This window comes from Astyanax mexicanus, chromosome 11 (genome assembly GCF_023375975.1).
Source record: "Astyanax mexicanus isolate ESR-SI-001 chromosome 11, AstMex3_surface, whole genome shotgun sequence".
In the NCBI taxonomy this organism is placed as follows: Eukaryota; Metazoa; Chordata; class Actinopteri; order Characiformes; family Acestrorhamphidae; genus Astyanax; species Astyanax mexicanus.
The window spans coordinates 45,749,522-45,810,469 of record NC_064418.1 but is presented as its reverse complement, the minus strand read 5'-3'; the positions used below and the strand labels follow the sequence as shown (position 1 = coordinate 45,810,469).

Genomic DNA, 60,948 nt, shown 5'->3' with positions numbered 1-60,948 from the left:
TCAGACCTCAAATAATGCAAAAAACAAGTTTATATTCATAAAGTTATCAGAGTTTAGAAATTTATTTTATCTCAAATATATCTATCTAAATATCTATTTTAAGTCATCAGGTTTTACATGATTAAAGTTTTTAGAGATCCATATTGTACTAACCCTGTTACACTGTCTGAAATACCACTGCAGCCTCAAATAAACTACTCCTAAATGTCAGGTTGTTATTTTGTCGTGATCTCGTTAACTGCAGATTTGCTGCTGTGTGTGAGATAAGGTTTCTGGAGTCTGGCCACCAACAGGGTTCTTCTCAAATGTGCTTCCACATCCCCTCAGTGTATACTGCAATACCTACATTAAGAGTGTTTTTAATATACAGGTGCATCTCAAAAAGTAGTTTATTTCAGTAATTTAGTTCAAAATGTGAAACTATTATGGCTTACAGCCAATGAAAACCCAAAAATCAGAAAATTAGAATATTATATAAAACCATTTGTTACTTTTAGCAGTGTGGGCAGTGTGCCAAGTCCTGCTGGAAAATAAAATCCGCATCTCCATAAAAGTTGTCAGAAGCAGAGGGAAGCATGAAGTGCTGAAAGATTTTGTGGGAAAACAAAACTGCACTGACTTTAGACTTGATAATAAAATACAGTGGATCAACACCAGCAGATGACATGTCTCTCCAAACCATCACTGATCATCAGTAAATTTTACATTTCATTTAAAGAAAATCAAGGGATCAGAGTCTGGAGGAAGAGTGGACATAAGAGACACTCAGTCCAAACTGCTTGAGGTATAGTGTGAAGTTTCCACCAATCAGTGATGGTTTGGGATGAGCTGGAGCTTCACAGCAAAGTGAAGGAAAAACGGCAGCTATTGTTCAGCACCTCCAGAAACTCCTTCCTTCAAGACGCTGAGAAAACTATTCCAGGTGACTCTCCCTCATGAAGACACTAAGATTTAAATCCAAAAGCAAGAGTGTGCAGATCTGTCCTCAAAGAAGAATGTAGCTACTTTTAAGAAGAATTTAAAGCATAAAACATATTCTGGTTTGTTTTTACTTAATAATTCTATATTGCTTGAATATATAAATATATCAATATAAAATTTACAATGTAAAAAAAAAATCATAAAAAGAAAAGAAAACACATTGAATGATAGGATGTGTGTTCAAATTTTGGACTGGTACTGCTTACAGGAGTTGGACAATGAAACTGAAACACCTGTCATTTTAGTGTGGGAGGTTTCATGGCTAAATTGGAGCAGCCTGGTGGCCAATCTTCATTAATTGCACATTGAACCAGTAAGAGCAGTAAGAGTGTGAAGGTTCAATTAGCAGAGTAAGAGCACAGTTCTGCTCAAAATATTGCAATGCACACAACATTATGGGTGAAATACCAGAGTTCAAAAGCGGACAAATTGTTGGTGCACGTCTTGCTGGCGCATCTGTGACCGAGACAGCAAGTCTTTGTGATGCATCAAGAGCCACGGTATCCAGGGTAATGTCAGCATACCACCAAGAAGGACCAACCACATCCAACAGGATTAACTGTGGACACTGTAAGAGGAAGCTGTCTGAAAGGGATGTTCGGGTGCTAACCCGGATTGTATCCAAAAAACATAAAACCACGGCTGATCAAATCACTGCAGAATTCAATGTGCACCTCAACTCTCCTGTTTCCACCAGAACTGTCCGTCACCACAATAAATTATTGTGGTCTAAAACCAGGTGTTTCAGTTTCACTGTCCAACCCCTGTATATCATAAATCACATTCAGTGTCTTAAAATATTTTGATAAATATTGTGTATTAATTCAATACAAAATACAACTCAGAAACACACAGAAGTGCTGAAATATACTAAAAAAAGTCTTTAATGAGAACACGGGCATTCTTACAGACACTGGAACACGTCCTTAAAAACAGTTCTCGATGTAACACCACAACAGAACCCTCATACAGAACCATCTGAGTCAGAACCTCGGCTCTAGTGTAATACCACATGTCAAAAAATACAATACCGAGCTCTCCTCCCCGCCTGTGCTGCTGTAATAATGCCACTGATAAGACGCTCAGCGTCCCGCGTTCCTGATTCTAGAGGACAGTACGTCTGAAGGTGAGCCATCAAGCCTGATCCAGGTCCAGTACAACCTGGTGCGAATCAAACAGCATCAGAGCGAGCCAAAAAGCACTGTGTTCTAACAGCACACAGTCCAGTGTGGAGAAATTAATTCATATTAGCTTCTCGAAGGGAAAAAAAATGAAATTATAATGTGTAGTTTTTCATATTTAAATTTTGTGAGGTTACACTCACAAAAAAAAAAAAAGGGTGCCACTAAGGGATCCTGGAGAGAAAAAAACAACATTTCTATAAGCAAAGGTTTCTGAGAGAGTCTGAATGTGAAGAAGAACCTTAGAATAAGGTTTAAAGAAACTTCCACTCATTTAAACTTCTTTAAAAATGTATCGGTTCATTCTAGAACCTTTAAACTTGGGTAGACTGAACAAAAGAAAGGGTTCTCTGAATCAGGACAAATAAAAATAAGATTTACCTTTAGAAAAATAATAAAAGAGAGGTTATCCATCAAACAAAACATTTGTATTCGAGTTTTTCTAAACTTTAGAATAAAAAAAAAAAAAACACTGTTCCCTCATTTACTATCCCCACTTAAAGGTTCTTAAGTGTCACCATTTGAGATTGTTCACACTATTTGAGATTGTTCAGACTTTCAGATCAATAACAGAAAATTGAGAAAGGCTATTGTCATCTATTTAACAATAGAAGAAGAAAAAGGTTTGTAACTGGTGTTGTACTGAATCCAATTACCCTACAGGTACAGGTGAACCATGCGCAGCAGTGTGGGTCCAGCAGATTATTACACTGGTGATTCTGTATCTACTGTAGCTGTAGATTAACCCTTATTTATAAACAGAAATAAAAGGAGTCTGAGGGTAATTTGTTACGATCTTTCTGCTTTGGGATACATTCACCTGTACTCGAAGGGAGTCAGATTCTGACCGAGAACCAATCAGTGTCACGTATAGGAAAACTCCGCCCACTTAGCAAAGTTCCTTAATGCACTTGATCACTAAAGTGCAGTGTGAACCCAAAAGTAATTGGACTAAATGTGGATTATACTTAGTAACAAACACATCAGCTATGATCTGGACTTCCTCTCCCTCAACTGTAATAGTATTATAAAACCTGTAATTGTTCATATTTAGCAGAAAAAAAATAGTTATATTTTCAAGAATAAAAAAAAAAAAAAAAAAAAAAATTCAGAGAACCCTTCCTTTCACAGCATCATCCTCACAGTGTAGTAACTAGTTAACAGTGCTTGCACATGTGCAGAACCTGTTTGAGCATTAATACCTGGGATATAAACTGGGATTTTTAATTCTTAAAAAATAATAATAAATAAAATAAAAAAAATAGCGGCTTGATGGAATTCAATGCAAATTCAGATTGAATGTAAAGAATTTAATGTAAAGAACCCCTGCAGGACAGATAATCCAAAAATAAAAACATAAAATAACCTATACAGATGCAGATTTGATTCTGCATGTGTATATAAAAAAAAAAAAGTTACCAATACTGCATTGCCATTTAGTACATCAACATAAGCAGCAGCTTAAATATCCTGGGTTTTAAAACTGGAGCTGCATTACAGTAGTGCTGTAATGTACAGGGGTTGAACAATGAAACTGAAACACCTGTCATCATTTTAGTGTGGGAGGTTTCATGGCTAAATTGGAGCAGCCTGGTGTTCAATCTTCATTAATTGCACATTGCACCAGTAAGAGCAGAGTGTGAAGGTTCAATTAGCAGGGTAAGAGCACAGTTCTGCTCTAAATATTGCAATGCACACAACATTATGGGTGACATACCAGAGTTCAAAAGAGCACAAATTGTTGGTGCACGTCTTGCTGGCGTATCTGTGACCAAGACAGCAATTCTTTGTGATGCATCAAGAGCCACGGTATCCAGGGTAATGTCAGCATACACCAAGAAGGACCAACCACATCCAACAGGATTAACTGTGGACGCTGTAAGAGGAAGCTGTCTGAAAGGGATGTTCGGGTGATAGCCCGGATTGTATCCAAAAAACATAAAACCACGGCTGATCAAATCACGCAGAATTCAATGTGCACATCAACTCTCCTGTTTCCACCAGAACTGTCCGTCACCACAATAAATTATTGTGGTCTAAAACCGGGTGTTTCAGTTTCATTGTCCAAACCCTGTATCTACAAACCCCTTTATGTTGTAACAGTCTTTTTTCTGAATATATCTTACAGAAGATATAGTTATATAGTAGTTTAGTTATAGAGTTTCTGGTACAATAAGTCCACTTGCCATTTCGCCAGGATGTATCCCATATCTATATCATTACAGAGAGCTGCCACATCTGGCAGTGCATGATGGGAGGGGTTGCAACGAGAGCAGCCTCGCAGTACAGAGAAGGAATTATGGGAAGTATGGCCACCAAACTGTGGCTAGCCAATCATGGAGAATTCATGCATTTATTTTAAGCATGGAGAAAAGCTGATAACTTTTATTAAAAAAAAAAAATAAGATTAGAATGTGAAATTAAAGTAAAAACAAAAATTTAATATAAAAAAATACAACTGCCTTCCTCCAGACTGTTCTTTCGCTTCATTTATACCCAGCACGACTGGTATGCGAAGAAAAGTGCAAGTGGACTCGTACTGTTAGAATTACAGAGATCGTAATTTTGTGTAGTTCTGAAATTCTTACAGGGCTCTATGATGCGACGCTCCACTGGAATGCCCACTCCCTCGCGGTTATAGCACACAGTTTATATCGGTGAAAAAGAAGGTTCTCTTATATCTGAGTCAGTTAGGGGCCGAACAACACAGAGACAGTAATTACAAACATATCAAACTCATACAGCTGTTTCATCATCTGCACAATATTTAAGAATACTAGTTTTTATATTTAACATCTTTCTTTCGAATATGCTTAAATGTCAAATACGTCTTTACATAGAAATAGTGCCATCAATATGGGGCATTATCTTGTCTCTTCAAAAAGTATAAAGCAGCGACCTTGCACTTTAGCCATGTTTTATAATATATATATGCACATCTGGAAAAAATTAAGAGACCACTTCAGTTTCTGAATCAGTTTCTCTCTGATTTTGCTTTTTATAGGTTTATGTTTGAGTAAAATGAACATTGTTGTTTTATTCTATAAACTACAGACAGCATTTCTCCCAAATTACAAATAGAAATGGTCATTTAGATCATTTTTTGTTTGCAGAAAATAAGGAATCTTAAATAATCTCAAATAATGCAAAAAAAAAAAAAACAAGTTTATATTCATAGAGTTTTAAGAGTTCAGAAATCAATATTTGGTGGAATAACCCTGATTTTTAATCACAGTTTTTTTTTCATGCATCTTGGCATCATGTTCTCCTCCACCAGTCTTACACACTGCTTTTGGATAACTTTATGCTGCTTTACTCCTGGTGCAAAAATTCAAGCAGTTCAGTTTGGTGGTTAGATGGCTTGTGATCATTCATCTTCCTATTGATTATATTCCAGAGGTTTTCTATTTTAAAAAATAAAAAAAAGGAACTCATAATTTTTAAGTGGTCTCTTATTTGTTTCCAGAGCTGTATATATAAATGTATGCAATGATGTTCAAAAGGAGGTTAAAGGACTGCTGCAAGACTGCTGCCAATCGGCTGGCTGTACGGGATGAATCGCAGGACATATAATAATTGCAGGACACCATTAAGAACCTCTACAGCTCCATGCTGAAATGTTTGGCATGTTGTTTTTTTACACATGCGTTACACACTACTTCTGTAGGTGTAGTTTAATATACATTATTTCCTTCAATACCTTTTTACCTTTCTTCTGAATATCATTGCAGTACACATACATATATATGTATAATGCATATATGTATACACCAATCATCACTGTCCCACAAAAAAAAAAAATAAATTGCATCTTCAAAAACATAAATTTTTTAAAACTTCTAATGGAAGCTATCATAAGAAGATTTTATTCCTGGCCATTTTTGGAGCATTTCTATTGGTCCATTTATCATGACATTCTTAGACAATATAAAGAACAACTGCCAGATTCTAATGATGACAAAAATCGAAAATGAAGATGCTTTTGAAGGCTTTTGCGTGACAGTGATAATATTTAACGTATTTCCCCTTTAATTAAACCCTTTACACATCTGAAACAGAACCTCGTATGAAAACAGCTAGCCTTTGGGAGTTAGTGCAGGGTGGTGGGGGTGATGGACCTGGTCCGGCGTTTGGGACGAGGCAGGCACAGAGTAGAGCTGAGACAGCAGAAGAACCTCTCCAGAGGTTTTTCAGCATCGTGGACGAACAGGTTAAGGCCATCGGAAAGACGGTGAGACGCTAAAGCTCCAAACCCAAACCCGTCGGTCCAGACGGCTGAAAACGTCCAGTTCTGGCGAGGTCCGGCTCACACACACTCCTCTGTCTCTGGCGTACGCACAGACACCAGTCAGGACTGTTTCAGCTTCTTCCTGGGCAGACCGAAGGGCGGGCACTGGGCCGAAGCGAGCGCGCGGAAAGCCTCGGCCACTAAGTGAGGATGAGACTGGATCATTGACTTCCAGCCCGGAGTCTCCATTATATCGGTGGCATGACTGTGAGGAGAGGGCAGAGACACCAGCGCATTAACAGCAGACACATTAAACAGCTATATAGCGACGAGTGAGCACTGATCTAATACAACGAAAAGTCAAAAGGTGTAACAGAGAGAGTGAGAGACAGATGAGTGCAAGAGTGATCAAGTGTTGATGATTAGTATATGAAGATACCCTGCAGTCCAGGGTAGGGGTGGGTGATATGGCCCTAAAATAATATCGCGATATTTCATGGTATTATCGCGATAACGATACTCTTGGCGATATGACAAAAAAAAAAATAAAAAATTACACTACTGCAAAAAAAAAAAAAAAAAAACGTACATTTTATTATTGTATACCATATAATATTGCACACCTGTAACTGAGATATTTAGCAGATTTGTAACAGAACTCGAAATATCTCCATATATCCATGATTAAAGTAAAATAAATGATACTGGACAGATATAATCTGTCTGTAGTAGATATTTAATAGGAAATAAGAAATGTGTGAATTTTTCTATTGCTTAAAACAGCAAAAAAAAGTAGAACCCTAATGTGATAATTAGGGGTTAGTGTTATGACACACCCCTAGTACAGGGTATATATGGTCACTGTCCAATGAAAAACAAGTATATACATACTTTTACTACATAATGTAAATACACAGTGTGTCCCTTACACTGTGTTAAAATTTCTTAATGAACGGACCAATAGAAATACATTAAAATGATCTAAAATAAACTCTTTTTACATTGACTTCTATTGAAAGTTTAGAAGGTTTTTTATCTCCCCTGTAAAGTTGCTTTTTTCTATTTTGGAGATACTTGCTTTTCATTGGACAGCGACGATATACACTATATAGACTTTTTTTTCAAAGCAGAGGATTTATTTTTAGATAGACAAATTTCTTAACCACATTAGACAATAAATAAAGTACAACCAAATACAGAGAATTTAACTTTAAATATGCAGATTTTAACATTGGTAGTCAATTTTTTTGCATACAGGTGCTGCATGATATCCAAAGTAAAAGCCCCCTCCCGAGTTTTGTGATTTTGTGACATTTTATAAAAAAATTCTAAAACATCCACAGCAATAATTCTGCAGCAGTGTGCAGAAACACTGGGTTCTTCCACAGTATCTCTCTTCAGATTGTACTGTCTGGAGAGAGCCTGGCCATCGACTACCAAAGGTGCTCGAGAGGGAAGCAGACACTGGATCCTCTAAATTGAGACATTTTTATATTTTAATATTCCAGAACTGTTCCGAAACTCAGCGCGAGCCGGAGTCTATTAATAACACGGATCTGGAGATACGGAGAACCGCCGAGCGGAGGCTGCTGCCCAGAACCTGGAACAATGAATTCTAAAGCATCTCGGCAGCGCCGATAAGAGTTTGTTATTAATCTTGTGTGTCTCTCTCTCTTACACACACACACATACATACACACACACACACACACACACACACATACACACACACACACACAAGCTAATTACATACTTGCTATTCCAGTTCTTCCCATCCTTGCAGCCCAGCTGTCGGAGGACGCTGCACCTGCAGGAGGAGGCAGAAAAACAGGGCCGATGGCATTAGCCTGGGTAAACCCAGGGTAGCCTGGGTTTGGGGGAGGTGTGTGTTTAGGTGAGTGTGTGTTTAGGGGAGAGTGTGTGGAGGGGACAGCATTGACGCAATGTTTATAGGGTTGGCCTGTTTAAGGGTGTTGTGTGTGGCTTTGTGGGGACAGGACATTTAGGGGGCAGGGCTTTCAGGGGGAGGAAGTGCATGGGTTGTCTGTTTATTGGTGGCGTATAGGTGTAGAGTGTGCAAGAGCACCATGTGTATTGGGACAGGGCATCACGTAGACAGGAGCCCATAGGGGCCAGCGTGTGTAGGGGCCAGAGCGTTGAGGGGAACAGGCGCCATCGTGTGTAGGGGCCAGGGCGTTGCAGGAGACAGGGGCCAGGGCGTTGCAGGAGACAGGGGCCAGGGCGTTGCAGGAGACAGGGGCCAGGGCGTTGTGGGGGGACAGGGGCCATCGTGTGTAGGGATCAGGGCGTTGCGGGAGACAGGGGCCAGGGCGTTGCGGGAGACAGGGGCCAGGGCGTTGCAGGAGACAGGGGACAGGTTGTGTAGGGGCCAGGGCGTTGCGGGGAACAGGGGCCACTGTGTGTAGGAATCAGGGCATTGCGGGGGACAGGGGCCAGGTTGTGTAGGGGCCAGTGCATTGCGGGGAACAGGGGCCAGGGTGTTGCAGGAGACAGGGGACAGGGCGTTGCGGGGAACAGGGGCCATTGTGTGTAGGGGCCAGCATGTTTAAATAATGCTCACCTGTTGATGAAATCGATGGCCTGAGCTTTGAGCTGCTCGGCTCCATGCAGGTCTGCGAGGATGAGCGTGTCAGCGACGTTCTCTACTGATAGACCGTTGCACAGAGCTTCCTCACACATGACCTTTAACCTCTCTAGAGCATACTGCAGGAAAAAACACACACACACACACATTTGAGTGTCTACACAAAAACTAAACACACATTTCCAATTATTTTTACAAAGGAATTGGGACACACTACTCTTCATTGTTCCATCTGAATTGAAGGGTGTTAAAAAGAGATTATGTTGCTTTTTATTAGAGTACATGGGTTTTCCACTAGACTTTGGAGCATTGCTATTGGAGCATTGCCATTGCTATTTAGCTAAAAGATATTAGTGAGGTCAGGACACTGGCCAGCTCAATGCTGGAGGTTTTATACCCCTCTAAGCTTCACAGCTGAATGCTGGTCAGTTACTTACTTTATCAGCTGCTGCCAATAAACTGTCAGCCATGTTCTCCAGGTTTGGTGCCTTCCCTGTGTATATAAAACCCATCATCTCTTTGAAGACGTCTGCGTCGATGTCACTGATGTCTACCCGGTTCTGTTTGTGCAGAAATCAAATGAATGAAGTGAATAAAATGAATAAAATAAAATATCAGGATATCAGAGATCCGGATCAGTATTAGGAGTCTGGGTAATATTAAGAGAAAGCTTACCTTTTTACTTTCCTCCATTTCATGCTCGAACATGGCATTAAAGACCGGCGATCTCGCTGTCAAAGAAGCAATAAATCCGTCAGTCATATCATACGAGCATCTCCACACACACACACACACAAGCAGGAAGAGGGTCAAGTAAAAGTGTGGCACAGGTTATTTCAGCATTTTTTAAAATTGTTTTGTTTGTTTTGCTATTTCATTCTTTGGTCATTTTTCATGGTGACCTCTGGTTGTGCTTACAGAGTCACCAGACTCTCATTTATATAAATGATGATTTTACAGAGAGCATGATTCTAGTTCGTAATGATAAATTAATGAAACATCACACTGCAGAAGTGCAGAACTGCAACTACCCAAAGTTACAGTACAGCAGTCAGGGTCAGAAGTGGACACAGGCAAGTTTATACGGGCAAGTTATTGTATTACATTACACAAGCATAATATTAAAACCACCTCCTAGTTTTTACACCCACAATCCATTCATACATGATCATAGAGGAGTGCTTTGTAAATGTTTAGATGTTGTTCAAACATGGAAATTACTGCTATTTAGTAAGTGAACACGTAATCTGTTGTGTTTGGGCACTTTTAAAGACTCTAAGTTGAGTGTAAACTGTGTGAGTTGAGCCATTTACCCATCTCGCATTGCGCTTCTATCCCCAGCACTTTTTGTAATGCAGTACTGTTATCAAATTAACGATTAGTCGACAATTAAATTTGTAGTTTTAAATAATCAACATTGTCGATTATATCCACTAATCGTTGCAGCCCTAGAGTACACAGGTATACGAAATAAGATTTTTGGTGAGTCTTTCTAATGTTTCTATAATTTACACCAATAAAACTATTCTTTGCTGCAGCCATATATTTTTCAGCATTTTTTTTAAGCATAATGTTATGGCAAAAGCCCCCTAAAGTATCGTGACATTATTTTTAACCAAATATTTTTTTTTTTCTTCTATTTTGTAAAAAAAAAAAAAAAAAAAAAAAAAAAATTAAGGTATAGATTAACCCTTTAAAGCTCGACTCTAGTGTTATTCACTCTCTCTGTCTCCAACGGGGCACCCAGAGGTGAGCGTTGACGCTGCGGCTGCAGTCTTGTAGCAGTCAGCAGGGTCTTGGTGTGGATTAGAGTGTGTGAGTGACTGTGGCTTTACCTGCCAGGATGGATTTGTGGGCCTTGAACTCCTGGCCTCCCACGAACAGTGAGCAGTCTGTAAACCGAGAACACTCCCACAGGTTCCCCAGGTCATCCGACAGCTGGCACTCAGGAACCTTCAGCATGTTCATGTTGGACTGGCCTGAGATATTCACTGAATCCTGCACCACGCTCACCTGAGACAGGAAGACAAGACAGATGTTAAGTGGTGCAGACAATAAAAAAAAAAAAAAAAAAAAGACAAGCACAGTAGCACCAGTGGGCCAACAGTGTCTATACAGACCTCCCCAGCAGCCTGCAATGCTCAGATAATAATAACACCAAGATATTCCAAAATTATAATTTAACCAACTACTGCAGAAATCCTCACCACTACAGTGATCTTAGGTTTGAGGACCAAAAGGTCTGTCAGAAGAAGCTAGAAAGCATTGAAAAGTCAGGTAGAAAAAGCCAGAAAGCCTGAAGAGTCTGGGAGAAGAAGCCGGAAGCACTAAAACGAAGCCAGAAAAACTAAAAAGAAGCTAAAAATACACAGAAGTCTGCAAGAAGTCTACAAAAGGGCTGAAAAGAAGACAGAAACGCAGAAAATTCTGGGAGATTAAGCCAGAATGATAAATGGCAAAGGAAAGGTCTAAAGAGTCTGGGAGAGATAGCCAGAAGTACTGAAAGAAAAAGCTGGCAAGCCTAACAGCATACAAGAGAAGAAGACAGAAGGACTGAAAAGAAGAAGCCGGCAAGCCTAAAGCCAGATGCACAAAAATGTCTGTGAGAAGAAGCTAAAAAGACTGAAAAGAAGAAGCTGGAAGGACTATAGTCTGGCAGAAGGATCTGGAGAGACTGAACAGAAGATGTGGAAAGCCTTACGCCTGCCTAAAAAGTTGTCTAGAAAGCTTGCAAGCCTAAAAACATACAGGAGAAGTAGTGCTGGGCGATAAAACGATATCGATAGTTATCGAGGAAACTATATATCGCGATAAGTCGGGGCGAGAAATTCGATAAACTAAATTTTCTATTTCCCGTTTAAGTAGCGTTGTGAAAAGGCGCAGCACGAGATCAGGCAGCACGCTGAACTGCTGCTCAGCCCAGTACAACCCCTCCCCTCCCCTCTCCACCATCCCCCTCCGCCCCACCCCCCGAGCCCCTCCACTCTGAACTCCTCACATAGCGGCTCCTTCTCTCCCATTTACTGGATAAACTTCATTTATACTATTCAGCGGCGCTACACTGGAAAACTCACCTTTTAAATATGAGGCATGCGTCTCCAAGATATTTAGAGAGGTGAGCTTGTTCAGATTTCTGAAGGCAGGTAAACGCTGCTCTGTTTGCTGCTAGTTAGATTAGCTTGTCTCCAGTTTAAAGTTAGCGATGTTTAGGTGTAAAAGGGATCTGTGCAATCTGTCATCATTAGCTAAGATGCTTTCACTGCTTTTTACATTCTAATAAACTAATGGGTAACGCACGTTAGCCGTGTTAATCCACGTTTCGTGTAAATTAAGGTTAACTTCAGCACGAGTGAGGGGTTAGTATATAAACACACAGAAAGGAAGCACTTTCCATCTTTTTTCCTAACTCTCACTGTTTCTGTTAGAAAACCCTGAGGGCAGCATTCTCCTCTGTCTTTGTGTTTTATAGTTTTTAACAGATAGAGAGTCTGTTATGCTGGATATTTTACTAAATACAGAAGATTATATAATCTGTCTAGCTGTATTTGAACTGAGCTAAACATTGCTGTTACTGAACTGGAGTTTTAAATACACTTAAGTAATGTAAGTCTAGTCTACTGAAAGCCAGTAATGTTAGTATAAATCTGTACTGCAGTAGAAGTGGATCATTTCAGAAACTTGACTTTATTCCTCCCACCTCCATTATAGGCCACTTTTTTTTTTAAATATTTAAATGTTAGCTTAATTTAAATGAAAAAAAAACTAAAGGCTCTTATTTAAAAAAAAACATAAGCAGTAAATTATCTAAAATTACAACAAATAGAAAATAGAAAAACAGTAAAACATATGTAATACATACTTTTTATATGACCAAAATTAAACTAGACTGAAATCTGACTAAAACTAATAATATCCGATAGACTAAAATGTAACTAAAACTATTATACATTTTAGTGAAAAGACTAAGACTGTATCAAAATCACCTGTCAAAATGAACACTGTGATATACTCTTGTATTTTGCTTTATGTAGTTGCCTGCATTCAGGGAGGGGAATGATCTTTTGATTAAATATAATTTTATAAAAATAAATAAAGTGTTATTGCAATTTAAATTAAACAGACATATAATGTAAAGGGTCTTACATATTTTTTAGTTTATATATTTGTCCCCTTTTTAAAATTAATTTAAAAGCTGTACCCACCTGGCAAGATGTTAACATCCTAGTGTCTGTCCACAAGGCTCTGAGCCTGCTAGTGATTTTGTCCATAACTCCCTTATTCTGTCACTTCTGAGTAAAAATAGAAACCTTTAAGTGTAACAGAAAGTGATTTGATTTATATCGTGATACATATCGATATCGGCTGATATGAAAAACTATATCGTAATAAGATTTTTTTCCATATCGCCCAGCCCTAAGGAGAAGAAGCTGGAAGGACTGAAGAGTCTGGGAGAAGAATCTGGAAGGACTGGAAAAAATCTGGGAGGAGAAGCTAGAAGGACAGATAAGTCTGGGCGATTAACCCAAAAGCCTAAAATGGTCTGGGAAAAAAAGCCGGAAAGACTGGAAAGAAGAAGAAAAAAAATACAGAAGAAAAGAAGATGGAAGGGCTAAAAAGAAGAAGCTGAAAGGACTGAAGAGTCTGGGAGAAGGACCTAGAAAGATTGAAAAGAAGACGACGGCATACCTAAAAACATACAGAGGAAGAAGACAGAAGCACTGAAAAGAAGAAGCTGGCAAGTATGTCCCCAGAGGCACTAAAATGTCTTTGAGAAGATGCTAGAATGACTTAAATATCTGGGAGAAAAAGTTGGAGGGACTGAAAAGTCTGGGTGATTAAGCCAGGAAGCCTAAAAATGTCTGGGAGAAGAAGCAGGAAAGATTGAAACGAAAAAGGCAGAAAACATAAAAATATAGAAGAATATAGAATATAAAAGAAGACGACGAAAGAACTGGAAAGAAGAAGCCGGACAAAAAATAAAAAATAAAAATCTGAGAAGAAGCTGGAAATTATGGGAGAATAAGCCAGAGGCACTGAAATATCTGTGAGAAGATGCTAAAATGACTTAAATATCTAGGAGAAGAAGCTAGAGGGGCTGAAATTTTTAAGTTATTCAGCAGTAATGCATCTAGGATGTTTGAGTTTGCTGATGAAAAGGCTCATTATGGTGGTCTGAAGATTCATTTATTGCTAATGGTGCTGAACAGCAGTGTCTGAGCAGTATCTGAGATTTTAATGTGTGTTTGACAATAAAAGTTTCGTGCTTTACATCTGACCTTTCGCAAATGGCACAGAAGATACAAATTCATCTTTACCAGCTTGGGTAAAAAAACAGATCCTCAGACCTCCATGAGCCTGTTCATCAGCAACCCAGCTTATCCCACATTCAGCGCTGCTGAGTAAGAACCACTTATTCCCAAACGACCAGTTAAAAATTTCACTGTTAATAAATCAGCACTTACTGCACTTCTAAAGCAAACAGACAGCGCACACTCCTCCTGCAGCCGCCGAGGCAGCTCTTCCTCATATAAAGCACGGCCCAATTAACGACGGGAAACTGTCTATCTGCAATCTGCATCTAATTTGCTTTATTAAATTGCCAATTTCCCAGCAAATGTTGAACCTTGTTGCAGATCTCACCGGGCTCACCGTGTCTCTCTCCAGACAATAGCGTCTTAATTATCTGCACATTCACGCTACCGCGCTCTCTCTGCTGCCTGTTCTATAGAAGGCGATTAAACAGCAGGCCTGTGTTCTTTTCTGAGAAATCTGTCAGTCAGAGAGGAGTGTAGCCACGCCCCCTTAACTCATCTTTTTTACCCACTGCTTCAGAAAAAGACGACTCAACTCCAGGCAGGCGACTTTTGAGTGACAAATTTCAGAAAAAAAAAAGAAGAGTAACAGCACTACTAGGCTTGTTACAATAAATACATTATGCATTATGACTTATTGCACAATATATAGACATATCCTCAATCATATTTAATGGGAGAGACAAAACAGTTATGTTTTAGAGCGGCCATTAATAGGAAATGAGGTTAAATTATTTATTTAGGCTCCGAGTGGTCCAATGGATAAGTCGTTCGGGCCATGTCGCATGGCATCAGCAGCTGAAGTCCGAGAGAGCACAATCAGGGTTCATACACGTTTTAACCAATTAATTTCCATGATTTTTTCATGACTTTTCCATGCCTTCAAGGCAAATTTTCATGACTATACTTTTTTGTTTTTTTTAAAACAGTGCAGACTTAGACAATAAAACTATAATTAAAATTAATTGTAGTATGTCTAAAATGAATTAGATAATGTGTGTCAGATCCTGAGAGCTCTATTTTTTTAGGGCTAAATTACTGAATTAATGACGTATTTTCTTAGCTCAAAATAGATTTTCTCCATCGATAAACTGAAACACAAACATTTTCATACCAAATTTTCCAAATATATCTGGGTATTTTTATTTTTCCAAACCTGGAAATAGCTATTTTTAAATTCCATGACCTTTCCAGGTTTATCATGACCGTACGAACCCTGACAATTGGCTTTGCTCTCTCTGAGTGCATAGATGGTGCAATTAAATCATATTTATATCTATATTATTGGTGTCAATTGCTTAAAAAATCCTACTGCGTTAAACACAATATTTAGTGATTAAGCATGATAAAAAAATGAAAATGAACACTAGCTCCATATTCCACCAGCAACAACGTGGAAAGGAAATGTTACCAGCAGCTAGATGTGTGTGTGAGAGAAAGTCAGATATTTAACATGTACATCAGTGAAAAGAAGAAGTTTAGAAGACCTTCTAAACTCAGCAGCAGCAAACAACAGTGCATTTATGTTGATAAATACTAGGAAAAATGATAATACATCACCAGGCTCTGTAAAATGAGTTTTTTGTGACTTTTTGTGATAAAATGCTTTTAGCAAGGACATAATTTCCCCTTTAAAAGACTGTACGTTTTGGTTGATCATTTCAGAAAGTCAGGTTTTTTAATTAACTGCACTAATTACACTCGCTGTAACAAATCACACAGTTTATCAGCACCCAGAAAAGTTTACTCCACTTCAAATTAGAACATTAACATAAAACTAATAGAACAAGTTTTGTTTCATGCCTCAGACGAAGCTCTTCAGCACCGCTAATGCTAACGCTAACGTGCTCAGACTGAAGCGGCAGTTCATTTTCTCTGTAATCTCTGACCGAACCCGCAGAGCTTACCTACTAATGTTTCAAATTATTTACGACGCCCAGCAGTCTCTTTCCCCCCGCTCTGCCCGTCTGAATCAGACGGAAATCATGCAGCCAGCCACTTTAGCTCGTTTAGCACATTAAGACATAAAGAAGGATTGTTGGTATAACACACAGGTAAACTTTACCTCACAGAACAGAGTCAGTTTATCATCAGGAAGCAGCCCGTTCGCTTCATCCAGCAGAAAATCTCTTCTAATAAACTTCTTGAAGCCCCAGTCTTTGCCTTGGACGAACCGGTAGGCTCTTTGGCTTTCTGCACAGACCAAAAAAAAAAAAAAAAAAAAAAAGGATGAGCTACAGAATTTGTGAAGTTGATCTGGACAGAGACCAAATTTTGGTCTTGTGGTCTGGACCACTGTTCAGTAGGGGTGTGCCGGATCATATCGTACGCAATAATATCGCCAACATTTTTGAATATCGTGAACGATATTATACCCTGAAATATGGTGCCATAACACTCACCCCTAATCATCACATCAGGGTACTACTTTTTTGATGTTTAAGCAAAAAGAAAAATTCACACATTTCTCATTTAAATTTAAATATCTACTAGAAATCTGCTAAAATTCTTATATTTTTTTTATATCTCAGTTAGGGGTGAGCTGTATCATATCGTACACAATAAACAAATGTAAGTTTTGTTTTGTTGCAGTAGTGTATTTTTTTTTGTCATATTGCCAAGAGTATCGTTATAGCAATAATACCATGAAATATCGTGATATTATTTTAGGGCTATATATCGCCCACCCCTACTGTTCAGACTATTAGGACAGCTCCCCAGACAGGGATTAAGCCTTGTCTCAGACTTTTAAACAGTCATAGCATTTTGAACAGGGATTTCCTATTGAAAAGAAAAAAAAAAGTTAGTATAGGACTAGCATTAATCCCAGCCTGGGAAACAGACCCTTTTCATCAGCATTTTAACACAAGCACTATTTAATCTGGACTTTAGAAACGGACTCTGGTTCATTGACACACTTGGTTCAGTTTGATTGAGCATGTGTAAAAACAGTAATCACACTCAGGTGAGGATTAAAACAACCGGCTACTGGAGATGGTCTCGGTTTGGTCACAAACAAACTCTGGAGTGGTTCACTTGTGGTAAGAACATGATTCGGTCTAGATCCGACACAGCTATCAAATATACTACTTTTATTTAAGAAACACTGCTGATAGGACACAGTTTAATCTGATATATTAGCCACATAACGCCAATTCCACAGTTATGAACAAACGCTGTCTCTGCTGCTCCATGCTGTTTACACACACGGCCTGTGCTGTGCTCACTGCTTTCAGCCGTTTGACTCTGTTTACTAGGCATACATCTGTGCTGCACATCCTACTAAAAACACTTGTGTTTGAAAGCATTTTAGCTTTTAGTGTTAAAGCAGCTTCACACTGCAGAGATATACACCCTGAAATACAAAATCTACTCGCTCAAACCAAACAGAGGAAAACCAAACCAAACCAAAATGAGGGAGAAAACGCTCCAATTAAACAAACTTATCAACTGATCCGGACCAGAGTAACCAACTACACGTGTGAAAACACCCCATAGACTTTTCAGTTTGGTCCAAACCAATATAACAGGTGTGAAAGACGTTATAAAAAAAAAAGAAAAACTTTAGGGAAGCCATTATAGAAATACGCAGAGAATAGGGTGCACGACACTGAGATGACACCTCAAGATGATTAGAGTGGAATAGGTTCTTACCCATAGCTTTAGTCTCCTCACGCTTAGCGTTCAGTAAAGAAAACTTGAACTTGGCTCGGACTTCACTTTTTGGACAGCTAACCAGCAGCAAATACAGTGACAGGTAATCCTTACTTTCATCATCTAGTCCCTTTGGATTGACTCTCAGACACCTAGCGGGAACACACACAAACAAACACACACACGTGATTAGCATTAGCATTCTGTATAATCTGTCGAATGCAGCATCACAAGGCCAAAACACCTGGAGGAAAGTTCTAGATTCCAAGCTCTTATACATTAGCCAACAGAAGCCAGTGATGGCCAGCATCAAAATAGGAATAATGAAAGGGAGACAGTGCCTTATCTGATAGTTGGCTTATCTAATGTATAATTATTTTATTAGTTAACAACAATTCTTCATGCTATTCTTCCATTACTCAGGTTTGAATGCCCTTTAAATAGAAAGATGTTGTTGCATTTGTAAAACATGAAAAGTACTCATATTAAGTAAAATACATTAAAATATAACATAGAAAAATACCTTTAAATATTATGATATTACTTTTGCTGTTTGTAGCAAAAGGACAATTCACACTGCTCTTATTTCACAATAAATATCTACAAAAGATAGATTACAAATGTATATCTGTGTAGTTTCATTTATTTTGCTCCATTCCTGGATATATGGAGTGCATCACAACTGATAGACTTATGTTAAAATCTTCTATTGCAATCAATTAGGGGTGTACCATATCAATGCAACATAAATATACAACAATATCGCCAAATATATTTTAATATTTATTTTGTTGCAGTAGTGTATCTTGTATTACTAAAAAAATAAAAATAAAAAAAAAATCCATTTCGTCATATTGCCAAGAACATGTTATGCAAAAAGAAATCCTGAAATGTTGCCCACCCCTAATTCATCATATCAGGCTTCTTATCTTATCTTTACTTATCTATTTGCTTATTAATTCAAAGAGCTTAATTACTACCTACAATTATGTATCATTACTATTCTATTACTATTCATTTAAAAACAATAATTCATCCAGAATTTCAACAATATGACACACATACAGCAGCTTATTAAGTAAACTTTACAAACACGACACATTTAAACTGAAGCAGTGGAGGAGTGGGACTCACCATTTCATCTTATCGTTGGGACCTGAACAGAAAGATGAGCTTTTCAGAACTTCCCCCATCTCCTCTCGACAGAAGCTGAAGTTGTTGATGGTCCACATATAGGAAAACTTCACTACTTTCACCTACAGAACACAAAACACACCAGCATTTAACACTGTTCTTCTCTCTGATCAACCCTGATTAGCTTATTTCCATCATCTCATCATAATCAACATCATCTCACCTGGGTGTAGCACCAGCTCTCAGCCACCGGGCCGCTGCCCATCTCCCCCGGGGGAGGAGGGGTGGGGACTCCCGACATGGCCAGCTCGGTCCCCCTCCCTGTCTGCAGCAGAAGAGCTGACAGCCACGACGCTTTCACCACTTAACCTTTACAGAGACACAGAGAGCAGAAGCAGCACTTAGAAAAATAAATAGCAGCAATTTCCCCCGCAGATCCTGACCCCAAAACATCAGACCCCTGACTCGCCCATCAGCCGCCTATTTTCTGTTCAAATAAGAGTCGAGGCTAACCCGACTCGGGCCAGAGAATCTATCAAAACACGTCTGAGGTGTCAGTAGTAGAGGGAGGAGGTGCGGGACACACCACAGAAAGCAGAGAAATCTTACAATCGATGACAAACTGAGAACTACATATAAATAAACATATATGTAGGCCAGTTTAGTTCCCAGTATACAGGCAGCAAATGACTGAGGGCTAAAAGGGCTAAAAACATGGTAATAGAGCTGAAATATTTGGACTGATATTGCATTGATGTTTCAATAATATTAGAAGACCCTTGTATCAGCTGCTCTGTGTTCCTAATAAATTGTCTATACTTGGCTTCAGAGCGTGGCTGCAAAATATTTTTAATAAAACTTAAAAAAAATATGAACTATTTTTCAGCAAGGATCCAGCAAATTTTCTGTGATAAGCCCAGTAGCAGCCTGATTTCATCCATAGCTCTCGAAATTCTTGCTTGGATTAAAGTGAAACTTAATGTGAAGCATTGCTTCATCACACAAGTTTCTCATTTAAAAAGCACAAACCATTTAAGCAAGTCACATTATAAAGATTGTGTGAACAGTTAACTAAAATTAAATATCAGATTTGGTCAGAAAATCAGATTTGGGCCACTTTTACCTGCTGTGTGAATACAGTTAGCTCCGACCCTGCAATGTGATTGGCTGAGAGGCGTTCTATGAGTGCCATTATCAGATGGTAATGCACTGTAACTGAAGATCTTCAATTATCACTTTACCACATACAGTTAATCCTAGCAATGATACAGCGCTTACAAGCCAAACAGCAACCTGCAGCCTCATGCCTATGACCGGAGCATAGCATTGCCAATATTAGCCTACACGTTATAGCACTCCCCCTTGTGTATTATTGCTTAAATTAACAGGCCAATAGCTGATTGGGGCTTGGAGCCCAATCTGATTCCAATTGTGGCCAATATATTAGTGTATAAAATAAAATATCTTAAAAATAAATTAAAACTATGCTGCTGCTTGATAAGATAGATCAGAAACTTTAGTCAATATACACAGAAGTGAATCATAACAATGGCAGCTGAAGTCTCTGTTTACCAAAATAACCAAGCTGGGTTTCTCTGGCTTGTCTTTACATGTCTGCTCCAGGCCTAGACCTGCCCTTGTTCGGCCAGAAACGCTGGCATCGGCTGCTTTCTGATAAGCCCAGGTATGTGGCGGTTCCTTACACTGTGACTGTGAATGTCATTCGCGTTAAATTTTACACAAGGTTATTTTCCTTTAAACTGAGAAAAACACGCCAACCTCAAAAAAATCCAAACACTCACCCCAAACTCAGATACACACTCCTCTCTCATTCTAATGCAGTTTAGTGCAAAAGCGTTTTTATCACAGTGTTCCCAGATTACAGCATGATCCCCAAACCACAGGATTCAATCCGACCTGGAGGAGGACATGAAGGAACTTTATTATAAAAAAAAAACTGCAAACATTAACAAGCAGGTACAGATATTTATGGTTCATTATACATCACTAACATCAATATTATCACCAATAAGTGAAAGTTAAAATAAGATACTAACTATAAGTAAAAACAAAGATAATCAACATAAGGTCTATAACTAAAAAAAGTTTTTTTTTTTTTTTTTTTTTAAACAAATAAACTGACTAAAAGTAGGGGTTTGGTTTGATATGGGTTCTAAAATACAAGTTTAAAACAATACTCAGATTGTTAAAATAAAAAAGAGCAATATTTTGTTAAAAATCAATAAGGTAATTATGACGCAATATTTTTATTATTTTTATTTACACTTGATTGATTACATTGTTTAGATTGTTTAGAAAAAGCTCAATACTTTGTTAAAGTAGGGAAAAATCTAAAGAACATCTATAATAGCTTTTACTCAGATGGATAAATAGTAGGGGTGGGCGATATGGCTCTAAAATAATATCACGATATTTCAGGGTATTTTTGCAATAACGATATACTTGGCGATACATGAACACAGAAAAATAATTAATTAATTTCAGGAATATAGTATAAGAGTATAACAGCTTAATCATAATGTGGCAAAATAAATAATATAGCATAAAACAATTATACAGTAAATAAACCTAAAGCTTCACAGCAAATAGTAGACTTCTTTTAAGACAGAACAGGCCTATTATCACGATATGGATTTTTAATATCTTGATATTTCTGTGTCACGATATATTTTATACAATATAATCTTGCCCACCCCTAATAAATAGGTATCCAATATCTGACAGATTGCAAAACAAACTATTAAACACAAATATACTGGTGTGTTAGTGTTAAATACCACAGTTTTAACAACGTGAGGTGGAACCTTTAAAGTTAAATCTGAGCCAAGAACAATCTGTATTTGGTTAGCTGTGGTTAGCTAAACTAGCTAACGCTAGTAAACTAAGCTAAGCTAACTAGTTACATCTTAACAGTTATTTAGCTATCGTTAACTAAATGTTTGGATAATCCTTATAAAATAAATCCTCTAATATTAATAAAAACGTATTTAAATGGTAATGTTCAGCGCTTATCTGGAGTAGCAATTATTGAAGCATGTGAACAAACACAAATAACAGTTAAATACAATAGGCAATGTCACCATTATCGAACAGTAACGTAATTGAGGTCATGTAACCTATATTTATTGTACAGTAAGTTGAAAATGTAATAATCGTGACTGGCCTAGTTAAATATGCGAAAAGGGGGGTGTCTGTCTGGTTCTTATAGTTCTAATGTAAAATTAAGGCCAAAACTATGGCACTTTTCATAGTGAAAATAGACCTCTTTTAAAAAAAACGTATTTCTTCAGCATTAAGTGAACTTTCACTCCCAAAACAAACTATTTAACCAAAATATGATGGCGTATTAGTGTTCAAACCCACATGTAATCGTTAAAAAATAAATTACCACAGTTTTAACAACGTGAGGTTTTGATTATGCTCATTATTAAAACTGTAACTTTTAAAGTTAAATCTGAGCATTGAACAGCCTATATTAAATCAGCTGTTGTTAGCTGAGCTAGCTAACGCTAGCAAACTAAGCTAAGCTAACTAGTTACATCTTAACAGTTATTTAGCTATCGTTAACCAAATGTATGGATGATTAGCACAAAATAAACCCTCTAATTTTATAAAAGGTATATAAAGGGTGATGTCCAGCGCTTACCTGTGGTTTTAGAGCAGCCCAGAGCTCTTATATGTCCGCCCAGCCGTCTTCAAAACTAAGCTATGCTAAGCTAAATTAGGCTAACCACCCACAGTCCAGTGTGTAGCAGGCTAGCGGGACGAGCTAACAGGCTAAGCTAATTCCACTCACTATAACTACTCTCATACTGAGCTCAGACTGTCTAATAAAGCGCTGCAGATCAGACTGCTCATTTCCGTCTCCCAGTACAGGTCATTAATAACCCCGCAGCACTCTCTGAGAGTGAGACAGAGAATGATACAGAAGAGTGAGCTGATAAGTTAGCTAGCTAGCTTACCGGTTAGCCACTAAAACCCAAAACACTCCCCGGCTGCCGCAACTCTGAGCATGCGCAACACACAGAGACAGGTTTGAGCATGCGCAGTGACAAATGCCCCAAACTTCAGTTTTACACTGTTCCTCATTCAATCTGGTTATTTTCTAAAATCATTATTGGGATGCAATATGATATTGGAATTATTATAATATATTATATCGGTATTATAGCAGATAATAATTTTATTTACAATTTATTTATCATAGTATTTTTTTTAGTAATCTTTTAGAATCTTAAAGAGCCACTAAGCCCTAAAACATACTTTTCCATTTATAGCTGAAATATGTTTCTTTGATATAAATACATACAATAATTAATAAAACATATAAGTCCTCCCTAATTTTTTAAACACTTTTATTGTGACATCCAAAAAACTGTTTCTCACACTATCAGAGGCACACCGCTGCAGCTCAGCCAATCAGCTCAGCTCTCTCTTCTGCCCTGTCTCTAAACCCATACATCAACCAGTGCCTCTCCCAAACTACTCCTCCCATTTTTTTTTTTTTTTTTTAGCATTTTTCAAATGTCAGCTGATGGCGGAGTTTGTTAAAATCAGGGGGTTTAGTAAATCTTTAAGGTCAGTGAACATGTCAGTGGCATGTCCTTTTTGTCACTGATTATGAACAAGATAGTCAACATGCTAGTAAGTTAGTAATACTGTCATGTATAATTTTTATAACTGTAACGAGTAATGATGGAGCACATAAACAATGGATCGAAGTAAAAGTATTAAACTCAGACAAAATATATAGTGAAGTAAAAGTAGGAGAAAAATAATATTCCAGATACAGATACAGAATTTTAGTACTTAAATACAGTAGTTAATTTTACTTTTAAGACATAACAATTAATGGAGAAAATCCAGGGGAAAAACCTGCACTGCTTCTGGTTCTTTATTCTGTACTGTAAACTCAATGAAGGCAGTCTGAGATGCTTGGTCTGGGGGAAAGGGGCAGGTCTACCAAATAAGTAGGTGAATCTGTCTTTACTGCACTGGATGACAAAATTTACAACATGGTGAACAGTTTTGGTATCCCCCCATATCCTCAGCTGGACTCACAGTTTATACAGCCATGCAAAGGGCCTACAGCTACAGCTGCGGCTATGACTGAGACGCTCAGAACTTGCACAGGTTAGATTTCTCTGCTTCATTCTAAGTCAGACAGAAAGCAGCTTTGGGTAAGCTGTGCTGAAACAATGGTGTGTGATTATACCCTGCAGGCCGGAGATAACTAATTCCTATTCACTCCTGCACAGAACCCTGTGGACGCTTCCGGAATGGGGGATCAGCTCCACGTTCAGGAGGACAGAAGAGTCCAGATAAAGACTTCTGATCGCATGTTCAGGTTTGAATCGGAACAAAAGCCTCTGTTTACACTGTGAGCACTGTGAGTCACGTGAAGGCCACTTTGGCTCTATTGTATCTTACTGTGTATAGAAGTTAGTGTGTAGAATTCCTTATTAGTCGTTCAATAAACTGAACAGTTTACTTAGATTTTCTGCTGAAACATCACGGAGATAAGATTAGACCCCGCCCCCTAGATATCAGCATTGAATTCTGTTGTTAGATACCACCGTTCCTACTGAATAAAAAGTTCATTTATTTTCTTTCTGATTTTATGCAAATAATGATGTGCTTTTTTGTACCGGGCTTTCCTAATAGTTAATCACAGCATTTTGTCTTGTTTTCGGTATTGGTATATATATATATATATAAAACCTCTGTAATACGTATTGTATCTCCAAGTTCTTGCTTATACACATCCCTACTACCAACCGCTTGGAATTATAGGAGATAATTCTCATATAGCAAACATTAATATAGCAGTAAACAGTCAATTTCTATGTGGAGACATAGTGGAGTATCGTAAAGCTGTCCTGAACATAGAATGAAGCCACGCCCCCTCTAAGTGTGCCCCCTCTTATTTTGCTCATAGAAACAGTTCAGTTTTATTTCACGTCTACACCATGTGGCAAAACAAATCTGGACTTAAAATTTATTTGCTTTGTGGACTTATCGTCAACATTTCGTATATGTGCAAAGGCTGTGGTGTTGTGGGATCCACAACCAATAAGATTCAAAACCCTAAATCAAGTTTGTTTTACATGATTTCAAAACGCACCAACACTGACTTAAAAAGATGCCACAGTTGGACATATGCTGTTAAAATAATAAAATGAAACACACTGTGTCACAGTACTAAAAATGATCGCTAATAATTACAATTTCCATCAGCAGTCAGAGTCTGAGAGAGCACTACTGGCCATGCTTCTCTGGGTGGATAGGTGGTGTGCTCTCCTCAAATCACTAATAGTATAATGTTGGTCAGCACAGGCGTCTGTTAGCTGATGTATCAGAGCTGGAAATTCGACGCTTTCCTCCAAGCGCATTGGCTGTCTAATGATGCTGCACTGGTAGCTGTTGAAAGGGAGGCGGAGTCTCAAGTTCACAACTTCACAAGTATCGGAGGAGGTATGCACCTGTCTTGGCCCTACTAGTGTTGAGAGCATTTCTAGTAATAGGGGAAGTAAGTCGTAGTGAGTGGGTGTGGTAATTGGCTCAGCCTAATTGGATATACAATTAAGGAGAAAATTAAGTAAGAATCGATTGATTGATTAATTGATTGGAATTGTGCAAAAACACATTATTAATATTCTTAAAAATACTGGATTATTCAATGTTATTTAACTCAGTCTGTCTCACTTTCATTCTCTACCGCTTTTCCTTTTGAATATTATTCTCATTTTCTTTTTTTTATATTTATTTATTAATTTTCTTTTTTTTCTCCCTTTTTCATTGGTATTGGTTTCTGAAATCACACCGGCTTCCGGCCCAGCATGTGGAGGTAAAGCACCGTTTGCTGGTTTGCCAACCACCATTAACCCTTGTGTGGTGTTCGGGTCTGTGGGACCCGTTTTCATTTTTCATCAAATTATACAAAAAAAATATTTTTTTATAACTCAAACTCATTGGCATTGGCTCATTTTTTTGTGAAAAACATATATTAAAACACTTTTTCGATAAACACACACTGTACACCCCCCCCCCCTACACACACACACATTTACATTACATAAAGTCTGTTTGGCCAAGGGCTAATAAACATTGCTTCATTTGTAAATTTGAAACTAAACAAATTTTCTACTCATATCTTGAGTTTAATTCATTTTCTTTTACATTTTATTAAAATAACTAATAAAAAAAGAGTAGCACTTTTTGAAAGAAATCTAACATAAGAAAGGTAAAGGGCAAATATTAACCATGTAAGCTGTTTATATTGCTTGCAATTTAGGTGAAGCAAGCATGTGTAAAGCATTTTAATGTAAAGTTGCTTAATTTTGCTGAATTAAATACAAGTAACAAAGTAAACGAGTATCAAAAATATGAATACCACACAAGGGTTAAACCCAAAAGAAGAAGAAGAAGATTGATTGATTGATGGATTGATTGATTTAATTACACATAGATTAGAATTTACTTGGTGAGAATGCTCAGTCTATCAAATCTGTGATCTGGCAGATCAAGGCAGACTTACATATTATCCCAGAGAACAGCAGAGATGCTAATACAACATCATAAACATTTTCTTTTTTTTATTCCAGCAGTTAAAATGACAAACAGATTGTGGATATTTTTTTCCTCATTAAAAACATAAAGATATGTCTCAGTCAAATCAAAGAAACAATCAATTAAATCTGAAATCAGAGCGATAGAAAAGGAAGAATGATCCTCTAATTGCATCAAACCGCTATTCTTCTCTAAAGCCTCGGACTCCAGCCTGCAGACGTCTCTCGTTACAGACGGGGTCAGAAGGTCAGAGTATGTGGACCCACAGTTCGTCAGAAGAACTCTCAGTGTTGAGTTCACTGAGTTTATTAATATACTAGTATATACGATATATAATATAATATACTTTATATATTATATGTTCCGCCAGACAGCAGAACATATGAATAGAGATCAGTGGAGACATCACTGAAAATTATCTATCAACATTCTTTGTATAATATACATGAACAAAGTATAGAAACTATTTTAAATATAATATACATTCAAAAACTAGAGAAACTATTCTATATATACACAAATAACAAACTATATCAGCTGTTTTATATACGTTATCCTGTCTAACAGATGAAAACTCTTGCGATTTCTTTGCTGAGGCGGTCCTGATAAGAGCCAGTTTCATCATAATGTCTTTGATGGTCTTTGCAGTGACTGCACTTGAGGATACTTCCTTGATAAGTTCTTGATATTTTTTTGGATTGACTGGATTTGGATTTCTTAATAGGTTTTCTGTCTTTACTCAGTTGAGTAGTTCTTGCTTCTCATAATATGGATTAGAACATTACTCAAATAGAGGTATTCACTGTATACCTGTAACTCTACCTCTTCACTACTTTACTTTAACTGATGCTCTCAAACACTTTATTAAGAGGCAAAAAATTCAAGTAATTAACTCTTGATGAGTTCAGCACAGCTGTTAACTGAAAATCCAGCCAAGATGTGCAAAAATGTCATCTAAGCGAAAGGTGCTACTTTGAAGAATCTAAAATATAAAAATCTGTAAAAATTATGAGTTTCTTTGATTTTACAAAATCGAAAACCTCTGGAATATAATCAAGAGGAAGATGGATGATCATAAGCCATCAAACCAAACTGAACTGCTTGAATTTTTGCACCAGGAGTAAAGCAGCATAAAGTTATCCAAAATCAGTGTGTAAGACTGGTGGAGGAGAACAAGGTGCATGAAAACTGTGATTTAAAACCAGGCTTATACAACTAAATATTGATTTTTGAGCTCTTAAAACTTTAAGAATATTAACTTGTTGTCTTTGCCCTTGTCTTTGAAAACTCTGCATCTTCTAATCTTTTTTTTTTTTATTTCAGCCATTTCTCATTATCTGCAAACAAATACAATATTTTTAATTGGAATTTGAGGGAATTTTGCATAGATTATATAATAAAACAACAAAGTTCATTTGACTCAAACATAAACCTATAAATAGCATCAGTGAAACTGATTCAGAAACTGAAGTGTACTCTTACTTTTTTTTCAGAGCCGTATAAAACATATTCTGTTTTTTTTTCTTTACTAGTATTAGTAGAACTTTAGTACAACTCAAATATAATAAATATAATCAAACTATTTGAACTATTTTATATATAAAATACAAGAAAGTCCATCTCAAACCATGAGTCTGAATAAGTTCAACTAACTTCAGTATGGAGGGGGTTTCTCTCCTGTTACAGCAGGTTCCTTTCAGTCTGATCTTTTCAGATGGTTATTTGGAGTCCGTCAGCGTGATGTAAGACCTGAAATACTTTTGATATTATGTGATATCGCTGATATTCTGTGATCATATTTCCAGCATCACTCTCTGACAGCAGAGCTGCCTGGTCCAGCTGACTGCTGAGCAGCGTTTGTGACGGCCGTGCCGGCTCCAGCGCCGGCTCCAGCGCCGGCTCCCAGGGGTTATCTAGAAGTTAGAGATATTAGTTATGACATCCAGCAAATGGCCTCCGGAGGACGGCGAGACGCACCTCAGACAACAGGGAATAGGTCTGTGCTGACCGGCTGACCCCAGGCTGACCCAATCAGGCACTGAGAGACTGGGGCTGATGGGAAAAGAGCGGGAGACACGTCTTCCATCAGGGTTTGTTCAGAGCAGCGTATACAGTATAATCTCACTGTAATAGAGGAGCTCAGACCAGCCTTCACTCTCTTCTACTCTCCCACTGACAGCCCACATCACTGACCAGCGGCACCAGTGAGTTCAGACTCTCCCAATTAAGCACTTTTAGAAAAAAGTACATTGTAAAAAATAGTTAGAGCTTCCCATTGGAAAATTACTGCATGGGTGATTACACTTCAATTGGCAACATGTTATTTAATCCTAACTGATGCAGTGAGTAGCTTCTCATTCTCATTCTTCATGTTAATGAACCATGTGGAGAGACACTGTGATCCTGTGGTCAGATGTTAATCTGTTTTAGAAGTGTCTGCATTAAAAGCAAAGAAACATCTAAGATAATCTAAGATGAAGCTACTAAAATCAGGTTAAGAACTGATATAACTTAACAGGTTATATCTACATACGTAGAAAGAAAACAATGACCTGTTGTTTGCCAAATAGTGAACCCACAGCCATCTACATTGATGCCCTTTCTACATATGTGTTATAACTGATTATTAATGATTTTTAAGGCATTTACAACCTAATTAGAAACGAATTAATAAACTAATTGTAAACCATTTATAAACGCTTTATAAAGTTTGTCTTATTTTAAACTGGTACTAAAGTTACAAAAAAAGCTCCATCTATTCACAACAAATGTAAAGAAGTTGTGTTTAAACCAGGTCTGTTGACAGTAACGCAATACAATGAGCATTTTTTTTAATTTAATATATTATATTTCTAGGTGTTTTATGACGTTTTAGTTGAATTCCTATTTATTTCTAATTGGATGTCCTGTTTCACATTTGTAAGGTCATTAAAGACGGCGAGAAAAACAAACAGGCAGCGCTTCACCACAAAGTGACATTGGATCCGATCATTTGACTTTGTAGCCTCGTCATTATCGCTAAGCAGCAGATGCTAACCCCCGATACAGCTCTCCCAACACCGAGCAGCTCAATAAACTCCCTCACCTCCCAAAGATCCCAGCTCTATCCCCCAGCAGCCCTCAGACACCTCCAGCAGCTCCGACTGTAACATCTACACCTATTCACTTATTAATTATTAAATTGATTCATTTAGATTATAAGAGAAATGGGAGAGTGTGAAGTTTGACATACCCTTCTATGGTGTTCAGGTGGCTGCTATGGAGTTGCTAGGTAGTTGTTACTGTATAGTTTTTCAGGTTGTTTTTATGGTGCTGCTATGCGGTTCCTCTGTAGCTTCTATGGTGTTTCAGGTGGCTGCTATGGTGTTGTTAATGGGCTCCTATAGTGCTCCAGGTGGCTGCCAGTGTGTCGCTATGTAGTTGCAGTGGTGTTACAGGAATAAGCTATGATGTTGTTATGTGGCTCCTAAGGTGTTTTGGGTGGATGCTATAGAGCTTCAGGTGGCTGCTGTAGTAGTGTATGTAAATGTTATGATGTTGCTGTGTTGCTCCTAAGGTATATTTCTGGTGGCTGCTATGGTGTTGGTAGTTGGCTCCTGTGGTGCTCCAGGGGGCTGCCAGTGCGTCGTTATGTGCTTGGCGTCCTTATGTGGTTCCTAAGGTTTTTCAGGTGTCCATTGGTGTGTCACTATGTGGCTGCTGTGGTACTGTAGGTAGCTGTTATGGTGTTGCTATGTTGCTTTTAAGATGTTTCAGGTGGATGCTATGGTGCTCCAGGTGGCTGCCAGTATGTTGCTATGTTGCTGCCATGGTATTGTAAGTAGATGTTATGCTGTTGCTGTGTTGCTCCTAAGGTATTTCAGGTGGATGCTATTGTACTCCAGGTGGCTGAAAGGGTGTTACTGTATAGATCTAGGTTATTCCAGGTAATTGCTAGGGTGTTGCTCTATGGCTGTTATGATGTTGCCAGGTGTTGCCTCGCTTTCTGTCTCACACGCACGCACGGACGCACACATACACACACACACACAGAAACTGTGCTGACAGCTTGTAGAATATCTGCATGTGTAATGAGTGTTATCCAGCTAAACCCATCATCACCAGCATCCGCCACAGCATCCCCCGCTAATCTCTCCACGCTTCTGTCTGTGTGTGTGTGTGTGTGTGTGTGTGTGTGTGTGTGTGTACGTGTGTGTTGGTCGCTTGAATCCTTCCCCTTTTCTCTCTTTTCCTAATCCACCATGTGAGACTTGTCAAGTCAACCCCACACCCTAGATACACACACACACACACACACACACACACACAGTCACATCGGAGATTCACACACTTTTATTCTGCCTCGCTAAACTCTTACTGGCCACATTATTAGAAACACCTACCAACACTGTGCTAACACCCACTGGCCACTTTATTAGAAACACCTACCACCTTGTGCTTCCACTAACTGGCCACTTTATTAGAAACACCTACCAACACCTTGTAGTTACACTCACCGGCCACTTTATTAGAAACACCTACCAACACTGTGCTAACACCCACTGGCCACTTTATTAGAAACACCTACCACCTTGTGCTTCCACTAACTGGCCACTTTATTAGAAACACACTCTACCAACTTGTAGTTCCACTCACTGGCCACTTTATTAGAAACACCTACCAACACCTTGTAGTTACACCCACTGGCCACTTTATTAGAAACACACTCTACCAACTTGTAGTTCCACTCACTGGCCACTTTATTAGAAACACCTACTACCTTGTTCTTCGACTCCCTGGCCCCTTTATTGGAAACACCTACAACCAACTTGTAGTTCCACTTACTGTCTCTTTATTAAAAACATCTACTACAACCTTGTCCATCCACTTACTGGCCACTTTATTAGAAACACCTACTATCAACTTGTACTTCCACTCACTGGCCACTTTATTGGAAACACCTACGGCCTTGTGCTTCCATTTATTGGCTACTTTAATATAAACACCTAATTTGCGCTTCCACTCACTGCGTCAGTAACAGGCTGTTTTAGGAGATGATGAAGATGATCTATTAGGAAGACCAGTCAGTGTCAAAACTCTTGATGTTCACTAAGAGACTGTACCATCCAGCAGATGGTATGAAATGATAAAAAAAAGTGATATGATGCTTTAATTAGACACGTCTCCTGATGCCCAACACTGTGAAAGTGAGCAGTGCGTCTACAGATTAAAGCAAGCTAACATTAAACATATTCACTCAGATGATCTGGATGGGTTTGGATGGTTTAATTACAGAATTAAATAGAGGTTATAGTAAGTGTTGTGTGCTTATTTTTAAGATGATACCATATTAATCACTTAGCAACAGCTTAGCACCTGATTAACGACCCCTTAGAAACCACATGTGATACTACAGTAAAAATTGCTTAAGAGTATCATAGCTAGGTGCCGAATGGGTCAGTGGTCTAAAGCTCTGCCACCGCCAGATTGGCCAGGAAGATGGCTGGTTCGAATCCTGGTCATGCAGTTTGCCATCAGCTCCCAGAGCCCTCAGAGAGCACAATTGGCCTTGATCTCTCTGGGTGGGTAGATGGTGCTCTTTCCCCTAATCACTTCTAGTATAAAGCATCTGTGAGCTGATGTATCAGAACCGAGCTCGCTGTTCAAAAAGAGGCAGAGTCTGACCTTACACGTGTCAAAGCACTATAAAGCAAATAAAAAGCAAAGCAAATAAAAAATATATATGTAATCACCTGGAATACCACTGCAACAACCTAGCAACCACCTACAACCACCAGTATTATACCACTGTGACATGTGCTTTGCAAGTCTGTATCAAACACTTGAAACAACACAGCAATTGCTTAGCAACCCTCTAGCAACTGTATCTGGGATACCATAGGAACCACTTAGCAACACCATGGCACCCACCTTGCACCTTGTTATTGGCAAACACGGTCAGCAACCACCTGCAATTCTGTACTGATGCCATTTTAGAACTAAAGCAGAAACAAAAGCACATCGAATAGCATCATATAGAAACCAGCTGGTATACCACAGCAACCACTCAGCAAAGAGGCTGGTTTCACCCTCCTAACCACTAGCAGTAGCAATAGGTTTGTGGATGGTGAAGTGTATGGATGCCAGTGTTTTAAGGTGCCCTCATGTCTATGTTACCTTCTGTCTCTCTCCTTAAAGTTATACTCTTTTAATCACACTTTTATAATCTGTTCACTTAAACGTTTGTAGTTTGCTCAGAACTATCACATTAATACGACATAGAGGAGCAAGAGATTAGCTGTTAACGTTCAGGAGAGGAAACAGCTGAGCTGCACCTGCTAACTGCTAACGAATCTGATTAAACAGATCCAGCCTGTTTTTCCTCTTTAGCGGATCTGCTGGTGGTTGTCGGGTTGTGACAGGGTGATTATGAGAATAAAGAACGTGAGCAGATGCTCTACTGCCGCCATGTCCGTCGACAATTACAATCTTTCTTCAAAGCTCATTTCGTACAGAATGGCAGGAGAAATTGCACGCTGCTGTCTGTTATTAATAGAGACGCTTCGTATGGAAATTAGACACTCGTTTTAGCAGAAAGCGCAAGTCTGCCTGAGTTTAACACGGAATCCGGTGCTTGCGACGCAATCCCGCTCTCGTTTAATAAAGATTTACAGCCGTCCGGCGATGCCGTCCTGTTCATTAAGGCGCATTAGCTGTGGATTAAGGAAAGAGAATCTGCAGGTGTTCATTGACACGCACATATTGCAGCATGTCGGACTGCTCGAATCTGATCTGTCCGAAGGGATTTCTCTGCGTTTCGGTGCTGAAGTGCGTTAAATAAAGCCTAAATAAAGACTTTAGTTTTTTTACCTAAAATTCTATCTAATTCCACAGTTCCAGAACACCAGGAATGCGCAGAAGTTATGATCTGATTAATTATTAAAACTTTAATAGGCCACCATTTGAAAACAGTAACTGAACAAAAACTGAGCTTATTCAGTTCTCCTACAAATGTATACAGCCATACATGGGTTGAATCCAAAATATCTGGGAGACCTCATATTTTATTATGAACTATTATATCGCAATTCCCAAAATTCAGAGGAGTTCAGCAGGGGAAAGTGCCCCAACTCTGGAACAACCTTCCAAAAAATGTCTGTGACTCATACATAGGGCTTTATTTTAGTGATTCATAGCGCACAGGTCAATTGTGATTTGTCTTTGGTATCATGAGAGTGCAAAAAATATGCCTTGTGCAGCTCAAAATGCACAAAAGGCATGTACTAATTTTCTTAATTAATCATGGGTGTTTTGGGGCGTAACGTGAAATAAACCAGTGTGCCAATTGCCATTCCCTTTAAGAACCAGGTGAGCTCTGACTTTGGCACATTCGTATCTTAACAGCACTGCGTTTTGCGTGTCTCAGCCGAGGATACTGACTTGTTCGTTCATGCTGTGAAAATACACCAGCAGCTCATTTAAGGGAACAGCAATGATATTTTATTCTTTATTATGTTTATATTTGAGGTAAAAGTCAGGTTTGCGCTCTGAAGTGTGTCTGTGTGTGTGTGTGTGTGTGTGTGTGTGTGTGTGTGTTTAACGAGCGGGGGTGTATGAGTGCTGGGTGTACCTATAGGAATGAACTCTGAAGATTGACTGTTGTCTAGGTTTGAAAATTGACCTGAACACACGTAAGTGTAGATTTATTCCTAAACTCCGATTTTAGCGACAAGGGCACAAGGCGAGAAAATAGACTGTTAATAAGGTGTAAGATGGAAATGAGAATTGTGATGTGCCTTGAGCAGAGTGTATGATATGGCCCATAGTGTCAATTATCAAGTCTAGACCAAAAAAGTACTTGTTTTGCTTTTGGTAATTAATGTTCTACTTAGATAAAGGCTGCAGATCCAGCATGTATATATGTATATATATATATATATATATATATATATATATATATATATATATATATATATATATATATATATATATATGTTTGTTGATGGTGGAGTAGATGGATGCCAGTGTTTCAGGGTGTCCCCATGTCTATGTTACCTTCTGGCTTTCTTGAGGTTTTATGTTCTAAATGTTTTGTTTTTTTATGATCATTTGTCCTTCTAACAGATTTCTTTAGAGCTGCTTATTGAGGACATCAGTAAAAAGAAAAATACAAGTAAATCTAATTGAATTTGAATTTATTTGAAGCTGGTAGCAGGAGACTCTGACAGTCCAAACTTCCATCAGCCTGGACAGATGTGCGGTTTTTAAGTTACAGTATAAAGGACATGGCTGAATTACACCTCTGAGTACATGACTGTAGACAGACAGAAAGACAGAGACAGACAGGTGGAGAAACAGACAGACAGACAGACAGGGTGTACATGAGACTTTTGGAGTTCAGAAAAAGCTGCGTATGATGTTGAGCTTATGAGTGTGAGTGAGTCTGTATCAGAAGAGCATGGCAGGTGTGTCTTGTTCCTTAAGAAGTACAGCAGACTGTAGGCCTTTTCTTGTCTGACTCACACACACACACACACACACACACACACACACACACACACACACACACACACACACACACTTTCTCACCTGCTGACAGGCTGCTGTCGGCTCTGTGCTCTCTGATCTCCCGGCTGACGGTCGAGCCGTTCACTACCCGGGGCTCAGCCACAGGCAGAAAGAGAGAGAGAGAGACGCCTGAAGCTCACAGTGCACTGCACTCCACCAGCTCCTCACCACTGCCTGCTAACAGCAGCTTATAGTCTGATAACCCTGCAGAGGGTTAGTGGGTGTGTGTGTGTGTGTGTGGGGGGGGGGGGGGGTTGTGCTAGGAACCATTTTTCCCACTCAGTGTTCCATTTAAAAACCCGACGCTAAAACAGTATAATTTATTATCCATTTAATGATTTCTCCAAAGCCCCGCCCCAAAATAGTCCTTCCGTAAGTGTTGATATTCAGTATTTCTTCTGAAGCCCTGCCCCACAATACAGTCTTTCTAAATGCCTACCCGAAAAAAGGGTCACCAAAGCCTGGTGGCCAATCTTCATTAATTGCACATTGCAGCAATAATAGCGTGAAGTGAGTGTGAAGGTTCAGTTAGCAGGGTAAGAGCACAGTTCTGCTCAAAATATTGCAATGCACACAACATTATGGGTGACATACCAGAGTTCAAAAGAGGACAAATTGTTGGTGCACGTCTTGCTGGCACATCTGTGACCAAGACAGCAAGTCTTTGTGATGCATCAAGAGCCACGGTATCCAGGGTAACATCAGCATACCACCAAGAAGGACCAACCACATCCAACAGGATTAACTGTGGACGCTGTAAGAGGAAGCTGTCTGAAAGGGATGTTCGGGTGCTAACCCGGATTGTATTCAAAAAACATAAAACCACGGCTGATCAAATCACGGCAGAATTCAATGTGCACCTCAACTCTCCTGTTTCCACCAGAACTGTCCGTCACCACAATAAATTATTGTGGTCTAAAACCAGGTGTTTCAGTTTCATTGTCCAACTCCTGTAGGTTGAAACCTGTGTGTCAGGAGAAGGGAAAATAAGATGAGTTGGGTATCAAACAATCTCTCCAAACCCCTAAGATGTGTAATGTGGTTGCCAAAGGTAGCCAAAGTTGCTGCTTGGGTGTTGCTATGTGTTTTCTATGATATTCCAAATAGTACCTATAGTGTTGTTGTGTGGCTCATATGGTATTCCAGGTGGTAGGTATGGTGTTATAATGCTTGTTTATAGCTTCTGAGAGAGGTCAAGTGGTTTCTATAGGGGACAAAAATCTTTGGACGTCCAGTCTTTCACAAAAACACAAAAGAAAAATTCAGGGGTTACAAAAATACAGGGGTTTTGCAACATTATTTGTTCTGGTCTCTCTCTCTCTCATCCCCACCCCCCCGGGACGAGTCTCCAGCCTTTTTATCTTCCTTCTCCATCAGCAATCGCTCACTGACCACTCTGGCATTAATGCAGTCTGTCCGAGTGCAAGGACACAACGAGCGAGGACAAAAATCCAATACAGTAGTGTAGAGGAGGACAAGGAGGAAGATGAAGGCAGATTTGTGTCTGTGGAGGAATGTGGAGGAAATCTCCACTGAATGCCGTATATGGAAGCAAATTTCACGCTTGGATGGGGTCAGATTCTCACAATCTCACATTCATTTTAAAATTTGCTTTTAAAAAAGTCTCCCCATTTCTAGAGTCCTCAAGTCTAACACTTCCCCAATCATGCAGTCCCTCAGTCCCCCAGTCCTGCAGTCCCACAGTCCCCTCTTCGGCACTCTGGCAGCCCTTAATTCCCCCAGTCCCTCAGTCCTCCAGTCCTACAGTCCTGCAGTCCTAAAGTACCCCAGTCCTGAACTCCCCCAGTCCCTAAGTTCTGCAGTCCTAAAGTACCCCTGTCCAGTCCTTCAGTCCTACTATCTAGTAGTCCTCCAGTCCTAAAGTACCCGAGCCCTGAACTCACACAGCACCATGGTCCTAAAGTACCCCTGGTCCTACAGTTCCCTCTCCTGCACTCCATCAGTCCTGAACTCTCCCAGTCCCTCAGTCCTGCAGTCCCCCAGTGCTCCAGTCCTATAGTACGCCAGCACAAAACTCCCCCAGTCCCTTAGTCCTGCAGTCCTACAGTTCCCCAATGCTCCAGTCCTAAAGTACCCCAGCCCTGAACTCTCCCAGTCCCTCAGTCCTGCAGTCCCTCTGTGCTCCACTTCTATAGTACCCCAGCTCTAAACTCCCCCAGTCCTCCAGTCGCTTAGTCCTACAGTCCCCCAGTGTTCCAGTCCTAAAGTACCCCAGTTCTGCAGTCCCCCAGTCCTGCAGTCCTACACTCTGCCCAGTGCTTCAGTCCTAAAGTACTCCAGCCCTGAACTCCCCCAGTCCCTCAGTCTGACGGTACCTCAGTCCTACAATCCCCCAATCCTACTGTCCTAAAGTACCACAGTTCTACAGTCCCCAGTCCTAAAGTACCCCCAGCCCTGAACTCTCCTTGTCCCTCAGTCACCCAGTCCTAAGGTCCCTTATTGCTACAGTCCTACAGTGCCCCAGTCCTATATGCCCATAGTCCTACAGTCACCCAGTCTCTTAGTCCCCAGTCATATGGTCCTACACTCCTCCATTTTCTTCATTCTAAGTGTGGAACCTTGTTGTCAATGGCCCAATGCTCTAACCACTGCACCCAGTCCCCCAGGGTAGTGCAGTCCTACAGTACTCCAATCCTACAGGCCTATAGTTCCCCAGTCCTTCATGAAGTCATGCTGGTGACAGACCTGGTTTTAAGGACCGATTTTGCTGATGTTGATGAGTCAAACTAATGACTCGGATCACTCTGACTGGGAGGGAGATCAGATCTGAGCAAACACACAGAATTTAGCAACAAGACTTTTAATGTAAGAGCACACACACACAAACACACACACACACACACACACACACACACCCTGAGAGAGCAGCAGAGTGTGTGGGGTTGTGGAGTGATGTGATGTTGAGATATGAAGCAGAGCTCCTCACGGCTTCATTATCAGCCTGTTTTACATACAGTCCGGCCTTATCTCACACTGCAGCTCTCACTGACCTTCTCCAGCACTGACCCCCTCTCCACCGTACACACACACACACACACACACACACACACACACACCTGCTCACTCTCATCTACCTGCAGAATTAGTGTTTACAAAATTGCATCTGCGCTAACTCTTAGAAATCACTTTACTATGCTAACAACAGATTTATAATAATATAATAATATCTGATATTTTATTGGAAAGTACAAATTATATATATATATTTTTTTTCTCCACCATCAGTGTGTGTCAGCAGAAGATGTATGTGTGTGTTTTTCTTAATACATTTTAATTTACTTTACATTATTTTTGCATTCTTTCATGTGAGTGGGTATGTATTAAGAAATTTCTTTGCTGGTTGCAATTTGTATGAGAGTGAGTGACATACTGAACTTAAATCTGAAAAAAATACATATATATATATATATATATATATATATATATATATATAGTTGTCACTCAATCAAGTGCATAATTATGTTCAGGTCTTTGATCAGACTTGATGTTTCATTTAATACAGACACGGTAACTTTAGAGATTCAATTTAAAGCTACTTATTTTTTAAAAATGAAACTGTAATCTAATAACCTTAATAAATCTAATAAAATCACAAAGTTATTATAACAGGTTACACTTCCCACTGTATTTGTATCCGGATTACATTACACCATTACATTTCAGCCTTGTCAATCATTACTGTATATGGTAATAACCACATTTTCATTTAATCCAAAACTTTAACTTTTTATAAATCACAGAATGAAAAAATAATACCATTAGGTGTATTAATATTGTAAAACTGTGTATTTTCTTACAGATGATTGGTGCACAGCTGTCTAATGTTATTTTCATCACATGCCACTAAAATTCATAGCAACATTAATAACACACACCTGCCTCATCTCCTTCAGACCGAAAGTGCTGCAAAAAAACCTGTTTAAACCCTGTCCCCGAGTAAACCCCACCCTCTCTTCATCACCCCCCCACCCTCCACACCCCCCACCACACACCCACACCCACACCACCCCCAACCTCCCCCTCCCAGCTTTATGGGCAGGTGCATGGCTGCCCAGCACAAATTAAACGGGGGCTAATTTCATTTTGATGAATGCAGATGCCGTCCGTTTGGCTCCCGTTTGCTACCTGGAGCCTCTTTAGTGTAAATTACTGATGCCGGTTGAGTGTGTAGCGTGGCCCCTGCCACACTCGGCCATGGCTCATGTGTCGACTGGGGCCCGGACTCACTAAAGCTTTTAATTGCCTTCTGTGCAAATGGCCCTTTTGCACTTTATCAAGTGCTGCAGATCTTGGACATGCAGGGAGTGTGTGTGTGTGTGTGTGTGTGTGTGTGCGCCTGCCTGTGTGTGTGTGTGTGGAGAAAGATATTACAGCATTTAGAAAAATCTAATTTACAGAATTTTGCCAGTGAATAAAGCAATAAATAAAAACACACTGTGAACAATATCTGAAACAGCTGCTGTATGATCAGTAATAACAGCTGGACATATGGACCCTTTATTACGGATACAGTATATACAGATGCACATTGAATTCTGTCGTGATTTGATCAGCCGTGGTTTTATGTTTTGTATACAATCCGGGTTAGCACCCTAACATCAATTTCAGACAGCTTCCTCTTACAGCATCCACAGTTAATCCTGTTGGATGTGGTTGGTCCTTCTTGGTGGTATGCTGACATTACCCTGGATACTGTGACTCTTGATGAATCACAAAGATTTGCTGAAAAAAAAAACTGTGCTCTTACCCTGCTAATTGAACCTTCACACTCTGCTCTTACTGGTGCAATGTGCAAATAATGAAGATGAATGCTCAAATGATAGATAGATAGATAGATAGATAGATAGATAGATAGATAGATAGATAGATAGATAGATAGATAGATAGATAGATAGATAGATAGATAGATAGATAGATAGATAGATAGATAGATAGATATTGTAAAAGTAGAAATTAACGTAATCATTATCTCAGTACTGCCCATTATGTTTTTTTGCCTGTATGTTTACAAAATAAATGTCACTAGTATTCCAGTCAGTCAAGATATTCTGTCCTTGAGGCCTATACATATAAAAAAGTCTAAAAATAAAGTTTAGGAACTTTTAAGAATTTTTACCATGGGTTGCCATTTAAAGCCATTTTGCATAGTGTTTTTGTGCCATTTATTAAAGGCATCAGTTTTTTATGGTGAATCTTCAACCTTGGGTCATTTTTATCTCATGAAAATGTGCTTCATGCTAATAATAAATAGTTTAAGTTGTTACGTTGTAAATCTCTTCACAAATTGTGAAGCTTATCATGATCCTGGACTTTAAATTATTGTTAACTCACTCATATATATATATATATATATATAGATACTTTATTGATCCCAGAGGAATCCCACTCACTTATTGATCCCCGAGGGATCCCACTCACTCACTCACTCACTCACTCACTCACTCACTCACTCACTCACTCACTCAGTCACTCACTCACACACTCACTCACTCACTCAGTCACTCACTCACACACTCACTCACACTCACTCACTTACTCACACACTCACTCACTTACTCACACACTCACTTACTCACTCACTCACTCACTCACTCACACACTCCCTCTCTCACTCACTCACACACTCATACACTCATATTTATCAGGCTGAGGGGGTGCTTTTACAACTCTTCATCCAAAAAAGTGTTCTTAATAAAACCAAGTAAAACACACCACGTTACTTAAATATTCAGAAATATTCAATATTTAGATGCAATTTAAAGTTATTTAACTGGCTATAAGCTTTTTGTTGAGGTAAGGTTGTTAAGACTAATTCCTTATATTAGAAAAGTAGAAAGCAGATCATAGAGGAGATCATACAGTATTTTTTTTATATAATTTTCCAAATGTATTTTTCTCGTCATTGTAGCCATCAGGCTCATTAGCATTAGTGATATTTTTCCTGTGTGTGAGCAGTATGCTGTGCAGGGCAGGGTGATATACAGCCTGAAATAAATGCTGCCCCTGCACCCCACCACCCCTCCACCCCTCCACCCCCCTCCAGCCTCCCTTTTCCCTTTTCTTTTCTTTTTTCCGAGTTGGCTCCAGTGCCGGGGCTGATAACCCGGCCTGCACCGATAAACAATCAAAGTGCAGCTTCAGTAGAAACGATTGCGGCCAGCGTCCCGGCAGAGAGATGGGGGCCATTATTAACGGCGGCCCTGTCCTGACAACGCTATTTTCTGGAAGGTAATTGCAGATTCAGATCTGAGAGAGTGTGACTGGGAGTAAATGCCACCTCTTTAATTATTGTCTCCTCCACGTCTGCTCCATTGAGCCTGCGAGATGTCTATCGTGCGGAGGGATCCCGGGCTAAAATGACTGTAATGGGACGAGACCGGCGTCTGGGAAGCCGGCGAAAGATTACAAGAGACAGCTCTAATTGATGGCGGCAGAATTCCCGGATGGATCGGCGGGAAAAGTCACTTTGGAGCTGGCCGTAATTGGAGTGATTTGTTTCCGACGGAGGATCGCACATTTACTCCCCGCTTATGAGCACCTCCGTCATACTAAACATCTTTTAATTGTGGATTTAATACACCTAGCAATAGCTTAGCTCATATATGGCTTTATAGTTGTGTATCTTGGAAGGAAATGATCTATAGTAACAAAAACAGAATAAAAGCCCAACTTTACCCCAAATATAGCCAACTAGCCAAGATGCTAGACCTTTAATTGCTTGGTGAAATATTAAAAGAACTCACAAAATGAATGAACAAAATACTAGACCAGTTACACCAATCAAGCATAATATTGTGAGCACCTTGTTTTATTTTTTCAGCTCCACTGATCATATAGAAGCACTTTATAGGAGAATCTGAATGGTTTGGGCAGTATTGGAAGTTCTGAATGGTTTGGGTAGTTCTGGAGGTTTTAAATGCTTAGGGTGGTACTGGAGGATCTGAATTGATTGGCTGGTATTGGAGGTTCTGAATGGTTTAGGCAGTTTTTGAGGTTCTGAATGGTTTGGGCAGTTTTTGAGGTTCTGAATGGTTTCAGCAGTTTTTGAGGTTCTGAATGGTTTCAGCAGTTTTTGAGGTTCTGAATGGTTTGGGCAGTTTTTGAGGTTCTGAATGGTTTCAGCAGTTTTTGAGGTTCTGAATGGTTTCAGCAGTTTTTGAGGTTCTGAATGGTTTGGGCAGTTTTTTTGAGGTTCTGAATGGTTTGGGCAGTATTAGAGGTTCTGAATGGTTTGGGCAGTTTTTGAGGTGCTAAATGGTTTGGGCAGTTTTTGAGGTTCTGAATGGTTTCAGCAGTTTTTGAGGTTCTGAAAGGTTTGGGCAGTTTTTGAGGTTCTGAATGGTTTGGGCAGTTTTTGAGGTTCTGAATGGTTTGGGCAGTTTTTGAAGTTCTGAATGGTTTGGGCAGTTTTTGAAGGTTTGAATGGTTTTAGCAGTTTTTGAGGTTCTGAATGGTTTGGGCAGTTTTTGAGGTTCTGAATGGTTTGGGCAGTTTTTGAGGTTCTGAATGGTTTGGGCAGTTTTTGAGGTTCTGAATGGTTTGGGCAGTTTTTGAGGTTCTGAATGGTATTAGTAGTTTTTGAGGTCCTGAATGGTTTTGAGCAGTCCTAGAGGTTCTGAATGGTTTGGGCAGTACTGGAGGTTCTGAATGGTTTGGGCAGTACTGGAGGTTCTGAATGGTTTGGGCAGTACTGGAGGTTCTGAATGGTTTGGGCAGTACTGGAGGTTCTGGATGGTTTGGGCAGTACTGGAGGTTCTGAATGGTTTGGGCAGTATTGGAGGTTCTGAATGGTTTGGACAGTTTTTGAGGTTCTGAATGGTTTGGTTAACTCACACAGGCCTAAAGAAGTTCCTCTCCAGTCCGCCACGTCTCCCAGTTCTCCCATATTCAGTAGACGGCAGACTCGGAGTTGATGAAGCGGGTAATTGTTTCCGGAAACTTGAGCGCACTTTCTTCTGCACAGCCGAGCCGATCAATGACTGAACACACACACACATACACACACACGCACAAACACACACACACACACACACACAGCCGGCTGGTGTTTTGAATGAGATGATTCTTCAGTACAGCGAGTGTTTCTCTCCAAGCACCTCCTCACATCCTCCCATCCCTCACTGTTTAAACAGCATGTGAAGGAATGATTTACAGAAATCTAATAAGCCCAGTTTTACCATTAAACCTGTGTAAACCAGCACGATCAATAAACCAGTCAATTAAATCAGTCACACCAGTCAGTCAGTCAATCACATGACCAGTGTGGGTGGGGTTGGATGCTTTAGTTTAATACTGGAGCTCTGAGGCTAATTATTGTGGTAAAGACTATGGGGCCCTAATGCTCATTGCTATCTTACACCCTGTGAACAGTCTTTTTTGTCACACCTCCTAATTGCATTGTTTAAATAGCAACGGTGTTTATGAATATATTCACAGTGTTCAGGTCCAAGTAACTTCTGGCATATTGCTATCTTGGCAACGGAAAACACAGGTGCTTCACTGACTGAATACAACCTAGTTAGATGTCAACAGTCAGTCATTTATTGCTGTCTTGACTTCTGTGCTGAGAAGCATTGGACAAGTCCAGGTAGCTGCGCTGTTAAAATAGCAATCTGCCAAATCCAAATGTACCTGGCTCTTAATCAATTGTATTTACCAAGGTAAAGCTCTTACACTCGAATAAGAATTCATAAGAAGACTATACAGACGTACTGTAGATCATGACAACAGGATGTAGCTTAGTTGTAAAGTTCTAAGACTATATATAAGAGCTATCCTGTACAATGTAATGTGTCCACATTTGGTTGTATGTTGGGAAATTTATATTTGTTAGTCGACTCCTTTCCTTTCAGCAGATCTCCATCACAGATCTTTTTTGAAAGGGTTTCTGAGGAGGCGAGCTCGAAATCCATCAGCGGCGTCTGTCAGACGTAACAAATACGCCGCTCTCTTTCGTATTGTCCTCACATTAGTCGCTGAGAGAGGCTCTGCGGATCCTCAAAACGCCGGCTAATGCTGAAATGACAGAGCAATAACAACATTCGTCTTCTGTCAGGAGCTATCGATGTAACATTACAGGTTAAATTGCTTTGTGTTGTGGAGTGTGTCTGGGAGATACCACTAGCTTTATGGGTTTTTGCAGAGCCACAGTGACCGAACTGAGCATCAACCACAGGAGAGAAAAGAAGAAAAAAAAAACACACCAATAGCGGCCTGAACATTACACCATTCCAGTTCAGTGAAGCACGTGGATATTACAGCCAGACACTTCATCCCAAATCCATCAGAGCTTGTGTGCTTGGATGTAGATTCTTTGTAAAATGTCGCTATTTAGATCTCAGGATCGATACGACCGTTAGCGACTTTAGTAAACATGCCACTCGTCGTTTCCGCCCGTTTCCGTCTGATTATCGCTCAATAGGGCTAATAAAAACAGGCGGCGAGGCGCGGCGTAGCGTCCGTCCAGGCCTCGGCTGCGTAGGCTGTGAATTAAACCTCTTATTCCGAACCGCTGTCTCCAAAGGTCAGCATTCGGCAGTTCAATAAAAATTTACTGACCCCGTCACCTAGTTTGTATACTCCACAGACGAGCGAATTAAGATTCAGGGCCGGGGTAATGGGAAAGTGTTTTAATTTCCCCCTGACATTAAGATGTTTATGCCTCTGGGGCATGTGGTAGAACCCCCCCACCAAAACTCCCTCAAACCCCCACCCAATACCCCCCGTCCCCCCCGCTTCATTCCAGCCGGTACGCCTCAGTTAAACACCTCAATCACACAGAAAGATCACAGGAGCTGTTAAACTAATCAAGTGCGGACACGAGAGATGAAACTGTTGTTTTTAGTGTGTTTTTTTTTTCTTATTACAGCGCCCCCTCTGCCGTAACCCTATTAACACACACACACACACACACACACAAAGACACACACACACACACACACACACAAAGACTGTCTGGCTCAATTGTCTGAAACACTCTGCAACCAATGGCCGTAATCAGGAAACGGCTTGGGTTCCCTAAAACACTGAGAGTTCCCATCACAAACACTGCACTCAGGAAATCACTCAGTGATTCCACTATCTGGCCATATTAACAGAAACACCTCTACCTACCAAACCCGTGCTTTCAATCGCTGGCCACTTTATTAGAAACATCTCTACCTACCAACCTTGCGCTTCCACTGTATATCCTGAGTCTATATTTTTTTATTGTGGTCAGTCTAGTCAGTTTTTTTTTTGCAGTGATAAATCTACTGTATTGATTCTGCTCTAAAATGAAAAGTGTCTTTTCCTGACCTTTTGTCCAGTGCAGGCCTCGGCTGCTGTTGCTTGGTAACATGTGATTACTGGGCGACGGTGTCTAGTCTCCAGAAAGAGGCCTGAACCGAGGTGCCATCCAGAACAAGCTTATGTGGTGTTTAGAATTCAGTCCAGCTAGGCTTGGAAAACAGTGACGCACAGTAGAGCTAAACTCCAGATTCATCACATTGCGTGCACTTTTGTTCCAATAACCAAACCATCAATCAACCAACCAAACCAGCAAACAACGCATCAAACAGCCCTCCAATCAACCCACCAAACCACTAAGCAATCCATCAATCAACCCAAAATCCACAAGCCAAATAAGTCAACAAATCAATCCACCAACCAACCCAACTATTAACTTATAAATCAATTCACCAATAAACACACCTATTAACTTACAAATAAATCTACCAACCAACCCCCCAACCAATTTATCAACCAAGCCACCAATTTACTTACCAATCAATCCACCAATCAGCACACCAAACCACCACCCAAACCCCCAAACAACCCACCAACCAATCCACCAAATAAGCCATCAATTAACTTACCAATCAATCCACCAACCAACCCAAACAATTAATTTACCAATCAATCCACCAATCAACACACAAATTCACACATCAAACCACCCCCCAACCCCACAAACAAACCACAAACCAACCCACCAATTAATTTACAAATCAGTCCACCAACCATGCCACCAATTAAAACACCGATTAATCCACCAGATAATTCACCAATCAATCCTCCAACTAACTTACAAATCAATCCACCAACCAACTCACCAATGAGCCCACCAATCAATTCATGACCCAATCCATACATCAACCCACAATTCAGTGCCAATTGAGGGTGTTTCTTATAAAGTGGCCAATGAGTGAAAGTGCAATATAGAAGGTTCTCTGTGTTTCAGTTTTTTAGTTTTTACTGAAGTCTGAAGTCCGGTGTTGTGTGTTTTAAAGATTTTTCTCATGTTAAAGCTATATAGTATAAATCAGATTTCTTTCTCTATTTTGTGTATTTTTATTGTAATAAGTGTGAATAAATTAAGGATTTTTGTGTTTTTAGGAAATGCACTGCTCCACATTATACGAAAAGGCAGTGTGCGGACTGGTATCACGCATTTGTTTTTAATCAGAGAGTGTAATGTAGTGGAAAAGAGGTTAATTTGATTGGTCTTTACATTTCTATTAACAATTAATTGGAGGTTTTGATGAGCTTGCGCTGGCCTTAGCAAACGGGAGTTTGCTAAATGAACGGAGCAGCGGACGGCCGAATGCATGTCGGGACAGAAATAAACAACAGCAACATTAATGAAATGAGGCAATTAATTACCAAAGACGGAAGCGCTCGTTTTCACTAATGGGACAATCAGAATGCTAATGGACGGCGGTACGCAGTCAACGTCAGCGTAAATATATAGTTTACTACACCGCAGACGCTACTTCAGAAAGCAACTTAAGACTTACTTCATTTAGTGGAGTTCTGGCCTGTCCTGCATAGGGTGTTCGTAACAGGTGCAAAGCCATTGCAAAAAAATATATATATACACAGATTTATCAGAACATTATTAGACTACCCGTGTAATAAGCAGTTATTTGTGTGCATGCCACCAAAGCATCTCTCATCTGATGGTGTTATCTGTCATCTGACACTTTTATTTTAGTCAACAGTTGCAGAGAGTAGTGTGTGAGGGGTAGAGCTCCCATTTTTGGCCTCTAGATTGTGTTTCAGACTAGTGTTTGAATCAATAGCAAATGGAACTTGAGCAAGAACACTAAATAAAAACTAGTTTTGTGATAATGGTGCAAATGACAACAGAAACAATTTGTTTTGTTTCATGTTTATTCAACCCTTCAACCAACCCACCAAACAACCAACCCAACAATCAAACCTCCAATCACTCTTCCAACCAACCCAACAATCAATTCACCAAACAATTCACCAATCAACCCATACATTAACCCACCAACCAACTGATTAACCCCCAAACAGCCAACCAGTCAACCTACTAACCAATACACCGAGCAACCCACCAAACAATTCACCAATCAACCATCACATCAATCAACCTACCAGCCAACCCACCAAACAATTCACCAATCAACCTATCAATCAATCAACCTACCAGCCAACCCACCAAACAATCCATGAATTAACCAACCCACCAATCAACCCACCAATTAACCTACCAATCAACCAAACAATCCACCAATCCTCCATCAACTGTCCCACCAACAAATTCTCAAACACTCCACCAACTCAAACAATCCACCAACCAACTTAACAACCAACCAACCAACCAATTAACTCACCAAACAACCCACTAATCACTCCATCAACCAACCCATACAACAATCCACCAACCAACCATTTAATCCCCAAAACATCCAATCAATCAACCTACCAACCAACCCACCAAACCATCCACCATTTAACTAACACACCAAACAACCCACCAATCACTTCATCAACCAATCCATACATCAACCCACCAACCGACCCATTAACCCCCGAACCAACCAACCAACCTTCCTACCAACCAATCCAACAAATCATCCATCAATCAACCAAAACACCAATTAACCTACCAATCAGCCCAACAATCCCCCAGTCAACCAACCACCCAACTACCAACCCATTTCAAAGGTTTTTTTTCTCTGATACTCTATTTAACTACTGAAGGAATTAAGAGCTTTATTATTATTATTATTATTATTATTATTATTATTATTATTATTAATTATGTTCTGAATCATATAAGCAGGTGTTTTGTCAGAAAATAGCCAGTGACTGGAAATCAAATAAATAATAAATTAATTTTAATGCAAACGGTCGATATGACGGCAGAGACAGCTGCTGTTATTTGTTGTTGAGCCCGGTGGGTTAAGGTTGAGATGTTTAACAGGTTCACAGATCTTTAGCCACAAATAGAAAACCCTGTAAACACGCGGTGCTGTTTGCGTACGGCTGGATGTTCCGGGGGGTATTTACGGAAAGCAGAACCGCAGAAGTTTCCGCCTAATTAATATGGAGGACCTGCCGGCACGGAGAAGATCCTCCACCAGTCTGCTTTGACTTTCTCTTTGTCAGTCCTTCCAACAGGAAGTTAATGATCCTGGCAACAAGATGAATCACTCCAGACATGCTGCAGAGCAGCGCTGACGAGCTGCCGAGACGACTCCTGACACCTTCACACGGGGAGCGGGCGAGCGAGGAGGGAGCGAGGGAAGAGAGAGAGAGAGAGAGAGAGTAATACCCTCAGCCTCGTTCTTGCTGTACCTGTAGGAGTTGAGATACGTCTGATCTGAGCAGAACTATCATTTCAATTTGGAGAGTGAGAGGAGGAAAAAAAAAAACACTCCGAGATGCGTAAGGGAGGAATTTCACAGAACATTAAGACCGACGCCGAATCAAAGCCGCGTCACGACTGCGAACAGGCCGAGCCTGATGCTAAAACAACGTGTGATAGAAATGATAACGGCATAACAAGCAATAACAGCAAACATGAGCAGAACAAGAGTCTATAAACCATTCACTTACAGCACAGACCACTGGAATGATGCAGGAAATCTGGAATCGTCATAGAATACAGGATTAGAATAAAGTCAAAATAAAGTCACAGTTTTTACATTATAAATTTAATATTGAAACTATATTAAATCTATACAGAAACCCATGCAGATATATTTTGTAAAAAGAGTGTTAAACCAGAATGTTTTATACTTTAAATTATTCTTTAAAGTAGCCACATTTACAACCCACCAATCAACCCACCAAACAATCCACCAATCCCTCCACCAACCCACCAAACAATCCACCAATCAACCAACCCTCCAAACACTTCACCAAACAATCCACCATTCAAACAACACACCAAGTAACCCACCAAACAATCGACCAACCAACCAACCCACCAAACAATCCACCAACCCATCAAACAATCGACCAATCAACCAACCCACCAAACAATCCACCAATCAACCAACCCACCAAACAATCCACCAATCAACCAACACACCAAACAATCCTCCAATCAAACATCCCACCAAACAATCCACCAACCATCCAACCCACCAACTAACACACCAAACAATCCAACAATCAAACAACCCACCAAACAATCCACCAATCAAACAACCCACCAAACAATCCACCAATCAAACAACCCACCAAACAATCCACCAATCAAACACCCCACCAAACAATCCACCAATCAACCAACACACCAAACAACCCACCAATCATCTCACCAACAAACCAATGAGGCCAAGAGGAATTGTGGGATAGAGGAGTGAAGGAGGGGAAGAAGGAAATGAGGTTATAAGTTAGAAGTAGTCAGCTTTGAGGACAGATCTGCACACTCTTGGTTTTGGATTTTAATCTCAGTGTCTTCATGAGGGAGAGTCACCTGGAATATTTTTCTCAGAGTCTTGAAGGAAGGAGTTCCTGGAGGTTCTGAACAATAGTTGCTGCTTTTCCTTCACTTTGCTGTGAAGCTCCAGCTCATCCCAATTAAATCACCTCAAATCACCATCTCAGTTCATCAGGTTTAGATCAGGGGATTAATCACTGATTTTTTTACTCTTTACTCCGTAATTCCCTTAAATTTCTCTTAACTGTTTTAATTTCTTTAATATTACTCTACAATGTTGAAAAAGCTTTGCTTAAAGACATAAATAAAATCATTGAATGAGAAGGTGAGAAGACCACATTTACTCTGTTCCTAATTATTATATATATTATATCTTTCTGCCCTTTATGCTCGGCTTTAATGAAGTAAATTGATGACATCACATTGCAAAGAGCTCAGAATATTGGCTTGTAGCTGTTGTGATTGAAACTGAAATATTGCAAATGTGTTTAAAATTATTTTTTTATTTGGTTTTTGAAAGATTTTCTATCACATAAATACTGATATCAAATCTAATTTTTGTCCAGTGCTAGTTGTACACATCAGGCCTTGTTTTTAAAAAGGTCTTATGATCTAAAATATGGCTTTAGGATCTAGTTTTTCCCTGAAGGGAAGGGAAGTTTTTCCCAGAAGGGAGCATTCTACAGCCCCTCGGTTGAGTCTGGCTGATATACGATCCAAGGCCAGTGTCGGCTCTGCTGGAGCACGCTCAAATCTATTACACCGCCGCCTCATATTAATGATGAGGTCATGATTCTGAGGGTCATGGTGTTTGATATTTATTACTGTCACTGAGTGAGTGAGTGTAATTCTCTCTGAAAAGGGGATATCGTTTTCCGTCACTTTCTGAGTTTCATTCCACACATTCCTTTATGTCCCACAGCGTTTGGGTGGCCGTGTCTCGCCTGCAGTCTGATCCAAGCTCATTTCTGTCCAAATCTGCTTTATTAGGCCGTAGAAGTCAGAGATATTACCTGAAATAGAGCTGTAATTTCTAAGAAATTATATCTGACTCACAGTTCACTGAAACAGTCCTAATACCACATATATTTCCAGAGGAATAGATTTATAAAAGAAGATAAAACACTATTTAGTTAAACCACTTTATTAGAAGAGTGGGGGTCTAGGGATGAGCTCGTTCAGAGTGGGGGCTTGTTTGAGTTGAGATGAACTCATAAAGAGTGGGGGTTTGTTTAAATTGAGATTAACTAATTTAGAGTGGGGGTTTGTTTGAGTTTAGAGGAATTCGTTCAGAGTGGGGGTTTGTTTTTTAGAGATTAACTCATTCAGAGTGGGGGTTTGTTTGAGTTTAGATGAACTCATTCAGAGTGAGGGTTTGTTTGAGTTGAGATGAACTCATTCAGAGTGGGGGTTTGTTTGAGTTTAGATGAGCTCATTCCGAGTGGGGGCTTGTTTGAGTTGAGATAAACTCATTCAGAGTGGGGGTTTGTTTTTGCAGATGAACTCATTCAGAGTGGGGGTTTGTTTGAGTTTAGATGAACTCATTCAGAGTGGGGGTTTGTTTGAGAGATGAACTCATTCAGAGTGGGGGTTTGTTTGAGTTTAGATGAACTCATTCAGAGTGGGGGTTTGTTTGAGAGATGAACTCATTCAGAGTGGGGGTTTGTTTGAGTTTAGATGAGCTCATTCAGAGTGGGGGTTTAATGGAGAGATGAACTCATACAGAGTGGGGGTTTGTTTTTTAGAGATGAACTCATTCAGAGTGGGGGTTTGTTTGAGTTTAGATTAACTCATTCAGAGTGGGGGTTTGTTTGAGTTGAGATGAACTCATTCAGAGTGGGGGTTTGTTTGAGTTTAGATGAGCTCATTCCGAGTGGGGGTTTGTTTGAGTTGAGATTAACTAATTCAGAGTGGGGGTTTGTTTGAGTTTAGATGAGCTCATTCCGAGTGGGGGCTTGTTTGAGTTGAGATAAACTCATTCAGAGTGGAGGTTTGTTTGAGTTGAGATGAACTCATTCAGAGTGCGGTTTGTTTGAGTGGAGATGAACTCATTCAGAGTGGGGGTTTGTTTGAGTTTAGCTTAACTCATTCAGAGTGGGGGTTTGTTTGAGAGATGAACTCATTCAGAGTAGGGGTTTGTTTGAGAGATGAACTCATTCAGAGTGGGGGTTTGTTTGAGTTGAAATTAACTCATTCAGAGTGGGGGTTTGTTTGAGAGATGAACTCTTTCAGAGTGGGGGTTTGTTTGAGTTGAAATTAACTCATTCAGAGTGGGGGTTTGTTTGAGAGATGAACTAAATCAGAGTGGGGGTTTGTTTGAGAGATGAACTCAATCAGAGTGGGGGTTTGTTTGAGAGATGAACTCATTCAGAGTGGGGGTTTGTTTGAGAGATTAACTCATTCAGAGTGGGGGTTTGTTTGAGTTTAGATTAACTCATTCAGAGTGGGGGTTTGTTTGAGAGATGAACTCATTCAGAGTGGGGGTTTGTTTGAGTTGAAATTAACTCATTCAGAGTGGGGGTTTGTTTGAGTTGAAATTAACTCATTCAGAGTGGGGGTTTGTTTGAGTTTAGATTAACTCATTCAGAGTGGGGGTTTGTTTGAGTTGAAATCAACTCATTCAGAGTGGGGGTTTGTTTGAGTTTAGATTAACTCATTCAGAGTGGGGGTTTGTTTGAGTTTAGATTAACTCATTCAGAGTGAGGGTTTGTTTGAGTTGAGATGAACTCATTCAGAGTGGGGGTTTGTTTGAGTTTAGATGAGCTCATTCCGAGTGGGGGCTTGTTTGAGTTGAGATAAACTCATTCAGAGTGGGGGTTTGTTTTTGCAGATGAACTCATTCAGAGTGGGGGTTTGTTTGAGTTTAGATGAACTCATTCAGAGTGGGGGTTTGTTTGAGAGATGAACTCATTCAGAGTGGGGGTTTAATGGAGAGATGAACTCATACAGAGTGGGGGTTTGTTTTTTAGAGATGAACTCATTCAGAGTGGGGGTTTGTTTGAGTTTAGATTAACTCATTCAGAGTGGGGGTTTGTTTGAGTTGAGATGAACTCATTCAGAGTGGGGGTTTGTTTGAGTTTAGATGAGCTCATTCCGAGTGGGGGTTTGTTTGAGTTGAGATTAACTAATTCAGAGTGGGGGTTTGTTTGAGTTTAGATGAGCTCATTCCGAGTGGGGGCTTGTTTGAGTTGAGATAAACTCATTCAGAGTGGAGGTTTGTTTGAGTTGAGATGAACTCATTCAGAGTGGGGTTTGTTTGAGTGGAGATGAACTCATTCAGAGTGGGGGTTTGTTTGAGTTTAGCTTAACTCATTCAGAGTGGGGGTTTGTTTGAGAGATTAACTCATTCAGAGTGGGGGTTTGTTTGAGAGATGAACTCATTCAGAGTAGGGGTTTGTTTGAGAGATGAACTCATTCAGAGTGGGGGTTTGTTTGAGTTGAAATTAACTCATTCAGAGTGGGGGTTTGTTTGAGTTGAAATTAACTCATTCAGAGTGGGGGTTTGTTTGAGAGATGAACTAAATCAGAGTGGGGGTTTGTTTGAGAGATGAACTCAATCAGAGTGGGGGTTTGTTTGAGAGATTAACTCATTCAGAGTGGGGGTTTGTTTGAGAGATTAACTCATTCAGAGTGGGGGTTTGTTTGAGTTTAGATTAACTCATTCAGAGTGGGGGTTTGTTTGAGAGATGAACTCATTCAGAGTGGGGGTTTGTTTGAGTTGAAATTAACTCATTCAGAGTGGGGGTTTGTTTGAGTTGAAATTAACTCATTCAGAGTGGGGGTTTGTTTGAGTTTAGATTAACTCATTCAGAGTGGGGGTTTGTTTGAGTTGAAATCAACTCATTCAGAGTGGGGGTTTGTTTGAGTTTAGATTAACTCATTCAGAGTGGGGGTTTGTTTGAGTTTAGATTAACTCATTCAGAGTGGGGGTTTGTTTGAGAGATGAACTCATTCAGAGTGGGGGTTTGTTTGAGTTGAAATTAACTCATTCAGAGTGGGGGTTTGTTTGAGTTGAAATTAACTCATTCAGAGTGGGGGTTTGTTTGAGTTTAGATTAACTCATTCTGAGTGGGGGTTTGTTTGAGTTTAGATTAACTCATTCAGAGTGGGGGTTTGTTTGAGTTGAAATCAACTCATTCAGAGTGGGGGTTTGTTTGAGTTTAGATGAACTCATTCAGAGTGGGGGTTTGTTTGAGAGATTACCTCATTCAGCGTAGGGGTTTGTTTGAGATATGAACTCATTCAGAGTAGGGGTTTGTTTGAGAGATGATCTCATTCAGAGTAGGGGTTTGTTTGAGATATGAACTCATTCAGAGTAGGGGTTTGTTTGAGAGATGATCTCATTCAGAGTGGGGGTTTGTTTGAGTTTAAATTAACTCATTCAGAGTGGGGGTTTGTTTGAGTTGAGATGAACTCAATCAGAGTGGGGGTTTGTTAGAGAGATGAACTCATTCAGAGTGAGGGTTTATGATTGAATGAATACTGAAGCATGTACTGTATTTTTCCACCTTAAATTAACTTTCAACTGGTTTAAATAAAGGCAGTTATTCTTTTCAGATCCATTTTAACATATAAAATGTATATATTTTCGTACTTTCAAACTGATTTTTTTAGAACTGTGGTTAAACATGAATGTATTTATTTTCTATATAATAATATTAATATGAATTTTTCTTATTAAAATATTTACAAAATGTAAGAAGCTGCTCATGTTTTATAGTAAAGTAGAAGAATCTGTAGTCCTGGATCAGAACCGTGTCAGAACCCCCCAAACTGACATACAGGTGCAGCCGAAACCTCCTCATCTAAAGCCTGTTAACTCTGCTTATCACACACTTCAGAGGATCTCACGACCAGCAGCTGTCTGCACACACACACACACACTCCATTACTTTCACTGCCTTATTTACACACACACATACACACACTGCTGATGGTGTAAAAATGCAGACTACTGTAAACAGTAAACACCTCCGACACCCCATTCACTTCCATTCCACTTTCATGGTGCGCCACTGACTGAATACAACATAGACAACAGTCAACAATCAGACGTTCATTGCTATCTTAGCAATTAAGCACTTGTTACACACACATGGACATGCAGGAGTGAACAAACCCATAGAGTGTGCCTGTTGGCATCTATGCAAACTTCTACATCAACAATAAACATAATAAATGAGTGTGAGCAAGCAGGTCAGTTCCCTCTGCTGAGAAGGTACCTGCACCCCTAAAATAGCAATCTGCCAAAGTCAGAGAAAACCTGGCTCTTAAATGGATTGGTTAATGTCATGTTATGCCCCCCCAAAAAAACATGATTTATTAAGAAAATTAGTACATGCCTTTTGCGTGCTTCAAGCCACACATGGCATACTTTCCCTGTCTTTACGATAGCAAAGACACACTGACATGCCCTAAATCAGGGGTTGGCAATCAGCGGCCCGGGGGGCCAGATGTTGCCCACAAGCATGAAACATCTGGCTTGTGAGGTTGTTTGTTTAAACTATAATGAACGATATTCACAAAGAAATATTAATAAAAAGCTTCTCTGGTGAGCCTTTGTTTATATTCCTCCCCTGTCTCTCTCTCTGTCTCTCTGCGCTCGGCATGACTTTATTTTCCGTCTGTTCTCGTTTTTCCGCCCGTTCTTGGGCACCCTATCTCCTTATAAGGGCGTTTTTACCCAGCTGTGTCCCAATTAGAGCTTAGATTATCTGCCCGAACCCGAACTGACCCGAGGCCCGACCCGAAATCGGGTGAGTTCGGGCCGAGATTTCGGGTTCGGCTCCAGAAAATAGTCTGAGATGTAGGCATCTGTTTTTTAAATATATTTTTATTTTTAAATAAAGCTCTGGTGTGATAATCACAATGTTGCTAACTAACCAATTATTATTGTTAACGAAAACGAACCAAATAATGAAAACTGAATGTGAGAAAATAATTTATTTATAATCGCTGTTTTCACTCCCGCAGTTGTACAGCGGGGGGTGTTGTGCCGATTCTGACTGCGAAGCGGGAGTCGTATTCAGCAGGGAGTCTGATTCGGCACAACAGCAGCTGCGCGGTGGCACCTCGCGGTCCGCGGTGTTAGTTGTAAGCACTCTTACAACTCTTGCTATCCGCAAAATACGACAGAAAACACAGTTTATGGTTCGGGTTGGGTAGGGCTCAGGCAGAACGTGCACGGGCTCGGGCTGGGTCAGGTCGGATTTTTTGGGCCCGATCTAACCTCTAGTCCCAATTGACTATTTTTGGAAGCGTGAGGAGCGGTGTGTTTATTTATTTTTTCCTTATTTTCCTTTGTTTATTTAACTGTTCTGCAATTGGGTTCAACAACCCTCTGGGCTGGAGAGCTACTAGTCTGTAGCACTCCATCCCATTACACTTCATATTATAAAACAGATTTGTTTCTGTTCCCGCCATGTAATGGCTTGGAAAATATATGTCCCATGGCCAAACTTAATTGGTGACCCCTTCCCTAAATCAAGTTGCAAGTGCACAGCTGATGGCTCACCTATAAATCGATAAAATATGGCACATAAAGTTTCATTCCGTTCCATCAGTGAATGTCTTTGTGCTTTATGCTCTTGACAGACGTAGTTTGTGTTTGATTAAGGTGTTCTGACACTTCCTGAGACACTTCCTGTTCGTTGCCGGTCAGTAATTGGGTGATGAGGATGACCGTTTAAAGAACACACCTCCTAATCACATCGCCGGAATGCCACGCGGCCGGGGAATTAGGCGGTAAAGCGGCGTGCCGTGGGAGACGAGACTGACCTTATGAGAAATGCCCTTAACTATCAGCCGATCTGCCAGACTGAGGCTGAGAGATTCGGACAGCGGGTCAGGAACCAGCACAAGGGCGTTAAAGCTGAAACCAGCCATACACACACACACACTTTCTCACTGTCAGAGAGAGATATGGAGATTCTCACCTGTGCTATAGAGAAGCTGTGAGCTCCTCCCACAAACACAAAATATTCATAGGAGCACTGACCGTATCTCCCGTATCTCTCCTCTTCATATAATAGAGTTCCTCTATCTGCAGTAGTGCTATAGAGAGAGTGTACACCACAGCACGCTCCAACAGAGAGAGAGAGAGAGAGAGAGAGAAAGAAAAAGAAAGAGAGAGAGACATGTTAAGAGACTTCAGAGAAGGCCAGAGAGACTAAAAGAAAAACTAAAAGCTAAAGCACAGTTAAAGCATTGCTACATAACAAAAAGTATTAAAGTGGATGAAGTGCTGTTCCACTGTTCTGATGCGTTAATATTATATGTTTTTGCTATTGTATTGTTCTAAACTTCTATTGTCCATTTTTTCCCCTGTTTTACAGTATTACTGTTCAACTGTTGTTCTATTGTTCACTGTTCTAGTGCTTCACTGTTCCCCATTCCACTGTTTTACTGTTCTAATGTTGGCTGTTCCACTGTTCTACTGGTCCATGAATTTACTGGTACGCTATTCTACTGTTGTACTGTTCTAGTGTTCTTCAGTTCTACTCTTTTAATGTTTAACAGTTCTACTGCTCCACTGTTCTACTGTTCCACTGTTCTATTGTTCCACTGTTCAGCTGCTCTTCTGCTCCACTGTTCTACTATTCCAATGTTTAGCTGTTCTTTGGCTTCACTGTTATACTGTTCCACTGTTCAGCTGTTTACCTGCTTCCCAGTTCCATTGTTCGACTTTTTTAAGGTTCCAGTGGTCCACTATTCTGTTGTACTGTTCTAATATTATACTGCTCCACTGTTCTACTGTTCTACTAGTTTACCATTCCTCAGTTCCACTGTTTTACTGTTCCTTAGCTCTACTGTTTTACTGTTCCTTAGTTCCACTGGTTTACTGTTCCTCACTTCCATTGTTTTACTGTTTCTCAGTTCCACTTTTTTATTGTTCCTCAGTTTCACTGTTTTACTATTCATTAGTTCCACTGGTTTACTGTTACTCAGTTCTACTGTTTTACTGTTCCTCAGTTCCACTGTTTTACCGTTCCTCAGTTCCACTGGTTTACTGTTCCTCAGTTCCACTGTTTTACTGTTCCTCAGTTCACTGTTTTACTGTTCCTCAGTTCCACTTTTTACTGTTCCTCAGTTTCACTGTTTTACTGTTCCTCAGTTCTACTGTTCCTCAGTTCACTGTTTTACTGTTCCTCAGTTCCACTTTTTTACTGTTCCTCAGTTCACTGTTTTACTGTTCCTCAGTTCTACTGTTTTACTGTTCCTCAGTTCACTGTTTTACTGTTCCTCAGTTCCACTTTTTACTGTTCCTCAGTTTCACTGTTTTACTGTTCCTCAGTTCTACTGTTCCTCAGTTCACTGTTTTACTGTTCCTCAGTTCCACTTTTTTACTGTTCCTCAGTTCACTGTTTTACTGTTCCTCAGTTCCACTGTTTTACTGTTCCTCAGTATTCTACTGCTCCATTGTTCTACTGTTCTACTGTTTTATTGTTCTACAGTTCCACTATTCTTCTCTCTCACAAAGAGAGAGAGAGAGAGAGAGAGAGGATGTTCTGTTTCATTTAGTGCAGTATCCCATACAGAGTCACTGAGGAAAATAAAAAGAGAGTTAGATGTACAGATACAGAGAGAGAGAGCGGAAGAGAGAGAGAGAGAGGGGTAGAGAGAAAGAAAAAGAGAGGGAGAGAATGCTGTGCTCTCTCTCTCTTTCTCTCTCTCTCTCTGTTCATTAGTATCTGAGTCACACTGGTGCGCTGGAGCGGATCTCAGGGCTCTGACAGAGACGGATCGCAGGTGGACCCAGAACAGACCGGACAGAGATTAGAACGTCTGCCAGCCTCCTGCTCTTATTCTGCTTCTGGAGGGAGGAGTCCGACTCTCATCGCTCCTCAGCTGATCAGATAATTCATCTAATTAACCTTAAGAGCCCCCTCCATGTTCTACACAGCTCTTAATTCTACACAGATTTAATTCTGCACAGCTCTTACTTCTATACATCTTTTAATTCTACACAGCTTTCGGTTCTACACAGCTCTTAATTCTACACAGCTTTGAGTTCTATACAGCTCTCAGTTCTACACTGCTCTCAGTTCTACACAGCTCTTACTTCTACACATCTTTTAATTCTACACAGCTTTCAGCTCTATACAGCTTTTGGTTCTACATGACTTTCAGTTTTACAAGGCTCTCAGTTCTACACAGCTTTCAGTTCTATGTAGCTTTTACTTCTACACAGCTTTCAGTTCTACAGAGCTCTTGGTTCTAAACACCTCTCAGTTCTATACAGCTGTTATGTCTACACAGCTTCTGGTTCTACACGACTTTCAGTTTTACAATGCTCTCAGTTCTACACAGCTCTCGGTTCTACACAGCTTTAAATTCTATGTGGCTTTTACTTCTACACAGCTTTCAGTTCTACACAGCTCTCAGTTCTACACAGCTCTCAGTTCTACACAGCTTTCAGTTCTATACAGCTTTTACTTCTACACAGCTTTTGGTTCTACACGACTTTCAGTTTTACAATGCTCTCAGTTCAACACAGCTCTCGGTTCTACACAGCTTTAAATTCTATACAGCTCTTTGTTCTACACAGCTCTCGGTTCTAAACAGCTTTCAGTTCTACACAACTCTCATTTTTGCTTTCAGTTTTACAATGCTCTCAGTTCTACACAGCTCTCAGTTCTTTCCAGCTTTCAATTCCACACAGAATGAAATTTTACACTGCTCTCAGTTCCACACAGCTCTAAGTTTTATACAGTTCTACAAAGCTCTCAGTTTTACACAGAATAAAATTTTACACTGCTCTCAGTTGGACACAGCTCTAAGTTCTACACAGTTTTGCACAGCTCTCAGCTCTACACAGCTCTTAGTTCTACACAGCTTTCACTTCTACAAAGCTCTCAATTCTATACAGCCCTCAGTTCTACACAGCTTTTTTTTCTGCACACCTCTTAGTTCTATACATTTTTCAGTTTTACACTGCTCTCAGTTCTACACAGCTCTCTGTTCTACACAACTCTCATTTTTACACAGCTTTCATTTCTACACAGCTCTCAGTTCTAAACAGCTCTTGGTTCTACACAGCTCTTAGTTCTACACAGCTCTCATTTCTACACAGCTCTCATTTTTACACAGCTTTCAGTTCTACACAACTCTCAGTTCTACACAGCTCTCATTTTTACACAGCTTTCAGTTCTACACAGCTCTCAGTTATGTCCAGCTCTTAGTTCTACACGGTTCTTAGTTCTACACAGCTCTGAGTTCTACACAGCTCTCAGTTGTGTCCAGCTCTTAGTTCTACACAGCTTTCATTTCTATACAGCTCTTGGTTATACACAGCTCTCAGATCTACACAGTTTTTTAGTTTTATATGGCTCTCAGTTCTCCGTAGTTTTCAGTTCAACACAGCTCTCAGTTCTACACACCTCCCCCTTTACACAACTTAGTTCTACACAGCTCTTAGTTTTACATGACTCTCAGATTTACACTGCTCTTAGTTATACACAGCTTTCAATTTTTCACAGCTCTAAATTCTATACATTTCTAAGTTCTACACAACTCTTAATTCTATTCAGCTTTTAACTCTACACAGCTCCTAGTTCCACACAGCTCTTAGTTCTGCACAGCTCTCAGTTCTACACCACTCTCAGTTCTATTCATTTTTCAGTTTTACACAGTTCTCAGTTCTACACAGCTCTCGATTCAGACTAAGCAGTTTATACCTGTTAATTTACTCACTAAAAAGTTAAACTGCAATTTAATTTTTTAGTGCCACTCATAAATCTCTATTTCACATTTCAGGAATCTTTACAATCTGAGTGTTTTTTAAACATATTGTGTCATGACTGTGATGTAACACTTTGGGGTTTTTTGAATTGTCTGGTTGGTGGTTGTTGTTCCTAAAATAATAATAAGCAAATTAATCTTAAACTTACAATGCTTGATTTGACAAAAAATCTTATTAGAGGAAAAAAAAAATGTTAATTTTATTTGCTAAGATGTTTTTTTTGCAGTGCACCCACACACACAAACACACACATGTTTGAGGGAATGGAGCG

The 60,948-nt window shown here is 39.8% G+C and overlaps 1 protein-coding gene across 1 annotated transcript; it reads right to left on the bottom strand.

Annotated features, from left to right (window-relative positions):
• Positions 1-1,842: 1,842 nt before the first annotated feature.
• Positions 1,843-23,131, bottom strand: spopla (speckle type BTB/POZ protein like a). The gene is made up of 12 exons (XM_007234840.4): positions 22,763-23,131; positions 20,898-21,012; positions 19,319-19,464; positions 19,096-19,217; positions 17,962-18,113; positions 16,373-16,500; positions 10,831-11,008; positions 9,671-9,726; positions 9,433-9,555; positions 8,972-9,114; positions 8,144-8,197; positions 1,843-6,655 (listed from the first exon to the last, which is right to left on the bottom strand). Exons 3-12 carry the CDS (start codon positions 19,394-19,396, stop codon positions 6,511-6,513), a joined length of 1,179 nt encoding a protein of 392 aa, XP_007234902.3. The 5' UTR covers positions 19,397-19,464; positions 20,898-21,012; positions 22,763-23,131; the 3' UTR covers positions 1,843-6,510.
• Positions 23,132-60,948: the final 37,817 nt, after the last annotated feature.

Bases quoted from the DNA above. Each gene is read 5' to 3' on its own strand.
- spopla (XM_007234840.4), bottom strand. From the start codon at position 19,396: ATGTCGGGAGTCCCCACCCCTCCTCCCCCGGGGGAGATGGGCAGCGGC. The intron at 19,218-19,318 runs GTGAGATGATGT...TGTGTTCTGTAG, and splicing joins AGAGCTGGTGCTACACCCAG to GTGAAAGTAGTGAAGTTTTC. The intron at 6,656-8,143 runs GTATGTAATTAG...CTCTCCTCACAG, and splicing joins GGGAAGAACTGGAATAGCAA to TCATGCCACCGATATAATGG.